We start from the raw sequence: 72,089 nt of genomic DNA on the forward strand, positions 1-72,089 counted from the left end.
AGATCTTTGCTAAAGTCGTCTGCTGCAGTAAAACCTACGGTTTACACCAAGAAAATCCTCCTGTGTTTCGTTCAGGTTATTTTTACTTCATAATTAATGCAGGAAAGAGTTCAGTGTTCAGCACAACAATCTTCTCATTTTTTAATTATCTCTAATCATGTCATGATGTGTTCACACCAAACGTGACGCACTTTTTCACTCTAGGTGACGCAAATCTCCCAAAATTGATCTCCAGCAAAGAAATTCATCTACCATAATGTCACAGGTTGTATACCGATACCGAGTGAGGAATTTGGACGACCTGTTTTGTTCTGAAAATATGTAAATGCCACTTAGTTTAAGCTATGATTGCAATTTAGTAAACTTAGCTCTAGCATTATTCCCAGATGAGGGGGTTGCCAGTTCTATCAATGACCTGAAGATCGCTAGGAAAAAACCACGCCACCTAAGGTGTGAACGCACCATTAACACAACAATAACAGCTGATCACACACACAAATCACTAGCCACAGCTCCACACACACTCACCTTAAATTAATGCTTTTGGTCCACACACCCGTTTAAGAAAAACGACAAAAAGAAGCTTGACCAGATAGATCATCTCAAACTGTTAATACGGTCAATAACAACTCAAACAGTTAGTTTAGTTGGAATGTCGTTAAGTGTTTTTTTTTTTTTGTTTGTTTTTTTTGGTCGTGAAGACACATGAGGAAGTAAGAAGTGGTGGTTAGCCTTTGGAAAAGTCTAAACACAATTAAACCTATACAGTAGTTCAATCTAATAAGACATTGGTTAGAGTAATGGTTTTATAGCTGATGTTACTACCAAGATCGCTTGTTCGACACAACTTGTAATTCATGTCTAAATGTTTCTGGAAGTCCATCACTCGACGTTCCAACCACCCGCACCTGAGGCTGTGTGTGTCTGTCTGTCTGTGTGTGTGTGTGTGTGTGTGTGTGTGTGTGTGTGTGCGTGCGCTCATGGAGACGGTGGCGTCTTCAGTGAATTGGTGGATCCTCCTTGGCTTCCGCTGCCTGCCGCTCCCTGTCCAACCCACTGGACCAAAACAAAACACAAAGACAGAGAGAGAGAGAGTATGTGCCGTTCCTTTGCATCATTAAGTTTGTTACAGGCGTACATTAAACACAAAAAGTGAAAAATGAAGTGCGATGATTAAAAAAAAACAAAAGAAAAACTGATGGTGGCAGAATATCGTGAGGTACTGCATGCAAATGCTGTGATGGTAGTCTTAAGATATCATCACCTTAGATGATGGAGTGCGGAATAAAGCCAGTGTGTAGCAGCAGAGTATGTATCATATCATCAGAGTTTGGAAGAATTGTCTGGCCCTTGGATAAAAATGCTGATCAATGTACATTTTTTTCACAGATTCCTATACTGTGCATTTAAAGATCGAAAGGTCTAACAGGCTTGACCTTGGTCCTTGACCACCCAAAACTAAACTCTTAATCTGAGAGTCCATAACCAAGTTTCCCCCCCCCCCATGAGCGCCAAGAATCAAAGCTGTCATTTGTTTTTTCAAAAAAGGCAAGAGCGTTATAGCAAGTAGACATGGCTATCGTTGGCTAATCGGCAAAAATGTCTCCGTCAGTCGACCTTGATCTGAGAGTGTGTTAAAAGCATTCTCCTGAGGCACACATTATGTGAAGCACTGAGGGAAAAAAAGAACTTGGTCAGTTTTAGGGAGTGACTCATAGATTGTATTCTGATGTATGACCTCAAGGCTCTAGTAAATTATCCGATTAGTCCTTGCTCCCACTGTGCACCACATAAGTAATGACTCACAACTTTAAATTGGCTTTAAAAGCTGAGTCATTTATTTTCTATGGTACATAAACTGCTTGTCGCAGCTTTTAGTTGTCAGTCATGTTCGGCCTGTCAACGGGTAAAAGCAGTTAGTTAAGTGAGTCATCTGGTTGGTAAAATAATTGAAATGTATGCTCATTATACGTTATCTGGCCTGATTTCAAATGGAGATGTCACTGGAGAAAATGCACAGAATCACAGACATGTTCATTAGAGACGGGATAAAAAATCCCGGGGTCCAGCCTCTCTCTCTCTCTCTCTCTCTCTCCTAATGAGCATCACTCGACCTCTTCTGTAATAAAAAGAAATAATGATGTCTGTGGTGGGCGTACATCAACAAACCCACATGAAGACCAACGATGAGAGCTAACAAGTTAGCCTCCTGCTAGCGTCTCCTGCTACGTTAGCTTCAGGAGTGTAAGGCCTTTTAACAACCAATGTTGAAGGCTATTGAGTCAGTGTCCTGCTAGATGCTGCCCATAACTTTATTAAGGCATGTTAAAGATGCCAAATGTAAGCTCATGTGAATATTTCATCGAAGGAGAAAAGAGGCGATGGCATCGATGCTAATGCATTTCATGAAGCTGATGGTCAGCGCTTAGCATCAGAGCTCCACCTCTACTGATCTGCAGTTCAACAACAGCTCAAAATGATGGCTATTAAGTTAGCATCCTACTATCTGATGCATATTACTGTTTGTTTTCTGGAGTGGAAAATGACATTTTCAAGTCGCCAAATGTGAGAAAAGATGTTTGAAGATGAAGATGAAGATTTAACATGAAGCTGATTTTGAGCTCCTGTCTTGTTCACATGTGAGGGAACGATGGAAAGGGAGATTGACAGGCGGATCGAGGTGGTGTCTGATTTACAGGTCGATCTACGTTCCAACCCTCATCTATGGTCAAGAGCTTTGGGTAACGAGATCACGAATACAGGACTCAGCCTAAGATAAGGTGAGGAGCTCCGACATCCAGGAGGGGCTCAGAGTAGCTCCTCCAGCTGAGTTGGTTCGGGCATCTAGTTAGGATGCTTCCTTGTGGAGGTGTTTCTGGTATGTCCCTCTGGGAGGAAACCTCTGGAGACTTGCTGGAGGGATTATATCCCTCAGCTGGTGTTCCACCTTGGTATCCCCCCGAGGAGCTGGGGGAAGAGACTGGGGAGAGGGGGCAGTGTGGGCTTTCTTGCTATGGCTGTTGCCCCCAAAACTCGCAGAAGTGGAGGATAGCGACCGTGATGTTTGCTTAACATCAGCTAGACCTCTAATCGAGGAAAAACAACTGTCTGCAGAAAGCGTAGATTCAGGCTTTGGCAAATGGGAATGAAAAAAGCGTAAATAAACAAACCATATAACGACCAAGATTGGTGGCTAAGGAGTTTGCATCCTGCTAGCTGCTGCCTATTACGTTTAGGAATGCTAAAAAAACAGAGGAAGGATGATAGCAGACGCTAATGTGTGTCGCGGTGATGATGTCGAGCGCATCCCATTTTAAATCTTCTCACCCCGTATGCTAACTACCAGTAGATTCAGGCTTTGGCAAATGGGAATGAATTTACATGAATCAGCCCAGCATCTGGTTCAGCGTGCTCTGTTTTTTTAATGAGTGTGGGCTGAGAATTCAGAAATAGAAGCAGCTCCAGTGAATGTAACCGCCTCTCCCTGTCTCTCCCTGTCTCTCTCTCTCTGTAAGCTAGTTACCTCACAACAGAACAAGTCAAGTAGACACGAGTCCTTTTTATTATGTAATGGGTTTATTTTATTTATCTACCTCCAAATGTCTCTTATTGTACTTTGTTGTGTCAGTTTTACATTCCATATGCTGTATTTTCTTCTGCTTCCATTTGGTATTTTTGTAATTAGTGTTTTTAACTAATTACACACAATTTGTCTTGTATAGAAGACTATACAGATAGAATATAGGATTGTCCTAAATTATGTTTCATTCAACATTGATTTCTGTCTATTTCGCTACTGTTGTGCATGTTATGCAACTTTTGTAATTTGAATTTCAAATTCTGGTTTCCAGGGACTACAGACGAAAAAGAAAATGGCTCTTGGCTAATTCTGGCACAATTACAGAAATGTTTATTCATGTGTACTGTTCTTGTTTAACTAAACTAATACATAAATAGATGGGAGACACTTCACATGGAATCATGGAAGATAAGAAAAGTTTTTCATCTTTTTCGTAGGGTGGGGCTTAACTGCTCTGATTTGTTAATCGGTCTGAATTTCTGTGTCGTTTCATGTCTTTCAATGGCTCAACTAATGGATTATGTGTGTGGTGATTCACATGTGGTCTTCTTACATCTCAAATCAAAGCCATTACAGACGTTGCATTATAGGCTTTTTACCCCCAATACCTCACAAGCTGACCGCCGTTTAATTATGAAGACATTAGGAGTTGGTGTAGAAACACTTTCTTTTCATGATGACTTGAAGCGACAGTGGACTTGTCATCAAGAACCACCAGCATGTCAAACATTTTACATATGTTGTAAAATATTTTGACATGAGTGATGTGAATCTCATGAGAATCTCCTCAACCTCTGGATGTCCTATGTGTTGATTTAATGCTAGCATGCTAAAACAATAAGCCAGGAGTCAGCAAGTAATTCAAATATCGTTCCAAGCAATTGAATACCTGACCAAAAATAATCAGATTTGAAATTATTGTACAATCATTTTTTTCAGAATAAAAGCTCTGAAACTACTTAAATTACTATTTTTTTTAAATCTGATTTTTGGGCCAGATATTCATGGTGGCGGACCACTTTTGGCCCATGGGCTGCCAGTTGCTGATCACTACAAGATAATGTACTTAATTTGAGGAAATGTAAAAGCCTTAAATTAAAACCCAGCAAAGACAATAGCATTGCTGGAGACTTGACGAGTCTCATCTCACCTCTTTTATCTTGTCCTTTGATGATTGCATGAAAAAGGATCATGAAAATGATTTCATTGCTTTAAAAACATCCATCGACAAACACCGTACCAGTGCACAGAGTGGTGCGTACCTCTATGAGCGGGTGCCAGTGCGCGATGGGTTTCCGTGGGTACGAGAGCATTTCACTCCAGTGTTCTCGGCCCAGGCTCTCAGCCTCGTTGCCCACCCTGCACACTCCAATCACTTCATTGTGTCCGACCCTGCGGGGCAGCAAATAATTCACACATGAACGACATAAATGGAAACAACAAGGTTGCCTTTTTTTTTTTCAACTTTCCTCTTTGCAACTGTCATAAACACGTCTCACAATAAACATTCTGGAAAAGAGAAAACCTTCTAACCCGAGGCCTTTTCTCTTATCTCTTTCCAGACCTCCCAAATATAAATAATATATGCATGAACTAACATATGGAGGCAATTAATCAAGCATGACAACTGGAGCTCTTTTGCTCCCATAATGCTAATTTATGGAATTTGATCCAGTTGCGTCACTACCTTTTTGAAAACCCACAGAAAACACTGAAATTCAGACATTAAAATTTACATATTCAGATTATTTTATAGAGATTATGTTGGAAAACTAGAACTCACTTCACACTTCCAAAGTGATTCAAGCAACTCTTACTAACTCTTAATCTTAAGAGGGAGTATTGCGTAAATGCCCATACCAGCGCAGAAAAGATGCATGGAGGTATGTAGGGTAGGGATGGAGATAACGTTTGGGACGGACAGACCTTTTAAAACCGAATGGTGTCTGTGTAAACTAACTATTGACTAATTACTCTTAAAAGAGTCTCTCTTTACTAATGACCTCTCTGTGTTAAAATGCAGGCAGTAATAAAAACATGGCGCCACGTAACGTACCGATCATAGTCCATGACGGCTATGAGCAGGCTGATCTGGTCGATGTTCTCAGGAGGAACATCGAACACGATGGCCTCGTTGTACACCGGGTTCAGAGTGTTCCGCTTGGTCGACGTCTTCCTCTTCTTTAGCCTCCGCCCCTCACACATCAGGGAAACTTTCACGTACGGATCTGGACACAAAGATCGTGGGTCTTTTAGCATCAGCATCAGAATGTATGGAACATTTATAAAACACTACAGAGAGGAAGCCAAAAATAGCGCACTTTCATACACATTTAACGACCCCTGCAGTAACACCGCACTGACCTGAGGCTCCAGTGATGTCCATGGCTTTCAGATTTCTGGCTTTGATCATGGTGATGGTGAGCCTGCCAGCCGTGGGGAGATAGCACAGTGAGAACATCAGCTCTCCCAGGTCCACGTTGTCCTGCAAGATTAGATCAACATTATTTCTTATTTCAATAACAAGCACTAAACCAAAGTTATATCATCATTGGCCATTACTCTGTCTGTTTCCATTGCAACGGAAGAAACACACACACAGAGTGATTCTCATGTAAACCACATCTTAAATATTTTACAAGCAGAATCATAATACAACACTCGAGAGAGTCATTTGTTCCCTCCTCCACGGAGGTTCTGATTTCATCACCTGAGTATGTTCCCATTAAAATTCTGGTAAGAATCTGTCTACTGATACATATTTGGATATCATTTGGTACGTGTATGCAGGATTAGACACTCCCCCATCATACTAACTTCCATCTGGTCCTGATCCAGATTACAGATTTAGCGGCAATTTAACTTTCACATGGTTCAGTCCTATATTTAACAAGTTCAGATGTTTATATCTCGTGACGTAACAGATCAGGATGAATGTTGTCATGTTTATGTATGAAGGTCATAGCTATAAGCAGGTTCAATTATATACAGATGTTTGCATTTCAGGTGCTGGGCTCTTGTCATTGTAAGAATTGCATTTTTGTTCGGGTGAACTTGCTTTCAGAAAAAGGTGATTAACACTATTCCTGTTTTGCCCTGAGGTGTTTCCTGTTAACCCGCTTTTCCCCTGTGTGTCAAACGTGACGGCAGCAACACCGGGGAGCTCGGTGGCAAACGTTACACTGTTGACTGATTTTATACTTTATTTTTTTAACTTTCATCCCTTTTTTAATTGATCCCAGCGCTGTCCAAGGTTGTATCACGTAAGGTTCGCATTCATGGCTAATGGCTATGCTAACAGCCGTGAGATGAACGCCTACCTACCTCAGTTTGTTTGGGGGGAAAATAAAGCGTTCCTCTAACATTCAGCCAGGTGTAATTATCAGTGTTAGCGAGGCTTTACATGTTAAAATCACACACTCACAAGCATGACCCAAAACAATCCGTGTACATGAATTTCATACACCAACAAACCTGTGTGTACATATGTATGTTTAATGAAAATCTGACCTCGTTTTCTTAACTACTCCAGAGATAATAACATCCTTGCTTTCACGACTCATCTCCATTCAGGCTCCTCTCCTAATTATCACGTCTGAAAATAACGTGTGATTGTGTGTGTGTGTGTGTGTGCACGAGCTTGTGACGCGCCCGGGGAAACTTTGACTCCTCCTTACATTTTACGCCTGAAACGCAAATAAAGGTTTAAAATTGATATTATGTGAGAATAGGCGAAGGCATAATAAGATATTGACATGCATCACCTTTAATCAGCAAACATTTTCTTGAGCTACCTCTGTTTCCATGGACACAGATTCAAGGCAGGTTAAAGGTTATGTCTGCAATTTATTTACTGAAGCAATCTTTTTTTTTTTCTATAGTCATTCATAGCAACTCCCAAGCGAAGAAGACAAAACCTCTTGTTTGTTTTTTAGTACAAACAATATGCGACACAAAGAACTATGGACACAAATGTCTTGTGTGTCTGTCAGACATGAAGACACACACAGAGGATGTTAACGATTTTGTATTTGGCTAATTAGCTCAGGGGCCCATTTAAAGGTCAGATGTGATGCATCTACTGGAATATAAGTAAGTGTCTTGCTCAGATATCAATAAGCGCTCCGTCTCCTGCTGATTGGGATTAATTGGAGTCCCAGCGTGTGCGCGCACTCATTGCTGTTGTGGGTCTGCTGCACAGAATTGCTAAATTGAACTAAATTAACTTTTTCTTCGGGGGACATTCACTTCAATATGTCCATTTATATGCTCGTACACCAGCATGCATACACACTGCCAGCACGAGCATTTCATTGTGTTTTGGTGCGGGTACAGCATAATGCTGCTCTATGCTGGTCTTTGCTGGTCCATGTTGGTCTATGCTGGTCTATGCTGGTCTTTGCTGGTCTTTGCTGGTCCATGTTGGTCTTTGCTGGTCTTTGCTTGTCTTTGCTGGTCCATGTTGGTCTATGCTGGTCTTTGCTGGTCCATGTTGGTCTATGCTGGTCTTTGCTGGTCCATGTTGGTTTACGCTGGTCTTTGCTGGTCTATGCTGGTCCATGCTGGTCTATGCTGGTCTACATTAGTATATGCTGGTCTATATTGGTATATGCTCATCTACATTGGTCTATGCTGGTCCATGTTGGTCTATGCTGGTCCATGTTCTAGGCTGGTCCATGTTGGTCTATGCTGTTCTATGCTGGTCCATGTTGTTCTATGGTGGTCCATGTTGTTCTATGCTGGTCCATGTTGTTCTATGCTGGTCTATGGTGGTCCATGTTGTTCTATGCTGGTCTATGCTGGCCCATTTTGGTCTATGCTTTTCTATGCTGGTCTATGCTGGTCCATGTTGGTCTATGCTTTTCTATGTTGGTCTATGCTGGTCCATGTTGTTCTATGCTGGTCTATGGTGGTCCATGTTGTTTTATGCTGGCCCATTTTAGGTTTTTCCAGCAGTGTTTTCTGACATTTATTGCAACAATTATTGATATAAGTGATTATGATGAGAACCTTAAATGGTGACAACATTAAAAGGTTTGGCTGTTATCATTCATCCCTTCATACACATAACGTTGGTTCAAAGTTCATGACGTTGTGACCACGTGAGGAGTTGAGTCATCATGCATGTTGCTCAAGCATAAATCCCCCTCTGACACTCCATCGTCATGGCTCATTGGAGCCTCAGGTGTGAATGCAGCTTGTTATGTGTCACACGTACACACACACACACACGGAAACTTGTTTTTATATCTTAGTGAGGACATAATAGATTCCCTAGCCCCTTACCCTAACCCTCTATTGGAGGATTGTTGCGCCTCAAACCGTTTGCTGTATGAATGTGGCTGAGGTGGTGTGTGTAGCTCACTAATGCATATTCCACACAAATGATGGGAAATTCTCTAAATTTGATGCAAGTTGTGCTAATAGAAAAATATGAAAAATATGGTTGGTTGCTTCTACTGCTGATTTATCAGAATAGAAGCCATGTGACAAATGTCTGTGTTGTATGTGCTATATTAAAATTAACAATCTACACTAGATGGCAAAAACAAAACAAAATAATATTTTTATATAATTGGAAAAATATATTTAGAAATTAAGGGACTAGCCTAAACCACCACAACTAAGTGCCTAACCCTTAAAACAGCTCTTAACCCTGTGTCTCCACAAAGTGTTTTTTGGACCTCACAAAGATATAAATGCAAATACACTCACACACGGTCTGGTTTCCATGACTTCAGAAGTTACTTATATTGACTAATTATACCCTTAAAACCTAGTCTTAACCCCATTAAAAGCACTTTAAAGTTGTATGTGTTTGGTCCTCACAAAGACACACATGCAAGAACATACATACACACAAACAGGTTTATACAGCTTATCTTGTGAGGACGCTGCATTGACTTCCACTCATTTGGACAAGCCTAAACAAAAAAATGTTGTCGCCAACCTTACCCATAACCAGTGAATACCTAACCCTAACCTAAGCACACTTCACATCCTCAGAAATGAGGTCCGTTCTGCCTCATTAGGCCATTAGGCTTTGGTCTCTATGAGATCAAGTGTTTATGCCAGAACAATGTCCTGAAGAGGAAACAAATACAAGTGTACACACACACACACAGGCTGGGACATACCATCTCACCACTGTAAACTGGCAAGCCTGCAGCTCTCCACAGATAATGCAATATAATGTCTCCCATAACACACACACACACTCACTCAGAGTTTTCAGAGTACGGACTGCCAGGCTCTCCTCTAACGGGCACTCAAATCAAGCCTGCGGTCAGGATTATGGTTGCCTGTGCTCGGCCAATGAAATTAGCCCGGTGCTCTCAAGCGTTCCAATAAAAGCACAGAGAGAGTGAGAGAGAGAGAGAATGTGGACAGTCTATATTCTCCAATTACAAAACTAGCAGCACCTACTCTCCCTCAGGATCCGCCGGGATTTGTGTCTACAGGCTTCTCCACTGCAGACGCTTCAATAATCTCAGGCCCAGTTTAACCAATCTCTGTCCTCCCTGTGTGTGTGTGTGTGTGTGTGTGTGTGTGTGTGTGTGTGTGTGTGTTTTGTGAATGGCTCCTTCAAAGTGTTATATCATTTCACAGAGATAGAATATTTATGTTGTCACACTGTTGAACTGAGGAGCCCTTCTTGGTGTAAAGAAAAGAATCCTCAAAAGAACGTTTGTGATTATTTAACATGAAGTGAACTTGGAAGGTGACGTCGATGCCAGCTCGGACTTCCAAGTTCCAATGTTAATTTAATGGAACGCAGCAAAGGGTGAGCAGAGGGTTGGTCAGTGTCGCTGCGCTCACATGCGCGTTTTTGTTCAGGGACGGCGCGATATCACCACAACTTTGAGTATCTACTGGTACTTTTACAACTTTTAAACTACGAAGTTCTTAACAAAATATTTGTGCTAGCAATTTCAAAGACATAATTATCCAGCTGTGTAACAAATATTCTCTTCCCATTAAGAAGAAATTAGCAGCCCACAACATGACTCAGCCGAAATGCTGTTGCTAGGATTTTTGGGTTGTATTGTATTTAAAATATCTGACATCTGATCCAGATAATGTTGTGTTTTTTGTTGTTGTTGTCGCAGATGATTGTGAAGTGAATGACGAAAGAGCTTTAACTACCATCATGATTATGTAAGATCTTTCACTGACACATAACATAACCTACACTCGGGACACATAATGGCCGTTCCGCTCAGGCAGGAAATGGCCGTCACAACATGTGACACCTCAATCTGCCCGGCAAATTAATATTGTGTTGCTTTTGTGGACCTCTCTGTCTCCTACACCAAAGTCCATAGAGAAAATTAGCATTTTTAAGTCACGACGCTTTGTTCAGATTAACCTCAGTGACACAAACTGACCACACGAGGCAGCAGTGGTCCAACAGCACGTGTGTCCCTGTCAGCTAAAATCACTGCTTTTTTTCTATGGGCTTTGGTGCAGGAGAGTGACTGGTTTACAAAACCTAGCTGTCAGCACGATTAAAAGATAATATAGTAAACATACTGTACATACAGGGAATAATAATATTATATAATTAATTTCAGTGTTTCTGTTTAGTTTTGTTTTGTAAGGGTTTTTCTCATTAGGACAAAGGGAAGCGAGTTTGTTCAGCTCACTTTAACATTAGAGATCACGTCACATGAGGCCTAATCAAGAGGACAATATATGTGTGTGTGCCCGGCTGAACACGGTGGAAGTAAATCCATCACTGCCGAGGCTGAACTTTAGCTGTATAAATGAATGCACTCTGGCAGAATCAGGTTAGGTTGAAGGCTTCCTCATAACTCTGAGGGAAAGACACAAACTAACGGGAGGACAGTGGGTACAGATGATCTGAAGGTTAAAAAAAAGAAAAAATCACCTTAAAAGGCAGTTTTCAAACAGATATTTGAATGTTATATTTAAAAAAAAATATGTGCATATTTTCAATAAATCAACATTGGAAAAGTGTGACTATAAACCCCCAAATGAGAAGCATCTGTAGGTTTGGTATTTACACTTTTATCACGAATCAAACTGACAAACGTGAGAAAATCTCATTTCTGTTTATATATACTGTATAGTAACGCTGAGTAGGGCTAGTTCTTTTTTCCAAAATGCTTGCTAACTCTCTATATCATCAAAGTTATTCTATAATGTGACGTGGCCATTTGCAGTTTCAGAAAAAGAACAATCACCCGATTTGTTCTATGCATGTGTGGAAGTGCAGCTACTTCCTGTTATGAAGGCTATTTCGGATGTTCTGGTTATAGGGTTTTATGTGTTTTTCAGTACGAGTTGGGTCGTGTGACAGTCATTGTTGTCTTCTGATGACTCAAAAAGGTCATGGATACAGCTCAAGCAACTTTGTACTTATTTTTAGACAGTCTGATGCACTTTAAGGCTGTATGTTTTAACTTCAAATGGGTTTTAAAGTTTTGTGCTTGAATTCCCCCCCCCCCAATGTTCAAACGGATACAAACTTGTACAAATCCACTTTATTCTCCACCTGAGGGTCGCAGGGGGAGCCAATCCTAGCTGACATAGGGGGAAAAGCGGGATACACCCTCAACAGGTTGCCAGACCATCACAGGGACGCATAAAGAGTGAACAACCATTCACTCTCACACTCTCAATTTAGTGTCCAATTTAATCCCTAATCTCCAAATCCCCAAAAGCAACCAATACATTTATAGCTGCTACCTCCAATTTCCATTGAAGTTTTTTTGGGTCACTGCCAAGTTTTTAAAGAATTAAAACTATTAAATAAATATCACATAACAAAGAAATCATTCAAACATTGAGAACATCATCATTTGCAGGTTTGAAACACACTGATCAATGACATTTTATGGACCAATAGATAATTCGATTAATTGAGAAAGTAATCAACAGATTAATCGATTATGAGTTACTGGTTACATTTCCTGTAAATCTGTAAAATAGGCATCTGAGCAGTATTACATAGTGGCCTTGACTCAGTCTTGGTTTCCTAAAAGACTTGGGTTTTGTCTGGATCTCTCTGAACACTCCTTAAAATCCTCAAGATGAAAAAACAGAGACATGTGTAGATCGTGTGTCTTGTGTCCCTGTAAATATATTCAGGATCTCACTCTGACTCAATGGACCATGAACATCTACAGCATCATATTTCTCACTTAGTCAATAAGGGCAAATGGGAGGACAAGTGCTTGTTATATGGTTCCATTTGTCATTGTTGGGAAATGGGAACCTCCTTCACACACACACACACACACACACACATGCTGCATATGCACACAGTGAACCCATTTATCAAGGTCCTAATTAATCAATAGTATTGACTGGCCCTGCAGCAGCTGCAGGTTACAGTGTCTCTGAACTCTTCAATGTCTTTATCTTCAAAAGGTCTTCAGCCGAGGACAAAGAAGAACACACAGATGTAACGACGCGACAGATGTCCAAAGGCAAATTGAAATGTCTTCACATGAACCTAATAGAGATGCAGTGTGAGGAGGAGTCTCTTGACACTTCAAAACAATTGAATACACTAATCTGCTCCAAGCTATAATTCACCGACATTAGCATCGCGGTCGCTGATGTTTATCAACGTGTCGCGGCTATAATCTGTGCTTTGGAGGAAAAACAAAAACAGTTTTTCAGTCAAAATTCAGGCCTCAGCAGAGAAACTCATCATATACTCAGAATATGAGACTAAAAATGCTTGTTAAAGTGGCGAGAACTAAAGGTGAAGGCTCACACAGGTGGAGCTTTCTGTCTTTATTCTGCATCCGTTTCATCAGTGCTAGTGCGTTTTCCTTGGAAAACTAACGGATATGGACAAAATGTAGCAGTACCACAAGAAATCATTTGGGGGCAGTGTAGAACGTAAGAAGGTCGCAACTGCTAAAAATGTGTCGCAAAAAGCTGTAAATTAGAAGTTTCTTGTAGAAGTCAATGGCACCTTTTCATTGAGACCTAGCTAATTTAGGTTAATAGCTATGTTTACATAGGGCACAAGTACTCGGAATACAAGCCTGATGGAAATAAAAATATGTCATGTAATCCGAAAAAAAAGGGTTAAAATCCCAAAGATATAATTAATCTTTGATATGTATATGTCAGGCTGAAGTAGATTTAAAAGTTTGACTTTTTTTAAAGTGGAAAAAAAATATTAATATATACATTTTTATTGCTGTTTTGACGTTTTCTGCCACTAGGAACAAATGAGTAAGTTTTTGCGTAGCTTAGCCATTTTAGGCTAATTTAAGGAAGTGAGACCAAAAATAAATATCCTCTGGAAAATCTGACCTATATTCATTCAACACAACCAAAATGGCTTAACAATAAAAACTCTTAAGGGTTAAAAGGTCTAACTTTCCCTTAAATGACAACGGGCTGTAAAGTAAAGGAGCTGCCTTAAATTTCAGCAGAACTTGTAAGTGATGCTCTGTGTATAAAATCAATTAAAACTCATTTTTAACTGTAAACACTAATCAACTTGTCTAATTAGGTATAACAAGGCCAAGCTCCACCGATGATGTCAGGACTGTGTCGCTGCTCCCTTTACTTACTTCAGAAAAGTGAATCCGTCTATGAACACGCAGCCCAGAAACATGTACATTTAAAATCCAGGGTTTGTATGATTGTATGAAGGGCTCGAGAGTCCGCGACAGGAACCATGATTTATATACGTGTGGACTGAGACTAGACCAGTGGAGGGTACCACCCTCCCGTAATCCCAGGGGAGGTAACCTAGTTCTGCTGGGGACAGAGAGGAAGTGAGCGAGCGGGAAGAGAGAGACACTTCCTCACAGATGCTGTGTTGTCAAATAGAAACACAACCGGGTCAAAAACATTAAATATACAGGTTTGTTTGGACACGTGAGCCAATCGGCAGATATTTTTGTAACTTTTAGTCAATAAAAAAAAAATCTCAATTACCATCCAAGTTTTTGCCAAATGGAAAGACTATACACTGGTTTTATTTCATTGTATTTGTTTGTGAGTGTTTGTGGCCTTAGCTTTTTTTCTATATTAAATAAGATATTACTTTTGATATTGAACAAAACTTGTTGATCGTTGTTGACAGACCGGACAGGCTACAGGGAATCCAGAGAAACACTCACCTCATAAAATCTACAACACCTACATACGTCTGAGAATATTTTTGCCACTTGATCTCACCATTAAAAAAAAAAAAAAAAAAAAAAAACTTGCGTTGGCTCAAGTCACACACCAAAGTCCATTGGGAAAATGTGCGATTTTACGTCACAGCACACAGGAGTTATTGATCCACTGTGGCCTCCACCAGGTGTTACTTTGTGACTTTGGTGTGTGAAATCCTTTGTTTATGTTCACCTGAGTCAAGTCACACAGACTTACCAAAAAGATATAGAGTCAAAGATATGGGTGATTATCGTGGTGAACAATTATGTTCTAAATTCAGGAATCTTAAAGAAAATAAATGAAGCAACATTAACCTAAGAAATTACATTTGCAAAATGTGAATGTGTGATACGTAGACTTTGATTTCACAGCTGCTCTAAAGGTTATTTTAATTAATGCATAAAGTTGGGAAAAGACCAGCAGTTTGAATTGTTAATTGCAGCCCACGTTGTGTAAATAAATGATGAAGTGTGGAATAAATTTAGAAAGTGATGGACACAGGAGAGGGAGCAGCTCCACTTCACAACCTGGCTGTCTCGGTGGACGTTCTAACCCATTTACACTGACCTTATTTATCACAGTCTGCTCAGAGACTGAAAGGTGTTAAAATGATATTTGATGAAGTGAAAAGTGGAAGTGTGTTTGTGTGCACTTGTGACTGAGGTCTTTGTATTACGGTAGTCAGCGATGTAGTAACAGGTCAGAACTGGTTCACTGCCGACCCAGCTAATCATCATCATCATCATCATCATCTGCTTTTGAACTTAATTACCTCATGAGCGGCAGCTGTGTCGAGTGCATGAGTTTCAAAGCCTTCTCCTGGCTGAGCAGTGGCCATCACGCTTCACCTTTATTACTCATCTGTCAGTTCCTTTCACACAAATACTGAGAAATCACACTGTTAAAAACCGAGTGGTTGTGGTCATAAGTCAAAACTGTATTCTATTATTATATAGCACTCTGGTTTGAGAAATCCTGTGTTGGATCCTCAAGTTTAGCATTTTGGACAGTACTACAATGATGTCACATCCATCTCATGCTCTGAAAGGTCCAGTGTCCAATAATAATCACTTATATATATATAAATATATATTTTTCTTGTTTTTATCTGTACTTTGGGCCAGGATCTTCCTTCACGGAGGCCGCGACAACCCGGATGGACAACCTATCCAGAGTTGTCATTTGGCATTTGAAGTGAAATCGGGTTCCCTGTAGTTCCCCATCATTCTTTCAAAAGGTAGTGTTGAGTGTAATCTAACCATTAGATGTCACTAATTCTTACACAATGGACCTTTAAAACTACACACAAGTGATTTGTTTTACCTCACGACAGCAATGTGACGCTAGCAAAGCAAGATGGCAAGTAGGTAGGAGTACGGCTGAAAAACCCCGCCAAGAAACCATTACAAAAAGTTGATTCTACTTCTAAAAAACCTGGATGTTTATCAGTTTGAAGGGTGGGAGATGGTCTGGCACAGAGAGCCGTAATCCCATACATTAGTATTCAAGCAGTATGTATACCTGAGAATTAGACTAGTGTCCTCCTCAAAATTTACACAGATAAATTCACGTAATCTCCACAGGGATCACAGGAGAATTTCTCAATAAAGCCGTGTTTTGTTTCAATGACACAACAATGTGGTGCTAGTAAAGCAAGATGGCCCCAACAGGTAGGGGTATATCTAAAAATGCCCAAGAAGCACCCAGGACAAGTATCCGAGGTGGATTCTACTGCTAACAAAAACCTGTTTGTTTAGCAGTTTGACGGAATTAACCCTCCTTGCAAATGGATAGGGGAGTTGCTTCACATGCTCATCTGGTGAGACAGAGATATGTGATCTCAAAACCTTAATATTTATGAAGCGTGCATACCTGAGGATAAGAATACCAAAGATTGTTGTTCTCACAATCCTGCCTACCCATCAATAAACCACAAAGTGAAACAGAACCAGAAAAGCTACGTTTCCATCTCAAAGTGAGCCTCAGCGGCAGGCAAACCCTCAGTCGACCTGACGTGAAAACCATGAGGACTTTCCCGGCAGGAGGCTCTCTCAATCCTTCTCTGAGACACTCAATGTACCAGCACTGGAGAAGTGAATAATGAAATGCGGACAATGTTGCTGTGTCTCTGGCAAGTCGTCCCCAGTCTTATGTCGGTGCAGATCTGGGTCACCACCCCCAAGTGTTCCTGACTGCTTTCATTAAAAATTAACTGTGCCTAAGTATATTTCTGTGTCTATGCCTCTCAAACCCTCAAATGAGGGGGGAAATGAGATACAGGGCAATTGATGTTCCTCTTTCCCCTCTGCTGCTGTTCTGCTCTTTTCGATTGTGTGAGCAGAAATCAGCAAGACTGAGAAAAGGACATGGGGAATTAGGCTGGTACAGATACCATAGACCTACCCAACTACAAACATGCTGCAGGCAATATGTGAGGTCTAAACAATTAGACGAGGAAGACAAAGACAAATGTTGTATCTCACCGAGGTCACGTATTGTATGTCTTTGCACAGTCTTGTCTCCCGTGGAAAATCAGCCAGATCCAGGAAGTTGTCCACCACCACTTGGCCGATCAAGTCATGGCGCGAGAACCTGTCAAAGTCGTAGACGCTGAAATGCAGCTTCCGGCTCGTCAGCTCGCCGTACGCCACCGGAAAGAGGAACACTTCGTCGAACACTGGGTTGAGAGTCTTGCGGTGCACCTTGGTCTGGTGCTTGGTTTTGCGGTCAGGCAGCAGGTAGATCTTGACGTAAGGATCAGAGGTCCCTGAGAAGTCCTTGGCGGGAAGGTCCTGGGCCTTGTGGATCTTCACGATTAGCTGCTCCAGGTCAAAGTCAAATTTCAGGATGAAGTGGAGACACCCGCATTTGCCAATGTGACGGCCGTCTTCTGTGTCCACTGAGTGCTGCTTGTAGAGCTCTGGTTTGAGGCTGCCTAGACCAGACAGAGACTCCTGCCGCTGGAACTGAGCGAGGTTGAAGTCCGGATTGGACAAGTTCATCTGACGGCGGATGGAATTGTGCCTGTAGGATAAAAAATAAAAAAAAAAGACATGTGAAATCATATACACATTTCTCTACTCTTCATGTTCCCTCATGAGGCTACTGGCTCCTTCACCGGTAGAATGTGACCAACTCTACGACTTTTCCTACACATAAAAACTATTGCCTGAAGACCTGATGATATCCTCCACTCAAAGCATCTGGACAAATAAAATTGTTGATCACCACTCATAACTTTAGAGTTCCCGGTCAAAAAACGACCGCTATAAGAAATGAATGGGTGAGACTTTATTATCCAACAGATGGAAAACACTGCGATCTTCCCACACTTTTCCATGCTTCATATCATTTTATAGACTCCATTTATAAAGCTTCCTCTGTCCCCAGCTTTCATTTTACACTTTCAGTCCCTCTTATTTGTCTTTTTGCTGCCGTTTATAAAGTTGTAAACAAAAAAGTAGTGAAGATTTATGTTTTGTGTGTCACACAATCAATGAAATAAGGACGAGTCCAAGGAAGCTATGATGATGTATTGCATGCAGTCATCTACTTAATAGAGTACCACTGAAACCAGAGGTGCATGGTTTGAACTGGTGAGCTAACCGTACAGACGAGGTAGGCTCAGTAATCTGTCTCTGGACTCTGTCCCTTGCCAGAGTGTGGACCTGGTTTTTCTCCACCTTGGCCTGGGTCTCCAGTGCAATATCGGGCGATGTGTGGCTTATCTTCAGGGTCGACTCCGGGACAGCCACAGCGCAGGGAAGCCCCGAAGGGTCTTTCACACAGCCATCTTCGCTGTACTCCCTTTCCTCCCCGTCCACCTGTGAAAAAACAGACAGCAAAAGGGCAGAGCAAGAGGAAGAGACAGGAAATGTTTGTGTTGAAAGGGTAAGCGGTGGTAATCTATCTCCGGCCCACACAGTCCTGAGGATAAGTCCAAGCAGGTTGAGATGAAAATGTGGGCGAAATATGTGCAATGGCAGATGATCTGATAACGTCAAGGACAACAATGCAATGAACTGAACTGAAGTCTGTAAATCACTCACAAAAAATCAGTGATTTAAGCTCATGGGGACACGAGAGAGCTGCTGGTTGACTGCTGCCTTGTTTGGTAACGTTTTGTCACTATAATAAATCTGAACTAATGATTTCAAACCCCTGGAGTCACAAAAGAACACATTTAAACGTATTGATGGCGGCAGCAGTGGACCAACAACTCCTGTGTGCTGTGATGTAAAATCATTGATTTTCTGTATGGACTTCAGTGTAGAGATGAGCGATTTAAATTAGTGACAGAGCCTTCACAATTTCCAGTCAGTAAAGGCTGTCCGATGCCCTCTGCTGGACTACTCCACATTTACTTCAGATGGTCTGATGCTCTTTTAGACTGCATCTGGTCAGCCAAACCCTATTGGCACAACTTAAATTATGTAAATTACAACTTATATTAAGTCTAGATGATTATTATTATCATTATAGTTGTTGTTATTATAATAATTATTATTGTTATTATTAGTATTATTAAGTCCCTGTTCCTCTTTACCTCTGTGAGGACGGGCTGCTGGTCTCCTCCGAGGAAGTGCGCCCCCTTGAGTACATCTGGGAAGAAACGGCCACTCAGTGGCCCCCAGCAGAGCTTCCATGAGACAAAGAGGGAGACGCTGAAGAGCGCCAGACCACAGGTGGTCACCAGCAGGGACAACAGGCTCACCGATACATCTGGAGATGCGGGAGGGAGAAAGAGAAACTCGGTGAGCACTTAACCACAACTTTACCTGTTTGTTTTTAGGTTGAATCTCAAGAAAAAGAGGTTTGAATTGATCAATAATGCTCTTGAAAATGACATATTCATATGTTCTCCTCTTTACAGATGATATGTGATTCTATTTCCCTAACTTTGGAGCAGGTTTTCACATTATTTAACAATATAAACATCTTGTGCATGGCAGCAACGTGCTTCTGTTGAAAAATAATGAACAGACAAATGATGGCGTCCTGGTTCACGCACATCCAGCACACAGTTGCCAGTTTCCAGCACGTAACCCAACATGATCAAAGGTTGCAGGGTCACATTAAACATCTATTTTAGTGTTTCCCAGACATCATGACCTAAATCACATTATAATTTGTGACTTGTAACTTCATTTTATGCATGTTACTTAAAATATATACTCAAAAATTCAACAAATCTGTTTCTGGGGTGGGGCTGAAGCGATTACTCGATTACAGAATTAATCGTCAACTATTTTGATGATCGATTATTCCGTTTGAGTGTTTTCTAAAGAATTAAAAGTAGATTTTTCAGCTTCTTCAATTTTTCTGGTTTCTTTTCTCCATATAACTAAGAAAGGATTGAAAATGAATCATTTTGGTTTGTGGACAAAGACAAGACATTTGAGATCGTCATCATTTACAGGTTTGGGAAACAGTGTTCAACATTTTTCCATATCAAATCTTTGTTTGGGAATCACTGACCTATTGGACCATAATTCACAACCTTCTAATCCAGTCCAACAGCACATTTAAAAACAACAGAGTCGACCAAAGTGCTGTAAAAAAGACAGGATATATAACAATGTAAACCACACAAAAAAGCAATATAAAAACAATAAAAAAACGGAATATAAAACCAATAAAACAAACAATACAAGTGCAATAAAAATATAACACACAAAAACTGCTAACTCTTACACAGAAGAACCTCCATACTCTCATTTGTCTGCAGTGATAAAAGATCACTGAGGATGTTTTACTGACATCATAAATCAAATGAGAACTAAAAGCTCATTTTACAAAAACTTACATACAAACTTGTGGAGTTTCAGGCACTTTCAAGACGTGGAGACCTGGTGTTCTTTTGTTTACATACAGTCTTAAGTGTATTAGCAGACTTAAGGAGAGTATTGACATTTGAGACCAAAGACGAGTAGAGTCGTAATCCATTAGCAGAGGAGAGGTTTCTCCCTTTAACTGCTCTGGGTAAATAGCAGGTTGCAGTTCTGACCCATAGTGCTCGACTCTAAAAGGATGCAGCTTCACAAACTCGACTAAAAGCATGACTAAGACCCATCTGCTGATGTAAGAAGACAATAATCCTGGAGAGGAGGATGTAGAGACACGAGTGAGGGTGTCCATCACACTCTGATGTTACACATACAGCACACAACGCAACGGTGCCAAATAATCAGAAAATGTTCCTAACAGCTGTCAAATGTCATATTTATATTCCATTTAACAGTTTTAAAGTGTTTATTGTTTGTATTTTACTGCTAATAGAGCCGAGAGGATCTCTTAATGGGACGGTGGAGACTCAGTGCTAAGCTAATTTATGGACGCCATTAAGAGCGCTCAGAAAATAACTTTCCAGGCTTCATCACAAGACTAACATGCCACAGACTGAGAGGATGTTTCGCAGTAAACGAGTTACACAAGCTATTCATTCTTATGTTTTACAACTTTACTTCAGATCCACATTCATTGGGGAGGTTTCTTCCTCCTTCATCAGACCAATGTCTTGGTCTTAACCACAGAATCCATAACCTTAACCTAAACTAGAATTCACATCTTAGCTCTAACCCAGTAACCAGTGCCTCATATATGAGGTTCTCCAGATTAGGACCAGATTTTAGTCTCCATGAGGACTACTGGGCTCTGACGAAGTCAGTGTCAAGTGGGGTTTTTATTTGTTTGAATTTTTTTCTAATACCATTGCTTAAACCAATGGTTCTCAAACTGTGGTGCATGTACCACCAGTGGTGCGCAGGCTTCCTCTGGTGGTAAAATCAGAAATACTGTATACTGTACTGTATATACCAGGGTATGTGATTTTTGACTGAAGTGCTTAGAAAATGAAACAAATAAATGTAAATATTATCATAAACTAAAGTATAATAATGTGGGACACCTTAACTCTTGCTCCATCTTAATGTAAATTAGCCATGCCAGTGTATGATGTATATGTGATGAAGAGGAGGATGATGAGACAGCAAATTACCTTATTTGGAATATATTTGCCTCCTGTGAAAAGTCTGTAGTGATAATGGTGTTACTTCAAGAGCTCAATAGTTCAATAAGTGGTACTTGGTATCAAAAGTTTGAGAACCACTGGCTTAAACTCAGGGTGTCATGTGAATGGGTGAACGGCAAAACTGTAGTGTAAAGCAGCTTTGGGTGGTCATGGTAAATGGTCTATAGGTCTTTGGTCTCATGAGGGCCGCAAATGTCTGCCACGCAATTTGGGGCATTGTGTTTTTGACATGGCCGGTTATAGCCAGGAGGTAAAAGCATCAGTATTGGACGGACGTGATATTGTATTGTATCGGACTTTAGACGTGGTATCAAGGCAATGAGTGGAAACCACCTGGTTTCTTTATAGCATTGTTACTAAAAAGCTAATCACTCTCTGTTTGATGTCTTTACTGAATTATGCTCCTCAGATAGAGACAAACAAAGAAAGGTGGAAACATAACATCATTTCCCCAAAGTATAAAAGATCCCTGAACGGTGACGGAACCAAAAACACCTCAAAACAAACCACAGAAGTCAATGTTGCTCCATATTTGTTGCCACGCTCTGGAGTCTTTCCAAATGTGTTTTTGTTTTGTTACTTAAAGTCAATGACCTCCAAAACTCCACTGTGTGCAACGCCTATTAAACCAATTAAAAACACATCATTTCACAAATCCTGTAAAACCAGACTGCACAAAAACTATAGTTTTTTATTGACACACTTTAGCAGACACAGACTGAGCATTAGCATTCAGTTAAAGTTGTGATTCCTCTGAGGGGAAACACATATCAGGGCTCTTCAGCTTCTCAACGCTCCGCTGAGTTCGGCAGCTGCTGTCGCTCTGTGGTTTTTCTTCCACCGGTTCATTATGTCGAGAGCGTAATTTCACACAACACACGCGGCCGTTTGATCCATTATTAATACCGAAATACAGACGAGTGCAGCTTCTGAATGATGTTCATAGTGAGGAGGGGAAAATGTCACAGATACAGTAGTTATTGTTTGTAGGAGTTTCAGGGATCGACATGCGTGACTCGAGTCTCAATGCAGGAAAATAAGACGTTGACATTTGCGTGGATGTATATATACACATACACATTTATTAGATCGCCTGTCAACACATTTTAAAACTTGTTTAAAATTAAGTTAGAAATTAATCAAGCATAACATTCAACTGCTCAAGTTCAACTTTTCCCCATCGACATTCAACAAAATAAATTGTAAATTCTCCAAGCCCTTGACGACTTCTGGTCCATTGAGCTGTCAGTCCAAAACTCAGTAGCCAATCAGCAGGCAGCTTCCTAAGGCCCCGCCCGAAAAACAAAAAACCATTGCGCAAAGAACAAAGTGTTTTTTCAAACAATAAAAAACTATATTTTTGAATGATTGAATTGATGTTTTTTTTTGCTTCTTAAAAAGTGTTGTTTGAAAATATTGACACAAATCTAATTGCATAAAATACTCCATATTTCATAAAACTAACACTAAAACTAATAAAAACTAGCTAACCCGCTCTAAAAACTAAGTAAAACAAACTCATTTTAGTCAAAACTAAATAGAAACTAAAATTAAACGATTATAATCTTAGTACAGACACATCAACCTCGTTCCAAATCCAAGTGCAAAGTGTGATTATAATCATACTCACGCTATGCAACAATCCATTTAAAATAAGAAAGATGAGGATATTACACATCAAAATCACCTGAGTCCACAGAGAACAGCGCTCGTCCCTCTTGATAACTTTGACTTGGGTCGTTGGGTCGACCCCGTGGCTTCGCTCAGTCACTTTTGTCAGAGCCTGTCCTGTGGCGCCACGGGGAGCCTCCACTTTTCACGTCCTCTTACAGCGAGCAATCAAGGCACCGAGGCCTGAGGCCTGAACACCCCCCGAGCAGCCGGTGGCAGCTAATTGGATTCGGGCGCTTCAATAATCAGAGAGCTCTCTCTCACCTCACCGAAGGAAGTTGACAATTAAAATTAAAAAGAGGTGACGCAGGATTTGATTAGTGTAATTGTCTGCGGTGAGGTCGCCGGGAAAAAGGCATGAGACGGCGACAGGTATTAAGCATCTGACACTGAGGTGTTAGTGCTGACGTCAATCAAAGCCAGAGCGGTCGGAAGAAGAGATGTGAAAAAATTCACAGACTTGAAGTAACCTGCACTGTAGAAACAATGCAAACACTACATAACTATTAACTTTAAACTAATCTTAACAAAAATTAAAAATTAAAAAAGGGGGTAAAGAACAACAACAATGAACAAAAGATGGATAGATAGATAGATAGATAGATAGATAGATAGATAGATAGATAGATAGATAGATAGATAGATAGATAGATAGATAGATAGATAGATAGATAGACAATGTTGCTCTAACCATCTTGACCTTAAAATGTAATTCATGTTATGGGGACTTGATTTTGTGTGAGTCCCCATCACGTGTCTGTGTCAACAGATTTTCAGTCCCCACAACATGAGTAATACGTGGAACAAACACACGCGCACACACGGAGTTAAAGGTTAATGAATAAATAGTTATTCCTGCTCAGAATGTCTCCTGCAGCCTTTGACAGGACACAAAATGAATGTGACGGCGTGTCTGCACGTGTGACAGTGAGCACATGTCACAGGAACACGCTGAATTAAACACGTGACGACTGACAGCGATGTTGACATCTCACAGCTCAGTTTGCGACGTGTGCCGACATTCACAGATTGAGGTGTGTGTGTGTGTGTGTGCGTGTGTGTGTGTGTGTGTGTGTTTTTTTAAAGCCTGATTCCCATCAGAGGCAGGAGGACGACTCTGTCTTCCTTCAGGACAGTCCATTTGCATAGTTGGACGATGAAAATATGTCTCTGATCCAAAGCTGCAACTAACAAACATTTTCAACAACCTAGTCTAATTATTATTTTCTTGATTCATTGAGTTATTGTTTGGTCCATAAAATGTTAGAAAATGTTGACAAATGTTGAAGGTTGGTTTTTAATGATGATTTCCAGATGAATGTCTTGTTTTGTCGACAGTCAAAAAACACTCAAACCAATTAAAAGAAGATCTAAGTAGTTTGCTGCATCAAAAAGTCATTAAGAAATTCCAAAAACCTTAACTTTTTAACGATAAAACTCCTTTTATGAACTCTACTGTACGTGGTCAATCACTGTAACAAAAACCTGCAACATACATGAAACACTTTCTACATGTTCAACATTTCAAATTCTGTCTCGCTCACCAACATACAGTCCTGGTGATTTACCACGAGGGGCCACTGGGGGAGACCACATTTTACCACAAGTCGTGTTGTTCGCAATGTCTCACAATATAATCATGAATTGCAATTATTTTGATCAGAATAATCAGAAAAGTTGAACATCTTTCCATCCATGCTACTAGCATAAGGAATACATGTAAACACACACTATTTAGCTAATCACATGTTAGCATGCTAATTGAGCTGTTTACGAGGCAGTAACTGTTAACTGTTATGTTTTAGAGACTGTTCATCTCTAAATGTACAATTAAGATATCTTATTCAGTTCAAAATGAATTTGTTTGTGTGAAAATGTAGCTGTGCTAACATTCTGATGCTAGCATAGTTAGTTGTAGACTTTGAAGCTTTTATAATTAGACCATTTGAAGTCTGTTAATCCCAAAAGTCAAAATTAGCATTCAATATTATGAATTCTTCAGGGTTTTGCCTTTTCCTTTTGAGTGAAATATGTTAGGTATGCTAACATGCAAACATGGTCACGGTTGTGGCAATCATTTAATCTTTTAAACTGTGCCAATGCCAAAAGTAGCATATACTGTATGTCGTAGTTGACGTCATATTTGTATTTATTGTATTTCTTCTCAAAGGAAACACTGTCAAAGGAAGTTACATTTGACTTCCAGTGGTCTACAAGGTGTTAAAATATGTGGAAAAACTGAATAAAGTGACAAGAATCTATTAAAAATGACGGGTTGCCAGTGAAGAGAAGTCTGATGTTTGTGCAATTGTGTGTCAATAACCCGACAACAGAGCTGAACAAGACTCTGTGTTTCATGTGTTTACATCGGCAGATTCTCCGACTCCGTCATTAGCGTGAGAGTGTGAAGAGCTTGGGAATGATTTCCAGTTTCTGTCTGAGCGTTAAGTGCAGCCTTTATACCGATGCTTCATCAAGAGACATAAACACAAGTTCAGTCGTTAATGGACAGACACCGGAAAAGAGACACCGGCGGCACCAGTCAGTCGATGGTCATTGTTCACACACTAACAGGCTCAGTGGAAGATGAACTTCAGAGATTTGTGTGAAAAACTCAATCAATCAACACAAATGTCCAGAGGGCAGTTGGCAGGAACTATAGCATTTATAAGTTTTAAACTCTAAAAACTGTCAAATTTGTCTTACAAATGATAAAGGGTGAATAGAAGTAGATGTAGTATGTAGTGCAATAATAATAGTAATCATTGGTCTAACTTTACAACATATTAAAGGCCAATTGTTTGCTTGTTAGTTTGGCACAAACATCTTTGGGGCACAGGAAAACTTTGTTAATGTTTAAGAAAAAGTAGAAAACTGTATATTCTGTTTTATTTCTACCATTTTGATTTACTTGGACTTTAATTTTCCTGATTTGGCTTGGAGATTTATTTTTTGTCAGGTAGTTTCTGGTGTTTTTGTGAAATTCTTGCTTTATTTTGACACTTCCTGTGTTGCTCTGATGTTTTATCTCGTTTCATGTCACTTCACCACTCCCTGGTTCTTTGTCTGCTTTCCCGCCTTTGTGATTACCTGCCCCGCCCCAAAAAATTACACATATATATATATATATATATATATATATATATATATATATTACACTTGCTTGAAACTGCCTTTTTGTTGTGCTCCCATGTTACTACATTAATTTTGGATTTTTACGTGCAAAAAATGGTTTCCACAAGTGCTTACTTCTGCTTCTTTGGATATAGACCTCCAGACGTCACGTGACTCAGTTTCTATGAACCACCATGTTGGCAGCGTAAGATGCAGCAAAAATCAACCAGACAGGTGCTGAATTCAACCTGAGTTCACTGCACACTTACAGTATATGTGACAATATGATGCTTCTTAAAAGTTTGTAAACAAGTGGAGAGGACATTATTCCACATCTTCAACTTCTTCATCTCCAACAGATGGATGCAGTCTGGCTTTAAACATTCAACTCTGGAGTTCTACTGGCCAAAGACAGGGCTGTTGTCACCAGAAGGGTAAGTGTTGCATTAGCATCATGATAGCATATTGCTGTGTTAACATTGCAGGGCAACACCAGCTCTTGGTAAATCTATTCTGAGTCCTCTGGCTGCCTGTGCATTTTAGATTTCATTTTAAAATCCTTTTATTTGTTTTTAAATCCTCTCTCAGAGCTTTTTCGGTCGCTGCGCCAAGACTGTGGAACAATCTTCCACAGCATGTTAGACACGCCCCTTCACTGTCCACTTTTAAAACACATCTTAAAACCCATTTTTACTCTTTGGCTTTCAACCCAGTATGAGATGTTGGTTTTATCTTTTCATAGTTTCATTGTATGACTTTTTCGTTTGTGTTTTTTTTTTTTTATTAATACATTCTACAGTATTTTATTGTTTTATTGTTTGTTGTCTAGGCCTATGATGTCATTTTTTATATTTTATTTATCTCTGTCGTACAGCACTTTGTTGTTTTTTAAAGAGTTTTATAAATAAAGTTAGATATATATAGCACCTTTCACAGATATGGAATCACAAAGTGCTTTACAGGGCGCTACAAGTAAAATACCAAAAAATACTGATAGTTTAAACAAAGAACAGGAAAACACACAATAAAAGAATAATATAATAAGAACCTTTAGTCTAAATAAAAGCCTGCAACATTAGTGTCTAGACAGAAAAGAGGAAAAGGCTGAGCCTTCCACAGTTGAGGTGCTACCTTTTTGTGAATTCTGAGTTGCAGCAGAGTTCTGGACGACCTAAACGCGGTCAAGTGCCTTCTTATTTAAACAGATAAAAAAGACTATTGCAATAGTCCAGACGTGTGGATATAAAAGCGTGAATAAACCTGAGACACAAGGCGTTTCAATAGAAATGAGCAGGTTATGTGAAAATGAACCAAATGACTAAATCTGTAAATAAATCAAGTACATGTGAGGAACATTGGCCTCCTGTCCTCCGGTCTGCAGCTGGCTTTGCTCGACCTACTTACACCCCTGTATTTTAACGTTGGTAAACGATAATGGTGAGAGCTGCTGGTACTTGGTATAAAAGGATTGAGAACTACTGCTCTACTATATACGTCTATAGAGGTGAACAGAATTGTTTCCTACCGTTGCCATGGTTGTGTGACGTCAGCAGAACTCCCTGCATTTTTTTTTTTTTGGTGTCACATGTTGTGTAGTTTTCCACCATGAGCTGCTCCAAACACTGGACTGCAACAACCACAAAGACCTTCTGCTCTGCTTCCTTTTCTTTCTTATTATTATTAAATCTATAGGTCATGATAATAATCCCTATATATCACAGTGTAACTTCAGGCAGTTGCCAGCCCTGACTTATTTTATTGTTGGGTTTTATTTCTGTAGCCTCGCTGCGGCCTCATCTCTGTGGTTACATTAGCGGTGATGGGTGGATGCTGAAGTCCCCTCTGCCTCTGAGGAAGGTTCGTTAAAGCTGTATCACAGCGTCTGTGGAGTCCCAGAGCAGGACAGACACGGAACAGAGACAGACAACACACACACACACAAGATACTCTCAACGAGTTTGTTTACTCTCCAGCACACAAACACTGACAATAACCTGCAATTAAACCTCTGTAATAGTCGAAACATCACAGCTAAACGGCTGATTCATTCAGACTGCTGCTATCAGTGTTTTCTCCATCACACACCAGCTCTCTGTATAGTTGATGGCTGTAAATGACTGTTAAGTGCGAGTAAGTCAGTAATCTACATAAACACAGGATCACAGAATTGTACCTTGGTAAATTCATTTGTAGTAGTAAAATGTCATGATTTTGTTCAGAAAAAAGAATGGACTAAAGATAAAAAACCATTGCCTAGTGACATAGTGGACCAATATTTAGGGATACTGGTCCAAATCATTGGATCGGACATATTTCTTTTTTCATTTCGGCTGATCCGCATATTTAACTTGGTGGAGATTTTTATGCCGAATGTCCTTCCGGACACAACCCTCACTAGGACCAGCACTAGGACTGTGCCCCTGTGGCTTTGGTAAATTTAGAGCATCCAATTAACAATGACTAATAGAGATTGGGTACTCTGCTCAGGGGTACCCCAACCTTTAACCTTTTAGGCAGGGACTCTAACCGGCAACCCTTTGTTCCCAAGCCAAGTTTGCTTTCTGCTTGGCTGGGTATCGGGCATATAAAAATGTGAAATCCGATACAATCCAAAAATACCTATATATATATATATATTGTATGCTTTGCGATGCACTGAAAGACTGACATTTTTGACTGGAACAGAGTTTTTAACTGAGTCATTTATTTCTTACGCAGATGGAGAATAACGTCTCGAAATGGCTACTACTAATGTGTTTTTAACAGCTTCATAGATTTAAAGGTCTTAAATGACTGTATCGGACTAATATCAGTAGATACCTGAGTTTGTGATATCGGTATAGGAAGCGAAAAAGTGGTATTGTGCCATGTCCTACCAATAACTTCTGAAGAATTGTGTTATTAATAGCTTCATAGTTCATAAATGGTCTAAAATTACTATCGGACTAATGTTGGTATCGTTAGACACTTGAGTTTGTGACCTCAGTATAAGACACAAAAAAGTGGTATCGTCCCATTCCTAAACCAGACTCTCAACCTGTTTTGTCAAACAGTTTTTGAGACACACCAGAGGTCACCAACCAAAATAACCTGGAGGCCACATGAGTCTGGTTCATGAGGAGGCCACTCCAACTGTGTGTGGGGGAAATGAACTCTAAATTATATCACCATTTTCCATCGTGATATAGACGTTTGTGACAATATTTCACATAATTTCAAAATAAGCATTTGCTTTGATACAGAAAGTATTTTTTATGATGCAAAATGGATCTATAAAGATAAAAAAAATTAAAAAAAATGATGTGTGGGCTGCATTAAATTGAAAGGGGGGCACATGTGGCCCCTGGGCTGCGAGTCTAAGACTTCACGCTGCGACACAGCCAAACAAAAGTAGCCATTCTTCAATCGTGTTACTCTCGGGAGATTCAAGGCTTTTTTTTCCACATATTTCCACTTCAGAGTCGCTCGAGGCTCATTCATCAAAACAAATCCTCAGATGGTCTGTGCTCAGCTGCAGACCTTGGCAACTTCTCGACTCGACCTCCTGCCTCTCGAAAGAAACTGCAGAAACAATGTCTTTGAATCACAACCCATCCTTTCTTGTAGAAACTGAAGCCTGTGATATTCTTCCGCATACATGTCACATTGCTGGTATACTCGTGCGCCTGAAGTCCTGTAGTCCTGTAGTCCTGTGGGCAGGTCCAAGTCTGGACACAGGGACTAGAACGCATTCCTACCAGAAGAAGAGAACAATGCTACAGCTCACTCAGACACGTCTTGTTCGAGAGGCTCACAATTGAAAGGCCCGTCAGCCAGGGGAGTCCGGGTCTCAGCCGGTGCGAGGGCCGCCAGTGGGTCGGTAGTTCAGTTCGTTCCTGCACTGCTTGATTCCAAAATCGGGGCTGCACACGCAGCCTACGCGTTAATGACGCAATTCGCGGCCACGTACCCAACATGCACCCAACATATACCAGGACCTTAAGGCTGAGCCCAGCTACCCTGTGGAGGAAGCCCGTCTGTATTCACAATCTCGTTCTTTCGGTCATTGCCCAAAGTTCATGCCCATGTGTGAGGGTGGGCACGTAGTTCCCACCCCACCGCTCTAAACCGAGAGCTCCGTCTTTGGGCTTGGCTCCCATTTCACCACAACAGACTGGTTGAGCGTCCGCATCACTGCAGATGCTGCCCCCGATCCGCCTGTTGATCTCCCGCTCCATCCTTCCCTCACTTGTGAACGAGACCCAAACCCATCACAAAATGGGATTGATTGATTGATGATTGATCTGTCAAAGACTGTTGACAGGAAGTCACTAACAGACAGATAAACAAACAGCTGAAACCACACTGATTCAAACACTGGTGGTGCTAGTTACCAAGCTAATTACCTCCTTGTTGGAGGTAATTTGTTTTGTCAGTGACTGAAAATCTGTTTTTCTGTTCCTTTTATCTGTTGAATAAAAGCTGAAGTGAGTCAACAATAGGGCATTTTAAGCTGATGAACTCCTCCTCCTCTTCCTCTGAGGAGATCAGCACTGAGTGCAGTTCAATACGCTGCAACAACGAGTCAATAAGAGAGGTGAGAAGTCGTGGGAGTGCAGGTCTGAGGGGAGGAACAGGTACAAACGTCCGAGGCAGGCGATTTTTCAGAGGCGAGGAGAAAACACGAGGAGACAAAGACGTGTTGTGTGGAAATTTCAAATTATTGGACGAGAGGAGCCATTAACTTTATTGGGCCCATTCAAGGATATCACCGGGGGGCTTGAAGACTTCTAAAGCAAATATCCAATAATGTTATATTGCCTGGCAACAATACTTCCAAAATGCAATCAAGGGTGTAATGAAACCTATTTCCCCAAACATTTATTCAATCCCCGGAATGGGGAGTTTGTGTTTTTTCTTCTCTTCAAAGAGAACGGAAATGTAACTTTATCGTGTAACTGTGGGATAAAAAACACGCTTCATACATTTAAATCATTTAGATGGACTGGTATTAAATATTAAACAAGCCAATACAGGATACAGGAGGATTGTTTTGTGATATGTTTGTACAATTTTCTCAACTGTGTAATAAGAAATTATTACATGTATTAAACTCTCATGGTCTGTCTCACCAATCAGCGTTTAGTGCCAAACATTTTCTAACTAAAAGAGCATTTGGAAACAATGCAATCTCTTGTTGCATTTTTAATAGTTTTGTGTTTCTTAACAAAACCTCTTCAGCTTTCCATTTAAATACAAACAGTTGTTGATATATTTGTGGTCATTTAATGCTCCATCACATTAACTAATTACCGTAGACACTGATTTTAAAATGTGCATAATTGGCACAATTATTACATCAATCATCACACATTGATCCTTCTTTTTATAGAGCAATTATTTGCTCTAAATGTAAAGAAAAAGATAAATAAACAAATATTTTTTACCTTAAGTACTGAGAAGGAGCCTAACAAACATTGTTGTTTTATATGTGTCCATATACATAATAAACTAAATATTAAGTACACAAAACAGGTTGTTAGTGTAGTTTTAATAACTGAACAGCATTTTTGAGACATTTAAACTTTAAAGGTTTGTAAAAAAACTAGGTGTGTGAAAAATGATAGTTATTTTGCAAAAATAGAAGATGTTATTTAAAGTGTGAGTTGTTGTTTTTTGTTGAAACCACCATGTTTTCTGTACCTTTAATTCATTGTTCTTGGGGTTTTTTAAGAACCAGAGAGCAGCACCCTGACTCCGCTCATTCAATCTCGACTCAGAGAAACAGTTGTTTGGTGTGTGTGTGTGTGTGTGTGTGTGTGTGTGTGTGTGTGTGTGCATTTGGAGCAGTTACAGGAGGAAGTGGGTCACTGCACCTCAGGGGGAAACCAGTCTGGTAGCTTTCATCATACATGTTTAATGATGAAAGCTAACGTGTTTCAGCGCAACATACATGGTAAACGTATACACACACACATGAAGAAGATGAAGAAGAAATTCACAAACATGCATATGTGCACTGCCGATCATGTACACATGTCAGATATTATCTAAGAGATGCATGTGCACGATATTCTCCAAGGCCGGAGATACATATGTGTCAAACATACATAGAAACAATGTGTATAAGTGTATACAGTATGAATGTATGAATGTATGTATACATATGTTGATATCTGTCAAACTGAACAAAACAACATTTATGGCGTATGGATGACGATATATATCCAAATCGATATTTTTGAAAAATGAAGCTTTAATCAAATAAGTATATATTACAGAGATGGAATGAGAGAATAGAGAGAAGCCAGGGCAAAACAAAAAAAGAAAAGTTATCAAAAATCACCACGATGGAGATAGTGACAGTGAATGCAAGCTCAAGAGAAGTTTGGACTATGACATTATCGCTTTATTTTGAAATTTTCACTCACTCTGGGACAAAAAAAACAACTTTTAAGGGCTCCTGAAATGCCAATTCCATGTGGGCAAAAAGCCAAACAGTATCTTTAGAGTTTACAACAGTTACTAAAATTGCAATTTAAACTTATAGAGCAATGGTTGCCAAGGACTCCAAAACACTCGCTCCCAGCGTTACACTGTGTTCATGCTAACACACATAACTCTCCTGCTTTTATCTTAATAAATATTAAACCTAGTCGAATTACTGTAGCATTTCAGCAAGAGGCGACGATCAAAAATCACACGACAAGGGGCGACAATAACAATCTATTAAAAAAAAGCTTTATATCAATAATAATAATAATAAGGCAGCGTTAGCAAACCTTGGCTGAAGCTCCAGCACATTTTTGAAAAGTATCCACACTGTCTTCACCTTCCTCTCCATTTTCACTCATTCATATTTTAACGCGTCTTCCCGCTGCAGACTCTTGTTGTTCCCTTTTTGTCTGTTATAATGCATTTTGCATATGCAGTATTGACCCTTTTAAATGTACATTATGTAGGAAATGCACTGTATTATGACATAAAATTGCCATGATGTGTCATCAGAGATTAAAGAGACACAGTAAAAGTTAAATATCGACGGAGGACATCAGGGGTGTCAAACTATGTCTAGTGTTCAGTAGCAGGTGGGCTTACAATAATAACACAATATTTCATCATGATATTGCAAAAAAAAATATTCAAAGTAAAAGTAATAAATCAGCTGTGCAGGAAGTTGGCGAGTCATGTTTTCATGATGACATATTAAGGGGGCGTGTGGGCACCATGAGGTCCACACACCGCCACTTTATATATTCACAATTCAAATTTCATTTGTGAGCCACAAAGCTGTTTTTGTTTTGTGTTAAGTTTGTGGTGTGGCTTGTTGCGTCGCTCGCCGTCACACACACAAAAAAGCCTCAGTAACCATCTCAAAAACGTCTCAACCAGAGGAGAAAGATATTGGACAGATAAAAATGTAACATCTGCTAAAATCCAAAAATCCTATATGTCGCTGATTCACGATGCACAGACTGTAAAAATGTAATTCTGTCATTAAGTCATGTTTGGGCTGTTCATTTCTTCTGTGTCACAGTGTTTGTGACACAGTTTGAGAATTTTGTCTTTGAAATGTGTTGTGGACAGCTTCATACGTTCATAAATGCTCTACAATGACTGAATCTGACTAATATTGGTACTGATACTAGTAGATACTTGAGTTTGTGGTATTGTCTCAACCCTAGCTTTGGTGTCACGTTAGCTGTGTTCAGAGACATCTGAGAGACCAGATCTTCCAAGAGCATCTTCTGTCCTAGCACTTACCTTTACCCCCTCCTTCTGCACTTGGATCAGTCCACTATGTAGTGGAGTTCTTTCCAAGACTACTTCTATTTTAGCTAATTCCTCTTTTGTAAGCTGCTTTGGATGGAAGCGTGTGCTAAATGCTTAAAGGCTTAAATGTAAGATGTAAATATCCGACAGAAAACAGCATTTTAATGCCAGGTGTAAGAGGAGGCCATAAATATTAACCAAATACTTTGAGTGTTTCTAAATATAAAAGAGGGCGGGAACAAGTGAACCTCTTTGTTTCTGTCCTTCAGAAAAATCCCAGTCTCAAAAATCTCAAGTCATTTCTTAAGCGAATAACCGCAGTTTGACATAATTTGACACTGAATTTATGTTCTGATGTTTAACTGTTAAATTCCTGCAACTTTTCTGGGGAAATTCAGCAGCAAAGAATCAGATTATTTTACAGTTAAGATTATTTCATTTATATGGTTGTTTGTTTTTTTCCTCAATGCTGAAAAGAGTTGAGCCAAGTCGAGCTTTTAAAATAACTGGCGATATCATTGGTCTGCAAAGTGCTGGGAGAGCTGGGGAATATGGGGTGGGGCTCGCGCTCTCTCTCAAACACACACACACACACACACATAAATCCACTCCAGTCTGTGGAAGGAGACAAATGTTGCAACTAAAGTTTTTACCATCGACAAAATAGCCGAGCAACAAGTTCATACGTTCACACTTTCACTTTGATTCCAAAAATCTAATCAATTTTGAGGACTAGACCTGTACCACGACCAAGACCGAGTCTAGACCAAGACTAGACTTGTAATGAGACCATGAGACCACGGCAGCAAGACCAGGTTAAGACCAAGACCAGACTTGTACCGAGACCAAGACCAAGGCATGACAAGATTAAGTCAAGACCAAGACACCAGGTTTGTACCAAGACCAAGACCACAGTAGCAAGACCATGTCAAGACCAAGACCATGGCAGAGCAAGACTAAGTCAAGACAAAGACCAAGATCAGACTTCTACTGTGACCAAGACCAAGGCGGCAAGACCAGGTTCAGACCAACACCAGACTTGTCCCAAGACCACAGAAGCAAGACCAGCTTAATACCAAGACCAAACTTGTCTCATATCAAGACCAAGGCACGACGAGATTAATTCAAGACCAGCCTTGTACCGAGACCAAGACCACTGCAGCAAGAGCAGGTCAAAACCAAGACCAGATTTGTAAAGAGACCAAGACCAAGTCAAGACCAGGGCATGTAAAGTACTGTATGTTGGTCTTTGACTCTGGTCTTGTTAATGTGGTCCTGACAACATCACTAAATCTAATCAGTTTAAATATGACATGGTTTATATAAAACAAGTTTGAAATGACACTTAAACCTTCCGTGCTCCAGAGGATTGTTGAGACTGACCTGAGTCCGTGTAGCGCGGTCTCGCCAGGTCCCTGAAGTAGTAGATGAAGTCCAGGCAGTTTTCGTCCTGCACTTCTCCTGTGGAGCAAAGGTCCGAGAGCAGCTCCAGCGCCTTTCGACAAATCTCATCCTCTCTTTCTGCGGGCATTGCCCTCCAGCATCCTTCTGACTCCGGCTGATCCCCCAACACCTCACACACACGCACACGCACACACACACACACACTCCCACACTCTCACACGCTCCCTGCGTAAAGGCGCACGAGAAGCACCACGGCTCAGCCCCGCTACAGCCGTGGAAAGGTCCGACGCGCTCGACGCTTCCGCGAAATCCCCCTGAAATCCGCTTCAAGTCAAGAGTTTTGCAGAAGCTCAAAGAAGTTTTCCGCGGGTTTTTAAAAAATCCACACTCGCGCGTTTTGTGACGTAAACCTCGTTGTTTTTTCCTCCTCCTCCTCTTTGTGTTTATTTGTTTGGCAGCAGCTGATTCAGCAGCAGCAGCAGCAGCAGCAGCGCAGTCCGGGTCCGTCACTGACTGCGATCACTTATTTCTCAATGCACTGGAAAGAAGAAGAGACAGACAGGAAGTTCTGCCTCCATCAGCCTCCTCCTCCTCCTCCTCCTCCTCCTCCTCCTCCTCTCAGCATCAGCAGCATCAGCAGCTTCAGCCTCTCCTCCTCCTCCTCCTCCTCCTCCTGAGAGTCCCTCGACATTTCTGAGCTTCATCACCTTCTTGAGATGATGGAAATGTCATGGAGTCCCTCGCTGCCTCTTCCCCCAACACCTCCTCCTCCTTCTCCTCCTCCTCCATTTTCTCATTTTGTCTAATGAGTAATGGCAAACATCTGATTGCGCTCACCGGGTGAACACATGAGGACTGATGAAGTGATGCATCCACGTGCTCCTGCTGCTGCACCTGAGAGGGCCTTCACACAGCAGCCTGACCTTTTACTGATGGAAGTAATGAAGAATAGATAAATGTCACATTAAAGCCCAGATGAGAGAGAGTGCTAATAAAGGCCTCTCTCTCTCTCTCTCTCTCTCTCTCTCTCTCTCTCTCTCTGTCTCTCTCTCTCTCTCTCTCTCTCTGTGAAGTATTAGGAGAAAGTGTTTGAATCCTCTTTCACACTCAAATTAGCAGGAATATTCTGGGATTTGTGAACTTGAGTAAACCTTCTAAAAATAGGACAACTGCACACTGTGTTTCTTAGTTTTTCACTCACACATCATGAGCCGCGCAGGCTTTGCCCAATCCCCGCCCAATCCCCGCCCACCTGACGCCCAATTTTGCTCTACGCATGTGCGAAGCGCGGCTACGTACGGTGGCCCTGAAAGTTCAAATCGCCACACAACACAAAATGGAAAGCCCTGGAAGTGATAATGCACTTAGTTATACGTACAGTCATTTCCTGATTTGTCCCCTGGGGTCACATTAGCTTTAGTCTCAGGAATACTTGACTTTGTTAGCTCGCTCTCTCTCTCCCTCACAGTGATGCTGCGATGCTCCTCCACATTTGCACTGTTTTAGCTCGTTATTGTACAGTTTACATTTAAACTCTTGACGTATGTTGTTCTCTGATGTGTATACTAGCTAACCGTGCTATTTTGTGTCATTTACACTGCTAATTTAAGTTTTATAGGCTGTTTTAATGTGGCGTTTTTGGCGGGAGTTAGCTTAAATGTTCCACTCAGTGCTACGTGACGCTGCAGAGATTTATTGTGCCTTTAACTCCGTAGATATTTGACTAGTTTTGTACTCTGTAGGAATTTTATCTCAGTTTGAGGTCATTTTATTTACTATATATTGTGTTTCCTTTGTAAATTGCTTTTTTGCAGTTTATACTAGTCAACCATGGTATATTTGTGTCATTCACTGCTAATTTAAAGTTTATAGGCAGTTTTAAAATAGAGTTAGCTTAATTGCTCCACTCCACACTTTTATGCTGTTTTATGCTTGTGATAGTTAGATGTGTTGTTGTGGGGACATCGGGTGCTGTCTCCACTGCCCCCTGCTGTCTGTTAGTGGGAAAACAAGCCTTGCTATATCGAGGCTAACAACCTGGACTCTTCAGAATCGGGAGGTTTTGCCCGAGCCAGGTACCGACTGCAAGATCTACGCAGTGATAATGGTATTTTAGACGTGAACATCGGAGCGAAACAAAACTGAAAATATTTATCAATATACACAGTTACTATGGCAATGGCTTGTGATCAAATAAATATACTTTTAGCAATAACAAAAAAAGAAAACATGCAGACCAAAATATCGAAAGAAATTCCCCTTTTTATTGAAGAAATGAATTTTATTGAACAGAGACTGAAATGGTTTGATTCTACATTTTTACCTGAGGAGCCTTTCTGTCGCTGTGACCATGTGATGAGATACCAGGAGGTCAGAGGTCAGGAACTGATCACTGTCAGTGTCTGACCTGTTTCTCCGTGGTGTGCGACTAAATCACTGATGTAAGCCTTGTACTGGTCAGTCAGGGGTCAGAGGTGAGGTCTGCTGCTTCCATGACAACCAGATGGAGATATTTTTTTTTTGCCTGTAATGTTTGGGGGTTTTTTAATGCTCAGAGACGGACGGTGAGCAGTCATGTCTCTTTGTTGGAACTAAAAGCAGCGCTGGTAAGACTCGACCGCGATGTCATTCATTCATTCATTCACAGCAGGGGAGGACTTTACAAATATTCACTCACAGAGACACTGAATAACATTCATGTTGAGAGCAGCCGATCCTAAACCTAATAACGCTGATACTGCAAATTCTGAATATCTTGACTGTCTCTGTAAACCTGGAAGGTCACATATGCTCTTATTTAATTATGTTTTCTTGGTCTCTTATTAATAACTAACTATAAAATAAACACACAAGATTATCGGGTCAAATATTTCTTTACATGTTTATTTTATGCTGCAAAAAGAATCCAAGAATCTGTCCATCACATTGAGAAAAAAATGTTGTTTTTTTTTAAATTAATCACATCATACTTCAAAACTTTTTTTTTTTTTTTTTTTTTTTATGTCCAAATTTGAGCCCCAAAGTCAGAAATTCAACTGCTAAAACTATTTTTTCTTTTCAGGACTGCAAGTAAAAAAACATAATTTGACTTTTTAAAAAAAAACAAAAAAACAAAAACAAATAGTACATTTGAAAATTCATGGGTAACAACAATAATCTTTTTTTAAGCATAAAAATATATATATATATATATATATACAGTAAAACAGTGTATTTTTGATTCATGGTAAATGCTTTTATTCAACTGTAAAATATTGAACAAAATTCCACAGCTTTATCATAAAATCAACAATATTGAGTATTTTTACTTCCCTTTTTATACCATGAAACTAAATGTTTTGTTTATAATACGGCTAAACTGTGTTTGTTAAAATTCATACATTTACCTTTAAAACAGAGAAACACTGTAAAAAATTCCAGAATTTACTGTGAAATCGACAAAACTAAACCCTATTACTTAACTAAATATATTCTTATGTTAACGATACAATCAAACGGGGTATTCAGAGCCAAACTTGAACTCTTATTGAGAAATTAACAGTATTTATACTGTCGCCAAATACAGTATACAAAACTGAAGACCTTATTATTATTTTATTTTTATCACCTCTCACGGTCCACAGAGGATTCTCACTGACAAACATCATCTCAACAAATACACACACACAAAAAAGCTGAGTTGTAATTCAGAGACGACCCTCCGGACAGCGAGGCCCTACGGGTATTTCTTTATGGTGTTATTGCTGTCGCCTAGCAACAGAGATGCAGATGAATGTGGTACAGATCAATAATGGAATGTCATTTGAATAAATGAATGAATAACTAAAATAAATAAATAGAATAAATTCTCAGGTTATTTGAAGTGTGTTTGTACGAGGTACTGACAGGAGGAAAAATAATGTTTAGCCCCGACACAAAATGGCTCATCCCATAAATTCTACACCAGATTAAGTTTGTAATACGGAAATAAATCATTGAACATTGGTATGAATCTCAGAAGAATGGCCTTGTGTTGATTTTCACTCAGTGTTCAAATTGGCACAACACGAAGACAAAACAATAGACAATGCATTTATTGTGATTTTACTAGTTTACTAGTTTAAAATATACAGTATATAGCAATGACCAAAAGTGCAACAACAATTAAAGAGCCACAAAAAATAAACTATAATACATGATTAGTGCCTGCAGCTGCAAGGCATTCTAGTGAGAACCCTAGGGTTCTCACTAGAATGCCTTGCGCTGCAAGGCATCTCTTGTAATCGTGCGCGTTTATTCTGCTTTTTATTCTCGCGCCCTCCCGTTATTTCGGCACGCTACTCCTCCTGCATCTTTGAGAAACCCCCAACACAAGTTATATCAAAATGTGCGCCTTGACCGGGAATGGTGTGCTATGACTTTTCTAAGATTTTCATATAACCATTGGGATAATATTTACAAAAAACTGAACAAAAATTAACATTGAAGTGGATGGGAGACCGAAAAAAACCAAGCCCGCTTTGGAGTATCACAGTGTCGTCATACTTTAACGTAGAAACGTGGTTGGAAGTTTAAACGGGTCACAAGACTTGGGACTTTTCTGACCTAAGTCGACATTTTGATACATGTTACGGTTTTTGAACTATCGCAGTTTAAGTTTTGTACTTTTTTTCAAAGCTTTCTGATTTTATAATGGGTGTGTGTGTGGTCGTTAGGTGTGAGCTAGAGTGACACACTCTAGCAAGATCCAGCAAAATAATCAGAAAAACTTCTAAACAAACTCTTCTCCTGCCCACAATTTCCAACCTACAGAGACAATTTTTACACCAAAATGTTGCCATGGTTGTCGTCTAACCCTGTGTGTGTTTGTCATGTTCATATGACTTGTAGTTTTTCTTAAAATCACCTCAAAGCACAGAGAACTCTGGTCACAGTCTCAATTCACTCCCATGTTAAAATGTCTGCTTTGGAGTTGTGGAAAATCAAGATGAGGGTGATTTTAAAACTGTGATTTCTCTGTCAATTCACGCCCGTTTGTCACAAATTTTGAGATGGGAGCTGCTGAAAGCCTCCTGGCGCTCACAAACCAAAAATTTTATCTCTATCATCAACCGTTCTTGAGATATGACAACTTTAAAACATGCTGTTTTCTCTGTGAGAATGGGAAACAGAGGGGATTGTGAATCTCTCTCTCTCCCTCTCTCCTGTCACTCCAGCAGTTTGCCCCGCCCCCTCCTCTGCCGGCCCTGATTACACACACCTGCTGACAATTAAGCCATGTGGACTATAAAAACTCCCTGTTCCCCTGTTTCAGTGCCAGTGTGTTTTCGTCCATGCCTGATCACCATAGCGCCTCGTCACAGCCCCAGAATCCTCAAGTTTTTGATCCTCTTGGTGAGCGATGCTTTATTTTGTAAGTTTTCTTATCATAGCCTGTTAGCTGATACCTTAGTTAAGATTTATAGCTTTTGTTTTCCTCCTTGGGAGAGATTTTTTGTTTGTTAATTTTCACAGCCTTTTAGGAACTCCAATCACTAGGCTTGTGACTTACCTTTTATTAGTTAGATCCAATCATTTAGATTGCGTTTTGTTTTTTATCTCATTCTTAGTTGGTTAAGGATCGCCAATCATTAGGATTGTGCTTTTGAGTTAGCTTTTGTTTTGAAGTGTTTAGAGCCGTGTTTTCCTCCGTTTGGAGAGTTTTCTGTTTAAGTTTTACATGATAACCTTAGTCCGAGTATGTTTCCTCTTTGGAGTGATTTTTTTGTTCCGCGTTTATAGTTCCACAACGTTTCTCTTGTAGAGCGGTGCGCTCGCAATTTGTTATAGGTTTTCATAGCCACGCTTTTGTTTTTCCTCAGTAAAGAGGACCTGCCTTGAGAATTGTTTACGAGTGCCAATAAAGACAATTAAAAGGCCTCTGCGTCTGAGTCCTCTCTGATCCGTCTTGTTATCTCCTCTAAAACTTGGTGTTTTTAAAGGGTGAGTCCACCAAAATACCACTCTGTCTAAATGCTTTTAAAGGTTCAATCCACATTTTTAGATTTTATAGCGCAGGTGTTCGGAAGGGGGAGGGGGCATCAGGGAGTGGGAGGGGTTTATGAGTTATTCTCTTTCAAAGGGTGAATCCTTTACCAGCACAAGTCCTGCACGCGAAGACACATGCCGCAAGAACTGCAGGCACACTCGAAATTTCGGCACGGAATTGCGGAAATCTAGTTACATTATATTATCATTAAATATAAGTAAAAATTAAATAAAACATGACAATGAAAGTCAAATAATTGGTAATAGGTGCAAATGCTCAAAAGACATTATTAAATAAAAATAAAGAAATACTGCAATAATAAATAAAGAGGTGGAACTGCAGCACGATAACAAAATGGTTAAAGAACAAACTATATTTAGAACTTTTGTCTGAAAACTATGTAAAATGTACAAAAGGCTATTAAGATACTATGATGTGCTCCATGGAGAACCCTGGTGGTCACAGGGGGCCTAAGCAGGCGTAGTTGAATTTGTTGTTTATGTCTTGGACTGGCTCTAAAATGCCCAACGCTGAACTCAAACCTAATTCTAACCCTGATCCTAAAACCTGAATCTGACCAGCCATTTTAGGGCGTGACAGAAAGTGAGGACCCGCCAAAATGTCCTCATGTTCACAACATGTCCCCACAAAGTTTAATGGTCTTCACAAAGATGTTTGTACAAGTACACACACACACACACACAAACTCAAATCTTAGTCCTAAACTTAACCAGTTCCTCACAAATGAGACTCTGGCACATTAGGACCAAGTTTTGGTCTCCATGAGGACTACTGGTCCTGATAAGGTCAGTGTTTATGCCAGACAAATGTCCTAAAGTGACTTACATCTAACCTAAATCTTAGCTACTATTACTTTCTATAACTTGAACCCAACCTAACCAAACAACATGTTTTCCCCTTAAAATGTAATCGTTTTCATTTCATTAGGACCTGCTTTTTGTCCTCATAATGAGGACATGTCCCCATAATATGACTGTGTGAACAGATTTAAGTTGTTTTGTTTGATTTGATCGATGCTATAGATGGTTTAGATAGATGCTAGATGTACAACACATCGAGCTTAGATAGATACTAGTTATCTCGCACATCTATCTTAAATATATGCTAGTTATCTAGCACATCTTGCTTAGATGTTAGATGTGAACATATCCAGCTTAGATAGATGCTAGATGTTCAACATATCTAGCTTAGATAGATGTTAGGTGGCTAACACATCTAGCTTAGATAAATGCTAGTTATCTCAAACACCTAGCTTAGATAGCGTTGGCTAACTATAGTTAGCTTTGAAAGATGGATTTGTGCACAGAAACTGACCACAAACAGAGAGAAGTTGGGTTACAGTCTGACCAATAGAGGTCGCTAATTCTCAAACACTAGACCTATAATGGATAATTATACATCCATGACGTGTGTGTGTGTGTCTGTGTGTGTGTCTGTGTGTGTGTCTGTGTGTGTGCGTGCGTGTTGGATTGATTTACCGTTGTGAAGGAGGGAGGAAGTGGTCGGGCCAGGATCCAGTGCAGCTGTCTCACGGGAACAGGAGGCATCTGTTCTGCCTCCACATCGGTCGCTCTGTTCTGTTCTTATAAATGCTTCTTTAAAAAAGGAGCATACACTCACACATGAACTACTGACTCAGGTTAAAGGGGTAGTCTGGCTAATGTCACAAGAAAAATAACGTAAACCATGTAGAATAAACAGAATGACGACCTTTAAAACATTTACAGGGATTATTTTAGGCTTTTGCTACATCCCTTTCATCCTCTTTATGGCTGAATGTATTCCTGCTTGTCACATACACAGACCCTCGTCATCAAGTTATGGCATGTTTGATTGAGTAAACTGTGGTTTTGGTTGAGATTTTGCCTCATTACACTAAAAATCTTACCTTCACCAAGGAGGTTGTGTTTTCATTGGCATGGGTTTATCTCTAAGTTTGTCCTTCTGTGTGTCTGAATTTTTTTTGGATCAATCTGAATCTGAGTGTTGGGATGAATCACCCAAGTATGTTTCCATAACATTTGGTATAGGTATGCAGGATCCAACTCTCTACCAAGTTTCGTTTGACAGCCATTTAAATCTAAACATTGAAAGCCTTGGTGGACACATGTTTGCTCTACTTGTCAGTGAGAAATCTGCCTCATATATTTGTGAACTACATCAAAAACAATTTTTAAAAATGTCATTGAGAATTCAGATTAGTTGTGTGGTAATGTTATTTCTGAGAGATGCAGGGTTGGTTATGTTTCTGGAGCCAGTAAACACAGATTAGAGAAACACGGAGCTGACGTGAGTCCTGAGAGCGTATCGATTTCTGCCACTGCTCAGTCTTAAATTACATCTTGTGCACAATAAAAGCAGCTATTAAAGGTCTGTGCATTTCTGCGGTGCCTCAAAACACTGAAAAAACACCAAACCTGTGTCATCAGTGTCAAGAGGTTTTGGTTTACCAACATCAACACTTCACAAACCTCACTCATTTATGTTCAAAATGTCCACAGGAGGAGGCGAGGTTAGATATGGAGACAACAAAGATGGAATGGGAAAGGAAACGGAGAAACTGAGGAGTTAAAGGCACTTTTCCCATCATTATCTGTATGTTTGTAACATCTGTATGTTTTTTTGTGATAAACTGAATTTAAGCTGCGTTGTTAACCTTTAGTTAGCCAGCACATGCTGTTTATCTAGCACATCTATCTAAGCTAGATGCCAACACATCTATCTTAAATAGATGCTAGTTATCTAGCATATCTATCTAAACTAGATGCTAACACATCTAGCTTAAATAGATGCTAGTTATCTAGCATATCTATCTAAACTAGATGCTAACACATCTAACTTAAATAGATGCTAGTTATCTAGCATATCTATCTAAGCTAGATGCTAACACATCTAGCTTAAATAGATGCTAGTTATCTAGCATATCTATCTAAGCTAGATGCTAACACATCTAGCTTAAATAGATGCTAGTTATCTAGCACATCTAGCTTTGATAAATGCTATTTATCTAGCACATCTATCTAAGCTAGATGCTAACACATCTAGCTTAAATAGATGCTAGTTATCTAGCTCATCTATCGAAACTAGCTGCTAACACATCTAGCTTAAATAGATGCTAGTTATCTAGCACATCTATCTAAACTAGATGCTAACACATCTAGCTTAAATAGATGCTAGTTATCTAGCTCATCTATCTAAACTAGATGCTAACACATCAAGCTTAAATAGATGCTAGTTATCTAGCACATCTCTCTAAACTAGATGCTAACACATCTAGCTTTGAGAAATGCTAGTTATCTATCACATGTAGTTCTGATAGATGCTGGTTGGCAAGCACATCTAGCTTAGATAGAAACATGTAATGTAATGCAAAAAAAGTACCTTAATTTTATTTTTTGTAAAATTTGGAAATATGTCACTGTTCAAAGTTCGCTTGTCTCGTTTTCATGAACAAAATTAGAACAAAAACGCGATTTGTGACAGTTATTACTACTCTTGTTTTCGGGTTTTTAAATATGCGATATAGAATTAATAATCACTTTAACTCAACAACAGATAAGAAGACAAAAAGGCTGAAAACACCCACACACACACAGGATGTCCATATAAGGAGTTGTGTATTATTTCCACAGCAATTTATCAAGGGTGCGTCTACGGCACTGATCACTGCCGTGTGATCACTGAGGGGTTAAAGGGCACCAATCTCAATAAATGAAGCAGACGCGTGTGGAAACTCCGCCGTCATATAAAAGGTCCCGCACTGGCCGTTCTTCACCCACACACTTTAAAGAAGAGTCAAAACCTCAACATAAAGAAAAGATGAACACACTCAGCTGTTTACTTCATATCGCTGCCCATCGAGAAAATCGCTGAAATGACTGTGGGCAGGTGGGGTCGTGCTCTTGTGTCCATTCTACATACTAAGTGAATAGAACATGGCAGCTGTGTGGTCTCAGACTCCCAAGTCAGTTTTCTCCTGATCTTGTTTTGGTGCTTATTTATTTGCTTATTTCCTCTCCATCTTCATGTTTTGTCCCCGCAGGTCAAACAGAGACAAGAGAACAGGACGAGAGGACAGCCAGTGAAGGAAGGAAGGAGCCAGGGAGGGATGGAGGAGAACAGGGACGCATGTGTTGAGAGGAAGACAGGGGTCAGGGTCTCTGTGGACAAAGGAGTGAGTGTTTGAAGGCCTTTGCATTTTTTGTGGATGTGGAGAAGAGAGAAAAACACAAACACACACTGGAGCTTTTAATTAACATCGACAGACCCTTGTTGACAAGGTTTTAAATGACCTCTGACCCCTGAGATGCTTTTATATTAGAGTGAGGTACATGGCCAGGGACACATGAAGACACATGCAGCTGCTGGTCCACTGCTGCCTCGTTCCATGCGTTAGTGTCACATCTGTGAATCCGAACGATGAATTTCAAACATAGAAGGCAGCAGTGGATCGACAACTCCACTGTGGAGCCACAGTGCCTCGATGTAAAATGTGATTTGGTGCAGAGAGTGAGAGGTTTTTATAATGCCTATTGACACACGGTAGCCAAGAATGGACTTCATGGGTTCTATAAAAAACCAGTGAGGCTCTGTTTGTTTGTTTGTTTTAAAAGTACCAGCTCTCGGGGCTTAAACACAACATCCAGAACAATAATGTGTTTCTTCTCACCTTGACACGACCATGGAAACGGCCACTGAGAGATAAAGTTTAAAAGAAAGCACGTTTTAATGAGCCTCCCACCGCTGGTGCCTTCCAGCTATCTTTAAAAAAAAGTGAAGTTTGTGAGCTTCATGGCAACAGACTTGTTTTTTCTCTGCAGTGAATTTAGAACAAAGACTAAAGAACCACACGACACTCGATGTCTTTACGCTTTTATTATTCATTTTAAGGAAGATTTAATAAAATTGAAACATGAACTTATATTATATTTGACAAAAGGTGAGGATAAAGGGTGTATTGCACTGTTTCACCAGTAGGTAGCGATCTGTTTTATGTCACGATAATGGTCTTGGTCTTGGTCCTGGTTGCCATTGGTTACCTGCAGCTAACCAGGCAAGAAGTCGTTAGTTGAGTTTAAATGTCAAAATTCTGAGATAACATGTAAAAAAATACATGTTAATTCTGAGAAAAAAAAGTCTCAGTTCGGAGATTAAATGTCAAACTCCTGAGAAAAAAGCTTTAATACTGAGATTAAATGTCAAATTTCTGAGAACAAAGTGTGAATTCTAAGATTAAATGTCAGGATTATGAGATTAACGTCAAAATTCTGAGATTACATGCAAAAAAAGGAGCAAAAAGTCTGAATCCTGAGATTAAAGTCTTAATTCTGAGAAAAAAGTCTCAATTCTGAGAAAAAAGTGTAATTTCTGAGAAAAAAGTCTCAATTCTGAGAAAAAAAAGTCTCGATTCTGAGAAAAAAAGCCTTAATTCTGAGATTAAATGTAAATGAGACAAAAAAAAGTAAAAAGAATCACAATCACATAAAACAAAACATGGTTCACCGTACACTGGACCTGGGATTAAGCTCCTTATTTACAGTAATTTTAGGACTGAGAGAGTTCTTCATCTGATCCTATTAAATCATGGTAGCATGTATCTGATGGTAACCGTTTATATCCTCTGTAGAGAAGATTATTAAAGTCTGAGACAAAATTATAATCTAACTTAACATGTCACTGTGATAATCTGATATAAATAGTTCCAGGACACTGATTCTCTAGTTTTTGACTTGATCTCGCATCTTGTTTTTCAACAAAATTCACGTGAGGGGAAACAGAACTTCCTTTAATGTATCGATCCATGTACAATGGAGCAGAGCAACAGTTTCCTCCCATGTATCATTGGCTGCTAAATTACCCTTGAATAATGCAACAGTGCAGTTAATGAGCATGGGGGGGCATTAATATGGCACACGGTTCAGAGAGGACAGCACAGAGCACCAGCGTCCGGGTGATCGATGCATCGATGTCTCTCAGTCAAAGTGGATTTGCCTATTCGATATGAGCTGATGCATTTATGACACGGAGCAGGCGGATATTATTATGGTCTGCCATGAAACCCAGCTTCTGTGGTCGTAAAAAAACTGAGTCACAAAGCTGAGTTAAACCACTCACAATCGTTGTAATTACACAGCCTTTAAAAGACCTTTATTTCCTAAATTCTAGCACTGTTGAAAATGAAAAGCACGAAAGGCCATTACCACCGACGTTAGAAAATAAACCTGGCACACAATTAAAGTTTATAGGGCAGAGTCAATCAGGGGACTTTAAACACAGAGGTAACGTCTTTTAAAGGTCAGCGGGTCCAACCGGGAGGAAAACTAATCAGGCAGATTATACTGGGTTTGTAAAGCCACTTAGAAAAAGGATTGATTTTACTGTTGGAAAACTTTGAAAACGGAGGCAACCGAGCCTTTTCCAGAGTGAGTGAAGATCAGTGAGTGAATGAATGAACAATTCAGGAAGCGTGATAATAATGTACATCTGAAACAAGGAAACAAGTCTTAAATCTGAGATTAAATGTCACAATTCTGAGATTAGATGTCAAAATTCTGAGCAAAAAATCCTAATTCTCTGATTTAATGTCTGAATTCTGAGTGTAGATGCCGAAAGTGTAGATGAGTTAAAAAAGACTTAAAAAGCTGCATATTCACAAACAGATGCAGAATTAATAGCACAAACGAAGACAAAAACAAATGCGACGCCAACAGGAGTTTGCTCTGGGCGTGAGTGGTAAAGCCGTCGTCACGTGACCGTGCTAGGTGGTCTAATCTCGGAAAATAGTAGCGAAGACGAGGAAAATACTCAAATAGTCCGCAAAAAGTGATCAGGAGGGATTATAAACGCTGCTGTTTGCATATTACTACCTCCATGTTGTGCCTCAAGTGTCATGTGTTGTGGGTCGTCGCAGCCGAGCTATTACGACCCCGCCCACATTGAGGAGGGATTATGAAGTCATGGAAAAACAACGTGTCTGATGGAAATGTGTCATTTGAACCTATACCTCACATGATGATGTAGCTTAAGAGCTTTCTTCTCGTATCCCTGTGCAGCTCTTGTCATGGGGCAGAAGAACACTTGAGTCAACACCGTCTGACCCTGTGGACATTTTACTTGAGTCATCCTCCAAGCGATGGATATTCACCCGGGTGTCTGCATGAAATGACCTTCAGCACAATCAAAAGCCATCAATGCTTCCTTTTATAGCCCAGACAGAAGTCTGATTTGGACAATAGCCACGACATATCAATACAAATCGCTATCGAACCACTTGTCTGCTTACGTCTTGTGCTTGCGTGTGTGTGTGTGTGTGTGTGTGTGACGAATGCAACAATTATTGCTCACTTAAATAACTGCAATGTCATACTGTAAATATTAAAATTAAATCTCAGTGAAAAATAACCAGATTATTCATTAAAAATAAACTGGAGAAGCTATTTTCAGGGAAAAGCTGCAGCTCTTCTCGATGTGATCTCCACAGTCTGACACACCCCACCAACTGAAAGCTCCTCTTTTCTTTTTTACATGGCTTAGAGTGAATTTATAATGTAATCAGAGGGAGGATTTGAATCAAATTTTCCCATTAGCCATTCCCCCGACTGATCCGAGACATCTGCTTTGAATCCGGCCTAACACAATAGAACTATCAGTGAACTGAGTCTCCTCTGTCCATGTCTTCCTGTCCTGTCTTTGCTCTCCTTTGTGATCATCTGCCCTTTGTACTTTCCCTCATTAGGCCTGGAAGTCTTGGACTCAGCTTAACGTGGACATGTTTATGGATTATAATGAGGGGAAATATGTATTACTATGAAGAAACACTAAAATAACATGTCATTATGTTTTGTTGTCCTGTCCGTTTATCTATTGAAGGATCTACACGATGACTTCCAGAGACTTTGGCATTTTCCTTTTGTCTCTCAATCCACACAAACCTATTAATAGTTCTATGAGCAGTGGGCACCCCCTGCTGGCCCCCCTGCACCGAAAAGTAACCTGAGAGACGAAGGCTTGCTCACGTTGAAAACATCATTTTAAAAAGGCTCAGCTTCTAAAAATCTGTATGCTACCTAAAGTTCCAGACCAGGACCTCTATGGCCCCCTTGGACCTCTTTGGAATAAACACAATACTGCGTTCCTGGTTTGACCTAGTTTTTCTCCCCTGTCCCTCCCCAGTCTCACACACACACACACACAAAGAGAGACACGTCTCAAGTTTACAATACTGCAGTAAGTTGTGTTCATCTGTCTGTCAGAATATCTCCCTTTTTATCACATCGTGAAAGACAAAATATCGCGCAGTACTCTTCTGAGCTTGACATTAATTGGAGCAGCGTGGTGAAGGAAACAGCAGCAGCTGCAGGCACATATTCAGGGAGCGCTTGATTTCTGTTGGTGGAGCTCACATTCTCATTATCGGACGACCATGTTCGTAACGAGCTAAAATTGTGATCATTCTTAAAATACAATAGTGAAGTCCGACTGAACGTTCAGGTTTATTTTTAGCACAAGAAATCTTTAATGGGCACTTGTTGTGTTTTGCTTTACTCCTAATTACGAAAAGTCATGTTGAATGACGTAATTGTTTATATTTAAAAGTTACCATATATCCAGTTACCAAGTCGACAATGTTATGCTGCTTTATCTCACTCTAAGACTTTGCTGGTGTGTAGCTAAAGTTGGTGAAATCCCTCACTCTCCTGCACCAAAGTCCACGGAGTAAATTAAAACATTTTTGAAGCACAGGAGCTGCTGCTAAACTAATGATTTGTGTCACTTAGTTGAGGCCAAATGGAGGATTCAAACATTGAAGTCACACATTAACACATCTGAACTTACTGATGAGGCAGCAGTGGATCAACAACTCCTGTGTGCTGTGATTTTCTCGATGGTGTTTGGTGCGAGGGGTGGTAACATTTCAGCGTCCTGAAAAGAAAAATGCAAGGTAGAAAGTTTTCAACATATAAGATAAAATGTGTTTCAGAAACAAATAACAGACCTGAGCTTTAAGTCCCCATAACATAAATGTTATGCCTCTCCTCAGGAAATAACTTTCTAATTAAAAACTTATTAAAAATTCAGTATGCTTTTTGTTTTACAGTCCTTGAAGTCCTATGGTTAGGTGCAACATACTATATTATTTAAGTCTAAGGCAGACTCATAAAAGTGATCATGTCATGAGATTGTGACAATACAGAGAAAAGGGTAAATACTGTTTTTCAGTATGAAACTAATAACATTCTGAGAATCTTTTTATTTATTTTCCTATGTGTTTAGCTTTCCTAACAAACATAGACTTGTTAGGTGTGAGGCGTCAAAGCGGGGAAGAGTATTTATGCAAATAAAGCCACAGCGTTTCATTATACGTGTGCTATTTAAAGAGCATATTTGCATTAACGTTGGCAGAGTTTGTTCTTGACACAGTTTGTGCTTAATGAGTGTTCACAGGTGGAACACACACACACACACACCCTGTGTTTCCTGAATTAGTAGCAGGCGGACCTCGCATTTGCCGTCAGGGTTATGAAACGCTCCGGGGTCAACAACTGACTTTTATATTAAAGACAGTATTATGAAGACATGTTTTAACAATGTTCACATTTATATTAAACTAAATGAAACAGGCCTAGTTAAAATTTATTGTTGCTGATATTAATTTAATATCACTCTATCTATCTGTTAGCTAAATTCAAACGTTAGCTAGATGTTTAGCTAAGAAATCTATCGATCTATCGATCTAGCTATCTATCTATCTATCTATCTATCTATCTATCTATCTATCTCGATAGATAGATAGTACTTTATTGTCAGACAGGTCTTCTTTTAGCTAGTAAGCTAGCCAGCAATAGATAATGTCTACCATTTGAATTTACATACATAGAAATACTAATGTAAATTGTAAACAATTGTAAACAGTGTAACTTAATAGAGAATGGGATTTTATTCATTAATTTAACCCCATTCCTTATTATCTTATCAGGACGTTGGTAACCCTATTAAGAGTATTATCTATCTCAGCGTTTTAGCTAGCATCTGCCTCTCTACCACGCAAGCTAACTAGCCAGATTTCTGTGTTCTTCTTATGTTTGTTGTTACCAACGTCCCGATAAGATAATAAAGAATGTGGTTAAATTAATAAATAAAATACCATTCTCCATTCAGTTACACTGTTTACAATTGTTTACAATTTACATTAGTATTTTTATGTATGTAAATTCAAATGGTAGACATTATCTATTGCTGGCTAGCTTACTAGCTAAAAGAAGACCTGTCTGACAATAAAGTATTATCTATCTGTCTGTCTGTCTGTCTGTAAACTGAGGATCACAACTTCAGCTGAGCTGAAAGTTCATCCTCCATCTAAAAAAGAAAGCTGCATTCTTTCCCCAGCTTCTCTGTGTGTTGTCATGTCGTCGTCATGACTTTGTGTCACAGAAACTCAAGCATCTTTAGATCAAAGCTTCTTTAGCATCAGTGCTAACAAAAGACCGTCTTCCAGTTGCCATGCAACAGTCGGCTAACTCGATGCAGGAATGCAGGAAAACGTGTAGAAGGAGAGAAATCTTCAGATGATGTACTGACCAAAGTCCAACAATTACACACAGCATGTGACTGTGACCAAACACACAGGCTAAATACTTACATTACATTTTCGCCCCGAAAAATAAGCTTCTCTTCCAAAGAAAAGTGTTTGAAAAAAAGTATACACTTGTTTTTGAGGGGGGATCATTAAAGTTTGCACCTCCACAACACTTTTTGCACTCCCTCTACATCCTGCTGTACATTAATTACTTCCTATTTTCTGTGAGTTCTTTTAATGCTTCCTGTCGTTTCCAGCCATTAGCTGTGTCCCAATCCATGTTAACACGTCAATATTTGAGCAAAAATGACACTTTAATGGCCTCGAGGTTTGTTTGTTGTTGTTTGTTCAGCTGAAAGCTGGCAGTTACATTTAAATGTGTTTTCCTGTTTAAATCAAATGCTAGAATAGGTTGTCCTCTGACGGACACATTGAAGGAGCCTTCAATGTGCCCAATCCAGCCTATGGACTTTGGTGCAGGAGAGAGAGCGGTTCATAAACCTCCGTTAACTAACAGTGAAAAATAAAATGACAAACATACCCTTCTAACATCTTAGACTTAAGCAGGTGTACATTTTAATAATTTTCTTTAGGGAATAAAGTAAATGTTTTGCTTATGTAGCCGCTCGGCTATGTTCTTAGTGTAAGTTGTTAGTAGTGTGAGCCTTAAACGCTGTCAATTATCATCAGTGTTCTTAATAAAGAGAAGATCCTGTGTCTTTGATAAGAGCAGAATTAGAACAGGTAATAATTAAACCCCACGTCTTTAATTACATTGAAGTGATATAGAGGAGCTGCTGCTTTTGTTGGCCGAGGCTTGTACATTCAGGTCACAGTTGTAATTAGTGTTTCACTGGCAACTGAGAAGGTAGAATACAATCCATGCTGGCTGTGTGTGGTTGTATGGAAGATAATAGAAAAAAACCCTGCTGTTTTACTGTGATAAATATCATATAAGATCCAGCAGTAGTTGGGAGTGGAGAGGGGGAGGGAGAAAGATGAGAATACAAGGGAAATTAATGGGCCACTTTACACATTTCGATTGGAGACAAGATTAGAGAATTGAAAGCAGCTCCCGCATTAAAGAGTTCTCCCTCTTTAGCCGGAGAATTCTCACAGCTCTTCATGCTGCTATGAATGTTCTCTTCATTGTTCCACTTTTGTACAGTGGATAAGTTCTTTTATGTGTTACCTTCCACCTTCAAACAAATGGAACCGCAAGAGTTGCTTTTTTCTCCCTTTTATTGACATTTCACTGACTATAGAACTCTGTGTTGGTGGCGTGAACAGTCTGTGGCTGGGGTGGGGAACAGTCTTTGATGAAGCTGCGCACCTTACGCAACCATCACTTGCTTCAGAAACTTGAAGCTGGTGACATGCTCCACCTGAGTCCCGTTGATGACAATGGGGGTGTGTGTGCTAGCTTTAGACTTCCTGAAGTCCACAATGAGCTCTTTGGTCTTCTTCTGACTCTCATACCTACAGTTAGATTAGAGTGTCCATTTGACCTAATCCCCATATTGCGTTTTGCGTATAATTTCAGAAAAATGTACTATATGCCTGCCTTCACCACATGCAGGCAGGCATATACTACATTTCCTAAACATCAGGTGTACAACACAAATAATGTTTGACCTGATTTTAAAAAAGAAAACACAGGTTCCATACGTTTCTTTTTTAAAGAAAATTGAATTTGTTACAGTTAAAAACCAAACACCTGATTTCCCACTGACACACACAGTAGAGATCTGTGGGTGTGGTCACACTCTGTTGAGCTGCACTCCCTGCTGACTGTCGGTGCCTGTTTGTCCTTGAATGAACAGGAGCATTTGCTCATTAGCAGGGTGTGGGTGTGGTTTCCTACCAATCCACAGTGGAAATGAATTCCTGATTAAAGCACTTTATGGAAAGCACTGCAACACTGTTATGTACTGCACAGATGACAAAGCACAAGATGGACGTTGTCTCCCAATCTGGTGGTTGAAGCAGAAAGTTGCCTGAAACCTGTATTCTCTTAAATGGCCATTAGGGGGCGATGCCTCTGGTTAGTGCAGGTGCAGCCTTGGTAAATTGCAGGATTACAGGACCTGAGCCACAAATGGCAGGGGCCGAAACGGCGAGGAACCTATTTGTAATCCTTCAGATTATTATTATATCTGTGGATTTCCGGTCATTTTTGAGGGGGTTAACGTACATTAAAGGGAGATGTTATAGACCATAACGAACACAAGAGTCGACTGTAACCATAGCCTTAACTCAACAGGAAGTCGGCCATTTTAGACACGGGCCACACGGTTGATGTAGTGGTTAGTAGTGGTCTGCTGGAGGATAAAGTGCTTTTAAATTAGACATAAATATGTCTTTATTTTTAACTGTATTCTTCCATATCAAAACAGACATTTTGAAATTCTGTGCAATATCATCACAACTATTCTTATTGTTATATCATTTTAAACTCATATCTCTGGTCTGTGGCCCCCCAGGTTATTTGAGTTCAAGACCCCTGGCCAAAGCGATCGAAACCGGTAAAGCATTTATTCACATAATTCTGTTTCTGAAAATTTCATACTAAAATGAGAAGCTGTTCATTTGTGTGTGAGACAAGATTACATTTTTACAAAGAAAAAAGAAACAAGGGAAATTTGCCATCATGTGTTTGTTTCTATTCTGTGGTGAAGGATGATAGTTGCTATAGAGATTTAAGGTGCATCAGTGACAGGAGGAGGAATGTAATGCTATAAGGTCACGCATGTTTCCCACACTTGACACACACACACACAGCACGACATAATGATGACCTTTTCATCTTCAAAACACATTGTTAGACACAAAACTCTCTCAGGAAAAGGAAAAGGTTCAATGTCCCTTGTTTTTTCCACAGGTAAATAGGCAAGGCAGCATTATTTTTAAAAAGTAATTTCACCTTATTTACAGTTCGGACAAGTACAGAAAAATAACAACTAAAATTTACACTAAAATGGAACATAATGATAGTGCATCTTTAAACATTAACAGGTCCTATTCTGTAATCTAAAAATGCCACGCTGCAATCAAACAAAACATTTGGCTTTTCCCATTTTTGCTCAAAGGAATATTAACATGTTGCTCAACAGTTGAGCTGATAAGAAACAACAAAACAACACATTTGAAACTCCTTTCTCTCCCTGTGTCTGTCCCCCACCTCTCCCCTGTCGCTCATTTTTTCCTTTCACCCCAACCTGTCTCGGCAGATGGCCGTACATCTTTGAGTCTGTTTCTGGCAGAGATTTCTTCTTTTGTTAGAAGGGAGTTTTTGTCTCCACTGATGCCTAGTGCTTGCTCATTGTGTGAATTGTTGGCTTTCTCTGCTCTCGATGATGTTGTCTCTGTACAGTGCCTTGAAATAATATATGTTGTGATTTGGCGCTATGCAAATAAAATTGAATTGAAGTGAATTGAATATGTAAGGTGACCTTGAGTGTCGAGAAAGGCGCCAACAAATAAAATGTATTTTTTTTATTATTTAAATTTAAATTTAAGTGTGTGTCATTGTCTCTCTCTCTCTCTCTCTCTTGCTGGGTTGTCTAACTTCCCACCGCTCCACTCTTGAAAATGTCATCACAAGCACATTCCCATGTGCAGCTCGTCAGGGTGAACACCATGTCAACCTTGGTATAAAAAAAAAATAAAAGTGCTCTGAATTCATTGTTACTTCACGGTCACATTACTTTCACCCTTTCTGTTCAAAAGCAAACCAGTCTCACCTGGACTGCGGCTACATTCTTTGTACGTTTCATTATAATGCCCATAATGTAAGTAGGTTAATCCTGAGATATCAACTTGTAAATTTGAGTTAATGAGAAATGTATGGTGCAGTATACTGTACAAAAAAAAGAAGCATTTTTAAGAACCAAAATACATGAACTAAACTCTTCACACAAAAAATAATGAAATCTTTGCCAGTTTGAGTCTACAATATATTTATTGCTTTATGTCACTGTTAGCCTTGAAGTTTAATTTAACAAAAGACTCACCTAATGAAAATCTGCATTAGCTTAAGTCTAATATATATAACATATATGTTTGCTAATGTCATTATAAGATAACGGAAGTTTGTAAAACGCTCACTCTCCCACACCAAAGTCCATAGAGAAAATTTGAGTTTTTAGCTCACGGGAACAAAGGAGCAAAACACAAGGATTTCAAACACAGAAGTCACAAAAAAACACTTTTGGACTTTTTAATAGAGGCAACAGTGAACTAATTATGTGTGCTGTGATGTAAAATCAATGTTTTTCTCTATGGACTTTGGTGTGGGAGAGTAAAAAGTCTGTCTACTGGTGAGGTAGAGCAGCAAACATGTCATTGACGCAAGCTTGAGTAGCTTTTATACGGTGAAAACCTGTTTTAAATGAACTAAATAAAATTATAAATTGCCAAGCAACTCAAATGATATCCTCTGACTGTGATTTGTGGCGATATAACTGCATCTCTTTTTTCACCCTCTGTTACTCACATTTGTTCTGTTTCCACAGAAACACTCATCTTCATCCTGTCTGATCCAGCTGCCATTAAAAACTCATCAGCTGCCAAACACAAAGACTGCAGGAAAGGTCAAGAGACAGAGGGTGGTAGGAAGCTGGTGTCACTCACTCACACACACACACACTTAAATCCTTTAACAGCTCTTTTAAATTGTGACAGACCGTGAGGACAAGCCGATGTCCTCGCTTTCCCAAAATGTCCTAATTGAAGGTCCTCACAAACATATACAAACAAGTACACAAACATCCTTAAAGCCTTAAAAAAAGCCCTTTTATGTCCTGACAGAGTGTGAGGACCAACCAATGTCTTCACTTTCCCAAAATGTCCTCACTTCTTAGCTTAAGTGTTGCGGTCCTCACAAAGATATACGCATGTACGCACATACACTCAGGTTCACGCAGCAGTCCTTTTAAGGACTCTCATTGGCTTCCATTGATCCCGAACCTTAACCATCATATCCAGTGAAGGCCTAACCTTTACTTTAACCTAACTACAATTCAAGACTTGGCACTCAGAAATAATGAGGTTGTGCCTTACTAGGACCAGACCAGGTTTTGGTCTCCATGAGGACTACTGGCCCTGACAAGGTCACTGTTGGTGAATTAGCCAAATCTAAACTCTGGCTGAACTTAATTTCATACACACACTCACACACTGTTCTCTGGGGATTACCACTGTCGGTCCTGCAGTTGAACGTCTTGCTGAGAGTCTATGGATATTTTATAGGTCCTCACGAATGAGAATGAATATTTTATGAGGTTACATATCATTGTGTGTGTGTGTGTGTGTGTGTGTGTGTGTCAAACACACTCATGGTTTACAAAATGATGTATAAGACAAATTCACTCTCCTAAAACGAGGTAAAATCCTGACCCCAGGTCCTGAACCTCCTATGTATTAATGAAGGGACTGAAAACGGAAACCTAACACACAGTATTATGTCCTCACACAATCACACTATTTTTGCACAATTAAAACTCACAACAAATTAATTGCTTATAGTTTTGTTTGTAAAAACACAGACTAGGCAGCCACTTTATTAGGTACACCTGTTTAACTGCACCGTTATCACAAATATCTAATAGGCCAATCACATCACAGGCATATAAATACAGGGTCAATACAACCTGCAGATGTTTGAAACCACATTCAAAGTCACTTAACTCACCTTTAACTCATTGTGTTGCTTGTTTTGAATGCCTAATCGCATGTGATTGGCTGATAAGATAAGATAGATTTTGTTCCGCAAGTTGCAATTTGCAGTAATAAGCAGTTGGGCAGGTGTACCTAATAAAGTGAGCCTGTATTGCTTTTCTGATGGCCACATAAATCCTCTGTTTTGTTTTGGTGAACTGCACACGAGTCATAGATAAACAAGTCCGATGATTTAGCAGTATGTTGTAATTACAGCATCACCGTGTAAGACAGGGGTCTCAAACACGCGGCGGCCCACGGGCCACATGCTACTTTTATTTCTTTTTATGGAGGTGATGTGAAAATTGTGCTTGTATTCCTGCTGTTCTATGGCGCCATCTTGTGGCAGCTGCCTGACATAACAGCAGAGTGAAAGGTCCAGTCAGTGTGTAGCATTTCGCTGAATCGAGCAAATGTATGTTGTTTTTGGTGTTTTCTCCCTGACTTTTCTCTGTGACATCATGAAATCCTACACACTGGACCTTTTTAAGAAGACGAGATCCACAAGAAAAACTTTGTTTATTAATTAAACATAGGAAAGGTACAAACAAAGATATGTTTTTACCTTTTTATATTATTTTTATAGTCTATAAATTGCACATTCGCAGTTGTGAAAATGCATGTTTATTATTTATTGCTGTGACACAGTCAATTTCCCCCATTGCAGGACTAATAAAGGACTAATTTGTCTCATCTTAGTAAAACAATAAATAAAACCGTTATCAAAGGATTAGGACCCAAACTATGTGAGTTTTTTATTTTCATTTGAAAACAATTGTCTGGACCTCGTCTCATTCTTCGTAGAAAAGGTTTCCAGATCCTGTCAATATTATTTTGTCAAGACCAACAACAAAAAAGCACTAGACGGCGATAAAAACAACCTGCGAGTCCAGACTTTAAATACCTGGTGTTTAATACACTTTGATAAGACTACACTAACAATCCCTTTGTTAAGACGATAATAGCACATCCTTTGTGTCACAGTGTAGAATTAGGAGCAGATAAATCACTGTGTTTGAGACTCTGCTATCAACATAAAACCTGTGATGTTGCCGAAGTCTGACAAAATACTGGTGCACGACTGGAGTTCTGTGTTTTTAGAACATAACCCTTGTTCCACTTCTTTTATTGCACATTTCACACTTTTGACTGTTATTGAGCAGCTTCTTCTTCTGCTGCTGTGTGAGAACTGAGGACGTGGACGTGAGGACATCTGGAGATTATTACAATATAAAACTGCAGTATGAACTGTGTCCCTCTTTCCTCTTTCCTTCGTCCTCTGTTGCACAGACCTCAGAGAGGAAAAGGGGGTGGGAGAGGGACTGAGAGAAAGAATGAAGAGGAAAGAGAGAGTGGGAGGAACCGTGGCTGAAGCTCTGTTTGGATCCAGAGTGAGTCCAAACAGAAGACAGAAGGTTCTGGAGCTAAAAACTCAGCAGGAAGAAAAAGGAACATTCAACCTTTTAAGGATTGTAACTTGAGAATTGGAAATACAAACGTGGATTAATCTCTTTCTTTTGGATTGTTTCCGTGGGTTTTAATCTGCAGGACGTTTGGACGAGGAGTCTTTATCACTGACAGAAGAGCGAGTCATGTCGGGCAGAGTGGTTCCTCTTCTTCTCTGGTCTCTGGTTCTAACTGTGGCTTCAGTCCAGAGTCAAGGTTCCCCCCAGGATGCTTTTATCATCCAGTACCTGGAGAGGAGGCTGGTGCAGATGGAGGTAGGCAGCTGGTGTGTGTCCACACAACATCAAATATCGACGTCCTCTATATCTCAGTCAAAGTTCACAGACAAAAGTCCAAGTCAAGATCCTGATACCTACAACAGTGTTAGGGCCAAACTGCAGAATTGCTTTCTAATCTTTCAAGAATAAAGTTGCAATACTGTGAGAATAAAGTCATAACCCTTTGAGAATAAAGTAATAATCTTTTGAGATTCAAGTCGTAATCTTTCGAGATTAAAGTCGTAATCTTTTGAAAATAAAGTTGTAATCTTTTGAGAATACGATCATAATCTTATGAGAATAAAGAGGTAATATAGTCATAATTCTTCGAGAATAGAGTCGTAATCCTTCGACTTCAGATGCAATAATTTTGACAGAGGCGGAACTTTAAATGGGCGGAACATATTATGGTTCCGCCCATGTGTAGTGTCGTCCCTTCTCTTGCGGTTTCCGTAACAGTGACCTAACTCTAACCTGTACCACATGACATCTGTTTTTATTCTTTTATTTTACCGAACTCTTGTGTAGTTTTGTGTGATTTGGACAATTTAAACCCGCCCCCTGGTTATTGTTCTGCCCACCTGTAGTTCTGCCCCTTCTTTTGCAGTCTGCAGATATACTGTACTCTATATCGGCTATTTCTCACCATGATTTTGCTCTCATTTTATTTGTGTTTTACTTGTGTTCTCTGAGCACTGAACCACACATGTATGGGCACCAGCAGAATTCCTCATATAAGCTCCGGCTCCTCCACGGTTACTCTTTTGACCGAAAGCAAGAGTGCACGACCAACTGGCCTGGGAAAAGGTTGGAAGGAAGCATGAAGCACAGTCGTATGTACAGTCTCATGCACTCGAACAGAAGGTGTGCTCTGATTCGTCCATGCAGAAATAGGCGGATGATCGCATGTGGGCACGGAAAGCATGACTCTGCCATGAGCCTGACACATTTTGTCTTAAAGGTGCAGAATCACACAAAAATAATTGTTCCTTGTTGACTTGAATCCAAAACGCTAATGCTCCCGAGTCCCGAGCATGAACAGACGCATTGTTTTGAATAAGTTCAACTTCAGTCTGTGTCCTGGAATCAGGTGCTTCAACGCCACCATCTCAATGTGTTATTTTCTCCAATAAAGGACGTTTTTTTTGTGTCATTTAAATCAGGAGCGCCTCAACCAATGTGAGCAAAACACAGTGAGCGTCACCCAGAAGACCTACGACCTCTCCTCTGAAATCAGGGGCTATCTGTCCACCCTCACTGTTGTGAGGTACGTCTCCATAAACAATCAAAGTAACTATATAGCTGTGACTGCACGTGTATCGACTCCATTGTTTTTTTGTCTCCATGTAGATCGGAGGTGAAGAGCCAGATGGACAGCGTGTCTGCGCGAGTAGATCGCATGGAGAGAGAGTTGGAGTATCTGGAGAACAAGATTCCTGACCAGAGTGACATAGAGATGGAGGAGTCTCTGCTGGAGCAGCAGATCAAGGCCGCCGAACAGGATCTGCTGAAGAAGAAGGCCAAGATCAAAGTGGTGAACGGTAGGACGGATGTCTGGGTTTGCTGTTTTATCTCTGAATTAGACAGAGTTTTCTTAACTGCCGACTTTCCCCACACCAAATTCTATCGAGAAAATTGTCGTTTTTATCTGCATTTGTAACTTTGGTAAACTTGAACAAACAATTTCTAACACCGAGACAGTTTGATTTGAGATGTTTGAATTTACTCATCGTGGCAGCAGTGAATTAACAACTGTGTTTGTTAAATCATTAATTTTCTCAATGGTGCATTGGTGCAGGGCGTTGAGAGGTTCGTCAAAGAGGGACCAACAGCAGTTTCCTGCTGAGATTAAGTGGCAAATTCATTCTTAAGATATCATAGAGTTAAGTTGGTTAAGATATTGAGTGAGTGAATGTGTGTGTCCTTGTGTCCCTGTTGGCAGCCATTTGACATCCAAGTCTCTGATTTTTGGTACAGAGGTTGCACAAAGCAAAGTCAGCACTCCAAGATACGACCACACTCCAAAAAGAAAATAACACTATCATTTTATGGCCTGATAATGATAATGCATGTTGTTACATGTGCAGACTGCAGCACAGCCCTGACCCAAATCAAGTCGCTGAAGATTGTGAAGAAGGCAGATGACTCGTTAGGATCCTGGTTCAAGGATCCCACAGAAGGATCCACTAAGGTCTGTTCCCTCTTAAGATGATGTCACCGCTGAGTGACTGTGTTTATAGCTGACAGCCTGTGATTATCTTACCCCAGAGTGCAACACTGCCAAGGGATGATCAGTTACCGTTTTGTCATAACATTTGGTCTAATTACTTCCATGAGGTGACTTACGTTAAAGGTGGGGTTGGGGGATCCTGGAAAAGCTGTTGGAGCAGGCCTCATTTTCAATTCCAAAGTCTTCCAAAGACTTTTTTTCAGACATCCCTCTGAAGCTACGTCTCCAGAGCACAACGCTTGTTCACGAAGAGCCTTGGTTTCACACGGATTCAGTAACTTGGTACTTTTCGGCCATTCAGTATAATTGGATGGTGTTGAAATGATCTCCCACCCTGCCTTATCCTGCCTTACCTTACCCTAACATACTTACTTTCTGGATTACCACATCTTGATTTATCTTCATAGTTAGGGTTAGCAGGTTTAGGAATAGGGTTAACCCTAACCCTATTCCTAAACCTGCTACTTTTTTAATGTTACCACCGAGCGCTGCTGTTTCTCAGCTGGTGTCCCGTGTGCGAATCTTTCAGGTCTACCTGCTCAGTGGAATCCGTAACAACACTCTGCTGGAGTTCCCGTCTCTGCAGACCTTCACAGAGAGAACCAGCGCCTCCTCGATGAAGGTGCTGCAGCTGCCATCCCATTGGCAGGGCACGGGTCATGTGGTCTACAACGGATTCCTCTACTATCACAAGGCAGATACGCCCAACCAGATACTGAAGGTATCTTGAAGTCTAATACCTTGCATTCCCAGTTTGCCATGACTACATTTATTTCCACCATGTGTGGGTGGTTTGTACTTGGCAACGGTCACTGGATGAAGTTCAAGGATGTCAGTCTCAGATTAGAGTCTTGCAGTGCAGCTGTGCAGAGAGGGACTTCAGAATGTTTCAGGAATCTTCAGGGAGTTCGTTTTTGCTGCTCTGTGTTATAGCTGAGATCAGTGAACCGAGAAGGCCAAAGGAAGCAGTTATGTTCCATTAAACTAGATAATTTGACTGTTTTGGAGCAAATGTAAATGTTTTACTGGGGGAAAAGAAAGTAAATGTGGAAAAACAAAACCCTTTCTAGCTACGTTAAACAACATCAACTCCCAAGTAACAAATTAAAGTTCCTTTGGTTTCTGTCTCACGCAGGTTGACCTGGTGAACGGTACAGTGGCGGACAGCACGCTGCTTCCAGGAGCAGGTCGTCTCCCGGTCTACAGTCTGAACCCCAACACGTATCTGGACCTGGCTGTGGATGAGCTGGGCCTGTGGGTCATCCACGCTGACCCCGAGTACGAGGGAAAACTGGTCATTACCAAACTGGATAAAGGTCAGGACACAAGGTTTTTTAACAACAGAAAATAAACTGATTACTGATTAATTTCAGCACTCTAGGTTTTTTTGTGTGTTTGCATACACGACAACCTCATGTATAATGATAATTTCTTTATCTACACATATCAGGTAGTTTGGCGGTGGAATACACCTGGGACACGCAATGTCGGAGTCGTGACGCTGAGGGGGCGTTCCTGATATGTGGGACCCTCTACGTGGTCTACAACACACGCTTCGGAGGACGATCCACTGTCCAGTGTCTCTACGACATCCACGACACCATCCACAGGTTTGTTTTTTCGTCTTTACCGCACACCTCAAAACAGAGAATCAAGGGTCTCAAATTTTTGTTTTAAAATTTGAATGTCTTTGCTGTGCATCTGTCTGCAGCGATGAGAGTCCCGTCATGTTCTTCCCCAAGCGCTACACCAGCCACAGCAGCATCTACTACCACCCCCGAGACAAAGAGCTGTACGCGTGGGACGACGGCTACCAGACGATATACAAGGTGGAGACGCGCAGGAGCGACCAACTCACGGCAGAGTGACACGATTCCGGGGGGAATCACATATTAAAGCATCAGTTTAGGAACATTGATGAGTTTATAATCTACTGTTTTAAAAATAATAGTGATCCTTTGCTGGCAATGGGTGCTGCCTTTATCACTGCTAACATCATCACAGACATAAAGATTGTGTTCAACCAAAGGCCTTTTATGTAACAGACTTTATACTTTGTATATCGCGATAATAAAAAGAGCATTTCATGTGTATATTCATTCATTCATGATCTGTCTCTTAAGTACAGCAAGTATTTTTACATGTTCTTTTAAGACTTTTACTGACGTTAATATTGTAAAAGGGGACTTTAATTAATACCCAAGTCATTTTCTGATCAGATACTCAAGTAGTAGTTGTTTTAAGCGTTACAGGGTCAATATTAACAATTGAATGCACTTAAATCAAGGTTGTGATGGAAGAATCGATCCTATTCTATCCTTTTGCCTGATATTCTGAGATACAGGTACCGGTTAAGTTTACTACTGCACAAAGCAGCAATAATAACATAACATGATAATAATAATAATAATCATCATCATCTCAAAACAAAGGGCTTTACAAAAAAACAGTAATAAAAGTAGTATGGAAAAGAGATGCAGTAAAATACAAATAATATAACACATATGATTATAATTATGTTAAAATGTTTCACAGATTATTGTCATTATGTGAATTCTTCTTTGTTTAGAGGGCTCTGACTAAACCCGCCCATTTTCGGTTGGTGATGACGTAAGAAAGAGGCGGTTCTAAATTAAGTCCTTTGACCAGAGTGCTGTCGTTATTCTTTCCCCCGCCCTTATTCTTCTCTGATTGGCTCGCAAACAAACCAGACCTCATTGCAAACCAATCATCGCGCTGTGTGTGTCTCAACCTAAGCCAATCAGAGGCAGGAAAGGGGCGGGTCTTATTCAACCTCGGATGCGGTAAAAAACAAATGAAGTGCCGTTGGTTGTTACTTTGACAGGCTGTGATTTCAGGAGAACGGGACAGAATTGCCTTCTAACAACCGTGTGTTTGTCAAAAATGAGGAAGAGGAGCAGCAGCAGCGCCACCAGGAGGAGCTCCACGACCAGGCGACGCAGTGAGAATCTGCGTTTTGACGAGTTCGGCTTCTATGTCAGCAAAAGAAAGGACCAGAAAGTTCACCAGCAGCGATGTCACGATTACAGGTGCGGGACACTTTCTGGAGCTAACGTAGCTTAGCCACACACATAAAACACTGAGGAAACATTCAGTTACTGTTCGTCTTGTTCACAAGTTTAACTTTACTGTCCTTTTCCCCGCGTGCTCGCGTCAATTAATGTCATAAAATGTTAGTAAAAGTGTGTAAGTGAGAAGCTTAGAGCGTTTTTAAAGTTAAATTAGTGACTTAATCGTAATTATGCTAATATATGCTAATGTTAAAGCTACACAAGAAGGAAATAAGTGAAAAGACTGAGGATATGTCAAATATTAAGCTAGTTCATTAAAAATAACACTTTATTAGATCAATGTATACTCTATTATATGAACTATAATTTATTTGCAGCTGATACCACCTTAGACACATAAAAATAGTTAGATACAATAAAATAAATAATCTCTGAATATAGATAAAACTAAATGTATTATATTCTTAATAATAATATTATTTATTAATATTTAGTACATCAATATCATTGACCATAAACACGCTTGGAAATCACATAAAACAAAATTATCTAAAGTAATTTATACATTACATGAGTCAAGATATACTTTACATAAATAATAGTCTATTTATTATATTTAGTTATAATTTAATGCCTTATACAACCTATTGTATTGACGTTTGGGGTAACACCTTTAAAACTAACACAAAACCAATTTTCATTTTGCAAAAAAAGGGCTATAATCTATTGAATAGGTGATCATGAAGTACTGCATAATTCCTGAATCTGCAGACATTCACATTTTTATGAATTTGTGGACCTGTGTACTTTGAAATGTATGTTTAAAGTAAAAAAAAAAAGAATACCGGATCTGGTTTACAACCAGAGAGAGTCGGTATTAACTCAGAACAAATATCAAGAAAAACTACGTTATTTAACGCACTGAGGAATTATAATTATAATAACTGCACTTTACGAACTTAAAATAACAAGTTAAAGACATGAGCAAATCACTGCGAACACATTTATTAGTAGATGTAGTAGATCAGTAGACATTTTCTTTGTTTTTTTGCTTGGTGAATTATTGAAACAATGAATTAATAATACAAAATCATATATTTTACTGACGCACCACACTGGAATCATTTTATTTGTCACACGGTTATAAAAACCTCTGAATGACTGAATGTGCGCTATAGAATCACCTCATCACAGATGCATCATTCACGTCAGAGCAGCTGTAGTCACCGATGATGATGATGATGACGCCTGATTCCTATAGAGTGATGAATCACAGCGTTGTGTGTGTTTGTCACTGTCAGTTATCCACAGTTGAGCTCAGTGAGGGTGAAGGAGCTGTGTGAGCTGCTCAGCTACTGGAATGGGTCCAGCTTCATCTGCAAGAGCCAGGTGAGACTTTAAATGAACTGATAATACTCACTGTTTAACTGTGAATCACATGCTGTAACTGGTTCAAAGATATTCTCTTCTTCACACTTCACAGAAAACATTGGCTGAGAACATGTTTTAACTTTTTAAATGTGCTTAGATTGAGAGATTTATCAGAATGGGGATTCCTCCGAGTCTGCGAGGTCGCGTGTGGAAGTGTCTTCTTGGCACCGACAGTCTGAAAGAAAGCAGTGATTTCAACTACCAGGTAAAAACAGACTTCTGCTTTTTAAACAGATTACATTTTAGCTTTTATTCGACATTAGTTTGACACTAGGGAAGGGTGTGTTGGCGCTGAGCTGAGCCGATACTAATGGTGTGTTTCCACCGGCTCGCCTCGTCGCAGTTAAGTTGCTTTTCCTCTAGCATAGTACCTGGTTCTTGGTACTTTTTTTTTAGTACCTGCTCTGGCGAGGTTCCAAGCGAGCTGATGCGACACTATGTGTGACGTCGCCAGACTCCCGGCCACTTGGTCAGAGTGCTGTCACACGAAGAGATGTCTGACACAAGAATCGTCGGTTAAAAATCCCTGAAAACATTCTTTAATCTCCATCAATGATCAGGGAAATGTCTTAAATCTCAACATTGAACAGAGGAGTCTGGTGTATTTAGCGACAGCACTGCTGAAAACAAATACCTCTATTACTATATTAATAAAAAACTGTCTGAATAATAATAATAATAACAGTTTCTTTTTAACGTGGTATTGTTGTGCTTTCGTCTACACAGAAGTGCCTGTTAGAGGTGCGGGGGCCCCTGGTTGATCTGGGTGTGAGCGAGTACGGCATCCTGTCGGCGATAGCGACGCTCAGCGAAACACAGAACGATCTGGACCTGAACCCTCAGCAACCCTCATCCACCAGCCCCGCCCCCTGCTACTCAGTCGACGACATCACGCTGTTTCGACAGATCGCTTTGGACCTGCGTGAGTTCAGACAGGGGGGCGGGGTTTAATGTGAGGTTTACTGGAGAACTTTGATTTAACTCGATCTCTTTTGCAGAGCGCTCCTTCCCGACTCACCGCTCCCTGATGGGAGAAAGTCCAGAAGCCATTGAGGGTCAAGCCAAACTCTTCAGGGTCCTCATCGCCTACGCCAAATACAACCCACAGGTCGGATACAGCCAAGGTAACCGAGTCAAAACGTGGATATGATCAAATTAAATCACTGTTGAAACAACAGTCAAATTACACAAGATTCTAAAAAACATGAAGAAAGTTATTGATTTTCTTTGTTTTCTGTCGTGATTGAAAAATACTGCTGTCACCAGGATTGACCACAGAGATGCAGTTCACAACATAACCACTAGATGGAAGCAGGTGACCATGAATATAAGATCTCTGCTTCATGCTGCATCTCATCATAAGTAAAAGTTAACATTTATTAAGTTTCTTGATGCTTTTTTTTCTAACCTTTAGTACACAAAAAATACTTATTAAAAGTATTTCACATTGATAGTCAAAAATATAAAACTTAGAGCTGAAACAATTACTCGATTCATCGATTATTAATCGACTTCTAAATTAATCGTCAACTATTCATCCGTTTGAAGCTTTTTTCATGATTAAAACAAGATTTCCGATTGTTTTTGACTTCTTTAATGTGAATATATTATTCGTTTTTCTTTGTTCTTCGCTCCAGATAACAAAGAAATCAGTTTTTGGTTTGTGGACAAAAACAAGACGTTCGAGAACATCATAATTTCCAGGTTTGACAAACACTGATCCACATTTTTTAATGTTTTCTGACATTTTCTGGACCAAACGATGACTCGAATTAATCGTGAAAATAATGATGATTCACATTTAAGAAGCTAAAACAATCCTTTAGAACACTCGGATTAATCGATTATCAAAATTGTTGACGATTTATTCAATTGTTGCAGCCCTAGTATAAGTCGCTGGTCTCACGGGCAGTATTTCTATTCGCTGTGTGTAAAAAAAAGTGCATGTACGTTCTTGGATGGACACAATTTTCTTTCTTTTTTTGTAACATTTCTTCATCCAAACACCTCATCAGGAGCAGGAGTTCTGATGGGGAGCAAAACCTCAAGTCCTAATGAGGCAGAATGTCTGGTCTGAGGTCCTGGTAAAAGGTTGTGTGTGTGTGTGTGTGTGTGTGTGTGTGTGTGTGTGTGTGTGTGTGTGTGTGTGTGTGTGTGTGTGTGTGTGTGTGTGTGTGTGTGTGTGTGTGTGTGTGTGTGTGTGTGTGTGTGTGTGTGTGTGTGTGTGTGTGTGTGTGTGTGTGTGTGTGTGTGTGTGTGTGTGTGTGTGTGTGTGTGTGTGTGTGTGTGTGTGTGTGTGTGTGTGTGTGTGTGTGTGTGTGTGTGTGTGTGTGTGTTACAGGGATGTCCTACATAGCCGCTGTCCTGCTGATGCAGTTGGGTGAGGAGGAGGAGGCGTTTTGGGCTCTGACAGCTTTGTTGGATAAACCCAAGTATCTGGCTCAACTCTTTGACCTCAGCCTCGCCAAGTAAGGAATGGACATAACAACAAACAGAAAGTCAGATTAAATGTATCAAAAAATAAATATATATATATATATATATATATATTAAAAGCAGGAGAGATGGAGATAAATTTTTGGCTCAAAACTGCGAAGAAGTAGAAAATCGCTGATGAAGTATTTCAACGCACTTGCCCAGAGGAAGATTAGCACAAACATGTAGCGGCACAGGTTTTACACGTGGATGTGTTAGAGGAATTTAAATCCCTGTCAGATTAAACATAATTTGAAAACACTCTCTACACTCGCACAGATTTGTCACTTTGACTATTTAATTATACAGCTCATGGTATCGATAAACAATGTTTATCTCAGCTAAAGGATACTGTTATTCTTTGTTATTTGTCCAACCAGGGTCCGCCATCAGGTGAAGGTGTTTGACCAGTTCCTGAAACACAGGAAGCCAAAGCTCTCCAAACACTTGGTGAGTTGCCTTTTCATTTCATCTCAGATTTAGGGGTTTAGGTGAATATGCATAGTTTTTCCCTCCATGAAAACAGCGTTTTAGGGGAAATTGAAAACGCTGGCCTCCCTTTTCCACCTATGGTTCCACTACAAAAAAAAGGACCTACTCAACGTGAGCGGAGTCATGGCTGCACAGCTGCAGGAAACTTTAAAGCGTTTCACACGACACCCAAACGAGTGACCAGTGACTTCTAAAGCAGTAACTGAATCATTAGAATCAGTTCATTAAATCTATTTGTTCAGTACTTCCTCCATGACTGGAGCACAGACTGCGTCTGACACAGTCACTGGACTGAAAGACAGTGGCGAGGTTTGTGATGGTGCTCACGATCAGCAGTGCTGTCGATAAATACACCAGACTCTTCTGTTAAATATTGAGGTTTTAGACATTTCCCTGGTAATTGTTGGAGATTAAAGTCTTTTTAACTGTTTCTACAATTTGGCTTTGATTCTTGTCTCTTCACTGTGACGGGACTCTGGCGACGTCTCGCATTGTATCGCCTCAGCTCGCTTAAGCGTTCCATGGTGAGGCGAGCCAGTGGAAACGTGTCACAGTGCCACTTACAGGCCTGGCGTATGTACTACGGTGTTTTGAGTCGTTTCAGGGGGTTCCGTGTGGACGGAGATATTTTCTTAAAATGGCAAAGAAAAAGATCGTTTTGTGTCGTTACTTCAACTGTGTTTGAAGTAAAAACCCAATGATTTATGACACAGAGACAGAGACACGGGCTGGGAAAACTGGGAGGTTCATTAGATTTTTCTCTCAGGGAAAAATGCTCAAAGTTAAGTAAAAAAAACCTATGTATTCACACACCTGAGCGTGCGTTTGGGTTGTTGAGTCCATATATGACCAAGTGATGATTGCTGTTCTGTGGAGGTGGAGACACTGTGATGTATCTGTCATCAGTCGGGGCCTCTTCTGTCATTCTGTATCATATCAGTGGTTGCTCTGTGTACAGCTGTGTAATTTTCTCTCTCTCTCTCTCTGTCTGTCTGTCTGTCTCTCTCTCTCTCTCTCTCTCTCTCTCTCTCTCTCTCTGTCTCTGTGTGTGTGTCCCTGTTTTGCTGCCACTGAGGGCTTTTACCGGCAGCTTTTTACGATCAGTGAAGTCGTGAAAAACAAACGTGACATCTATAAAAGCTTTCTTTTTGCACTCAGTACAGCGGTGAGAGTTGTGGAGACATGGAAAAATAACACTGTCAGAACATAAGGGAAAACCAAAGAGTAAGGAAAAAGTAAATAATAAGGGGTGTTCCATCAATCAAGAGATAAATATGGAAGAGATCACTTAAAAATAGTTGGAATCGGCTGTCGGAAACTATTTAATCTTTTCCAGCTTTAGATAAGACGTGACATCCCTGAGCTCTGAGTGCTCAAAGGAGCTTTTGTGGATTTCCTATTGAGAATAAGATGACGCTCTGCCAACAAGGAAGCAAAAGTATTAATCTATTGTAATCTTCTGGGCACCCCAAATATGGCTATTTCTGATTTTCTCAACTTCTTAAATGTGAATATTTCTTTGCTCCATTTCACAAAGAAATCGTTAAAACATAATCATTTTTTTGCATGACGTTTGAGAACATCATCATTCGATGGTGCCAGAAACACTGATCTGGAACCAAACAAGTACTAGATTAATCGTCAGACTAATTGATTATAAAAGTAATGTTTAGTCTCCACTAGACCACACACCCACTTTCATGAGCTAAAGCTGTGTTTAATTTCATTTCATTTAACGATCATTTTTCTTAATCCGGCAATTATTTTCTCAAATGTCTCGTCTTGTTGTCTTGTCCAAAAAAACAAAAATTATTCAGGTTTAATTATTTGTATTTTTTTAAAACCAGAAAATGTTCACGTTTAAGAAGCAGAAAGCTTGTTTTAATTCCTTAAAAAAACCAGTCACGCTCATGACTCTTCAGTGATGACACTCTGACCAATCAGTGGGATTTGGGAGTAAAAATAGATTTTGGAATTCTAAGTAGATTTTGGAACTATAAGTAGATTTTTAAGTCTTTTTAACTGATCTACAGTTCAGCATTTTTCCCTTTGATTCTTGTGTCGGAAGTCGCGCTCATGACTCTTCCAGTGACGACACTCTCTGACTCTCTATCAGTGGTTGGCAAAGTGACGCGAACCATATTTCTTGTCAGAAAAGGCAGTTATGGGAGACGGTCATCCCTGACTAATGTGTCAGTTTTTCTTAGAACAACACCATTGGCCCTCTGCTTGAAGCTCCGCCCCTAAAACTGTATTTCTCTGCCATTTTTCAAGCGCTAGCTCACTAACTTCTGGGTTTTGTCTCCGCTTCGGTGATATACACGTCTCCAGCTTGTAAACACTGCATGTAGTGTGTTCTGAATGTTACAATATGACCAGGCCTACGCCAGCTTTCTTCGGCATTTGACGGTCGTGTCGAAGATTTTAACAAAGTTAACAAGTTACAGACCTGAGTTTGAATTATGGAAGATGTGTGAAGATGTGTGACATTATGATTGAAGTGTAATACCCTCTTTAAGAGGCGTCAGCTGCCATACAGACTGGTAAAATGGATCTATTGTTCGTCATGATTGGGAGTTTTTTGCTCTTATAAGTGGAGAGTAAACAAGTTTGACAGCACTTTGGCAGAGAAACAAGAACCAGAACTGAATGTTTTTGTTTGTTTGTTTGTTTGT

The 72,089-nt window shown here is 40.0% G+C and overlaps 3 protein-coding genes across 4 annotated transcripts in view; 2 read left to right on the forward strand and 1 right to left on the reverse strand.

Annotated features, from left to right (window-relative positions):
- Window positions 1-502: 502 nt before the first annotated feature.
- Window positions 503-36,241, reverse strand: syt9b (synaptotagmin IXb). Its single transcript, XM_058646462.1, has 8 exons — window positions 35,688-36,241; window positions 19,284-19,459; window positions 18,344-18,561; window positions 17,221-17,761; window positions 5,945-6,065; window positions 5,637-5,808; window positions 4,843-4,972; window positions 503-1,056 (listed from the first exon to the last, which is right to left on the reverse strand). Exons 1-8 carry the CDS (start codon window positions 35,833-35,835, stop codon window positions 979-981), a joined length of 1,584 nt encoding a protein of 527 aa, XP_058502445.1. The 5' UTR covers window positions 35,836-36,241; the 3' UTR covers window positions 503-978.
- Window positions 36,242-59,369: 23,128 nt separating this feature from the next.
- Window positions 59,370-64,077, forward strand: olfml1 (olfactomedin-like 1). The gene is made up of 8 exons (XM_058645759.1): window positions 59,370-59,751; window positions 60,918-61,021; window positions 61,105-61,295; window positions 61,842-61,945; window positions 62,514-62,705; window positions 63,120-63,300; window positions 63,435-63,594; window positions 63,696-64,077. The coding sequence occupies exons 1-8, from the start codon at window positions 59,623-59,625 to the stop codon at window positions 63,850-63,852; spliced, it is 1,218 nt and encodes a 405-aa protein (XP_058501742.1). The 5' UTR covers window positions 59,370-59,622; the 3' UTR covers window positions 63,853-64,077.
- Window positions 64,078-64,797: 720 nt separating this feature from the next.
- The window catches only part of si:ch211-266k8.4 (growth hormone-regulated TBC protein 1), a 53,221-nt gene continuing 45,929 nt past the window's right edge, over window positions 64,798-72,089 (forward strand). For both annotated transcript variants that reach the window (XM_058645801.1, XM_058645802.1), the window contains exons 1-7: window positions 64,798-65,034; window positions 66,318-66,405; window positions 66,545-66,652; window positions 67,174-67,369; window positions 67,446-67,571; window positions 68,789-68,915; window positions 69,303-69,372. In XM_058645801.1, the coding sequence (XP_058501784.1) occupies window positions 64,889-65,034; window positions 66,318-66,405; window positions 66,545-66,652; window positions 67,174-67,369; window positions 67,446-67,571; window positions 68,789-68,915; window positions 69,303-69,372 (861 nt within the window). In that variant the 5' untranslated portion in view covers window positions 64,798-64,888. The remainder of the gene's footprint in view (window positions 65,035-66,317; window positions 66,406-66,544; window positions 66,653-67,173; window positions 67,370-67,445; window positions 67,572-68,788; window positions 68,916-69,302; window positions 69,373-72,089) is intronic.

Source organism: Solea solea, chromosome 12, assembly GCF_958295425.1.
Source record: "Solea solea chromosome 12, fSolSol10.1, whole genome shotgun sequence".
Classification (NCBI taxonomy): domain Eukaryota; kingdom Metazoa; phylum Chordata; class Actinopteri; order Pleuronectiformes; family Soleidae; genus Solea; species Solea solea.

Excerpts from the sequence above, each read along its gene's own strand:
- syt9b (XM_058646462.1), bottom strand. The coding sequence starts at position 35,835 with ATGCCCGCAGAAAGAGAGGATGAGATTTGTCGAAAGGCGCTGGAGCTG. Across the intron at positions 5,809-5,944 it reads GGACATCACTGGAGCCTCAG|ATCCGTACGTGAAAGTTTCC; the intron begins GTCAGTGCGGTG and ends CTTTGTGTCCAG. Across the intron at positions 4,973-5,636 it reads GCCGTCATGGACTATGATCG|GGTCGGACACAATGAAGTGA; the intron begins GTACGTTACGTG and ends GCTGCCCCGCAG.
- olfml1 (XM_058645759.1), top strand. The coding sequence starts at position 59,623 with ATGTCGGGCAGAGTGGTTCCTCTTCTTCTCTGGTCTCTGGTTCTAACT. Across the intron at positions 61,296-61,841 it reads CAAGATCAAAGTGGTGAACG|ACTGCAGCACAGCCCTGACC; the intron begins GTAGGACGGATG and ends TTACATGTGCAG. Across the intron at positions 63,301-63,434 it reads CATTACCAAACTGGATAAAG|GTAGTTTGGCGGTGGAATAC; the intron begins GTCAGGACACAA and ends TACACATATCAG.